This window comes from Chiloscyllium plagiosum, unplaced genomic scaffold (genome assembly GCF_037043375.1).
Source record: "Chiloscyllium plagiosum isolate Xiang-an unplaced genomic scaffold, Cpla_swu_hap1 HiC_scaffold_17, whole genome shotgun sequence".
Classification (NCBI taxonomy): domain Eukaryota; kingdom Metazoa; phylum Chordata; class Chondrichthyes; order Orectolobiformes; family Hemiscylliidae; genus Chiloscyllium; species Chiloscyllium plagiosum.
Window position 1 is genome coordinate 17,483,391 of NW_028270155.1, and position 60,948 is coordinate 17,544,338.

The 60,948-nt window shown below is 43.0% G+C and overlaps 1 protein-coding gene and 1 pseudogene across 2 annotated transcripts; both read right to left on the reverse strand.

Moving 5' to 3' along the window:
• Positions 1–30,505: 30,505 nt before the first annotated feature.
• Positions 30,506–55,739, reverse strand: cmc2 (C-x(9)-C motif containing 2). 2 transcript variants are annotated; one of them, XM_043706577.2, is made up of 4 exons: positions 55,709–55,739; positions 42,371–42,507; positions 35,536–35,607; positions 30,506–31,026 (listed from the first exon to the last, which is right to left on the reverse strand). In XM_043706577.2, exons 2-4 carry the CDS (start codon positions 42,449–42,451, stop codon positions 30,952–30,954), a joined length of 228 nt encoding a protein of 75 aa, XP_043562512.1. In that variant the 5' UTR covers positions 42,452–42,507; positions 55,709–55,739; the 3' UTR covers positions 30,506–30,951. The 2 variants fall into 2 exon arrangements, with proteins under 2 accessions (XP_043562512.1, XP_087851844.1); XM_087995718.1 differs by lacking the exon at positions 55,709–55,739 and adding an exon at positions 52,780–52,962.
• A 243-nt stretch (positions 55,740–55,982) lies between these two features.
• Positions 55,983–59,428, reverse strand: LOC148147286 (uncharacterized; annotated as a pseudogene).
• Between the last annotated feature and the right edge of the window lie 1,520 nt (positions 59,429–60,948).

Here is a 60,948-nt window from a genome sequence, read left to right on the forward strand (position 1 = left end):
AAAATCTACCCTCTGTATATAATTAGACTATTCACCTATGAATAATGCTCTGCAGCCTCTGTCATCAAGTGTCACCATTGTAAAGAAAGAGGTTGAATCATTTTTAATGTTAACTGGAATGTCAGCCCACATTATACACTTGAGTCCTTGCTGTGGAATCTGAACTCACAACTTCCTGACTCAGAGACAAGAATGCAGAGACAAGATTGAACCATCTGCAAACCCAAAGCTATGCCAGATTACGCTCTGTACGTGGCTTCAGTATGACAGAATTTTTAATGTTGAGTCAATATGTACATGTGAGCCTCACTTGTGTTTGTTTTCACAATGCTTCTCCTTTGATACGAAGGTGAGTGGAACTGCAAGCTGTAAGGCAAAGAGGCTGTAAAGAAATATAAAGTGTGTTGACAGCAAGATGGCACATGGAGTGTCATGTGGGGAAGTAGGAGGTTATTCAGTTTGGTTGTAAGAATAGAAGGCAAATGTTTTTAAAAGGCATGAAATGTACAAATATTGTTAAATGTACAAATAATGTACACAAATATTGTACCAGGAACAGGATATGTTGACATACTGGTATAGTAAGCAATTAGAATGGCAAATGGCATGTTGCTATTTATTCCAAGGGGATTGATGTGCAAGAATAAATATGTCTTCCTGTATTTTCTCAGGGTATTAGTGACAGCATACATGGAATACTGTGTTCAGTCTTGGTGACCATATTTAAGAAAGGATATACTTAGGTTGCAGGACTAGGATGAGACGGTTGTCCTATGAGGAGATTAAACAATGAATTGAATTTATTCTCTCTGGTTTAAGAAGAGTGAGGTGATTGCATTTAAACATTTCAAATTGCTGAGGTGCAATATAGTAAGTAGATATAGTAAGTCCTTAATTAATTTTGAACTTCTGAAAAGTTGTAACTTTTAGAGAAACAATATTAGATGTGATATATTAACTGGCATCTATGGTCATTTCTATATAAATGGACACTGCTGTTAACCCTGATCTGTTCTGCCCTCACAATCTTCCATTGATACAGTGATTGACTTTTTACTTTCTGCAGATAAGGTGATCCTTATGTTAATTCCCATAATGTAAATACTAGATATGAGTCCCGCAGCACCGAAAGATTCAGTGGATGTTTATTACAGCTCCTGCTTTATTAAGGGGAGATGATGGCTTAGTGGAATTATTGCTAAACTGTAATACTAAAGACCCAAATAATGTACTAGGGACAATGGTTAGAATCCCTCATTGGCGCTGCCTCACAATGCTACTGTCCTGGGCTGGATTCCAGCCTCGGGCGACTGTCTGTGTGGAGTTTTGCACATTCTCCCCGTGTCTGCGTGGGTTTCCTCCGGGTGTTCCAGTTTCTCCCACAGTCCAAAAATGTGCAGGTGAGGTGAATTGGCCATGCTAAATTGCCCATAGTGTTAGGTACATTAGTCAGAGGGAAATGGGTCTAGGTGGATTGTGCTTCGGCAGGTCGGTGTGGACTTGTTGGGCCGAAGGGCCTGTTTCCACACTGTAGGGAATCTAAACTAATCTAAACTGAAATGATGAAATTTGAGTTGTGTGTCTAACGATGGCATTGAAACTGTTGCCAATTGTCAGGAAAAAGCCATGTAGTTCACTAATTTCAATTAGGGCACTAGCTTTCGGAGCACTGCCCCTTCATCAGATGGTTGTGGAGTATAAAATTGTAAGACACGGAATTTATAGCAAAAGTTTACAGTGTGATGTAACTGAAATTATATATTGAAAAAGACCCGGATTGTTTGTTAAGCCTCTCACCTGTTAGAATGACTACGTTGTTTCAGTTCTTTCATATGTAAACTGCAAAACCTTTTTCAAAAGTTACATTCTCAAGTTAAAAGACAAGATCTTTTCCCTGGGATAGGGGAGTCTGGAACTAGAAGGCATAGGTTTAAGGTGAGATGGGAAAGATTTAAAAGGGACTTTACGGGCAACATTTTCACGCAGAGGATGGTGTATGTATGGAATAAGCTGCCAGAGGAAGTGATGAAGGCTGGTACAATCACAACATTTAAAAGGCATCTAGATGAGTCCATGAATAGGAAGGGCTTAGAGGGATATAGGCCAAGTGCTGGCAAACGGGACTAGATTAATTTAGGATACCTGGTCAGCATGGACGAATTGGACCAAAGGGTCCATTTCCATTCTGTACATCTCTATGACTCTAAATAATAAGAAAAAAAGTTAAAGTTCATCACAGTTCAAATGATAACTCCTGGTTTTAGGGTATGTTAGAAAACTGGGCCAAAATCACCAGGCAGGGCTGGGCTGAGACCATCCCAACAGGCCAAGACAAGACTTCCATGCCAGGCCAAGACAAGACCACCCCACCATGCCAAGCTAATCCCATCCTGCCTCGCCAAGATAAGACCATCCCACCGTGCCAAGATAAGACCACTCCATTCACCAAGACAAGACCACCCCACCAAGCCAAGACCAACCCACCATGCCAAGGCAAGACCATCCCACCGTGCCAAGATAAGACCACCCCATTCACTAAGACAAGACCACCACGCCAAGGCAAGACCACCCCTCCATGCCAAGACATGACCATCTCACCACACCAAGACAAGACCACCTCACATCAATACAAGATCTTCACGCTAGGCCATTGGAAGACCCAGAAACCACCTCCAAAGTAAGGATGAGACCTTCATGCCCAGCTGCTGGATTAGCTAGAAACCGCCGAAGAAAACCTCCATGAAAGGATGAGACCTTTCCACCAGGAGAAGAATGACACAATCGGAGACCACTCCACCAGGTGCCAGGCCTACAACGCCATTCTGGGTTGTCGGAAAACACCTCATCACTGGGCCTGGGCTAGGAGAAGACGCCTTCTACCGCGGTCGTTAAAAATATAATAAGTGGAGACATTAAAAACTGATAGAAAGGAAAGAAATGTAAAGGGACAGAGTAGATGAGCTCTGGACTCCTGGGCTGAGGAACTCACACATTGTGCTGCTGCTCCATCGCCACCTTGAGTAAAAAAGGGAAAATAAATTCCAGCAAGACAAACCTAAGTACACGTCAAAATACTGCACCACACAAGTGTAGCATTGTATATTCCTGCCTGAAATAACAATAGGTCACTGGATAAAAATAAACACTGTACCCATTCAAAGGCAAATATTGCAGGGCAATGGATTAGGAGGAGGAAACTGAGACTAGTTGACATGTTATTACAAAGTGCCAGCTCAAGCTTGATCAGCCAAATAGCTTTCTCTGTGCTATACAATTTCATTTTTCTACAATTCTACAATTAGAAGCAGAGGAGAAGCCCCTACGCCTGTCCCACTGATCCTTCCTCTAAGCTCCACAGAAATCTTGACCATGTTTTCTTCTCGTGAGTTTGAGAAACCTTGTCCCTCGTGTTTTCTCCTGCAACTCTTCCACTCTCACAGCTGAATCCCAGTTTTTAAAAGGAATTTCAGTTAAGAAATGAGATAAAAACAATGACTGCAGATGCTGGAAACCAGATTCTGGATCAGTGGTGCTGGAAGAGCACAGCAATTCAGGCAGCATCTGACGAGCAGCAAAATCGACGTTTCGGGCAAAAGCCCTTCATCAGGAATAAAGGCAGAGAGCCTGAAGCGTGGAGAGATAAGTGAGAGGAGGGTGGGGGTGGGGAGAAAGTAGCATAGAGTACAATAGGTGAGTGGGGGAGGGGATGAAGGTGATAGGTCAGGGAGGAGAGGGTGGAGTGGATAGGTGGAAAAGGAGCTAGGCAGGTCGGACAAGTCCGGACAGGTCATGGGGACAGTGCTGAGCTGGAAGTTTGAAACTAGGATGAGGTGGGGGAAGGGGAAATGAGGAAGCTGTTGAAGTCCACATTGATGCCCTGGGGTTGAAGTGTTCCGAGGCGGAAGATGAGGCGTTCTTCCTCCAGGCGTCTGGTGGTGAGGGAGCGGCGGTGAAATAGGCCCAGGACTTCCATGTCCTCGGCAGAGTGGGAGGGGAAGTTGAAATGTTGGGCCACGGGGCGGTTTAGTTGATTGGTGCGGGTGTCTCGGAGGTGTTCCCTAAAGCGCTCTGCTAGGAGGCGCCCAGTCTCCCCATTGTAGAGGAGACCGCATCGGGAGCAACGGATACAATAAATGATATTAGTGGATGTGCAGGTAAAACTTTGATGGGTGTGGAAGGCTCCTTTAGGGCCTTGGATAGAAGTGAGGGAGGAGGTGTGGGCACAGGTTTTACAGTTCCTGTGGTGGCAGGGGAAAGTGCCAGGATGGGAGGGTGGGTCGTAGGGCGGCGTGGACCTGACCAGGTAGTCATGGAGGGAACGGTCTTTGCGGAAGGCAGAAAGGGGTGGGGAGGGAAATATATCCCTGGTGGTGGGGTCTTTTTGGAGGTGGCGGATGCATTACATTTGTACATCTCCTTTTACCACTGCGTATTGCATTCAGTTGTCCCAATAATTTTCTTCCTGAGCATTCTTCACTCTTTGTGTTACAGATGACTAGCCAAGCCCTTCAACTATCGTCAGCTGACTTTCTCATATCCTTTGCCTGAACTCATGGCAATAGGATTTTTGCTTGTGTTGATAACATACAACTCCCACACTGCAAATGATATAAAACAAAACCTGTGACACAAATTGGCTGGCTCAATGTTAGCACTGCTGCCTCACAGCGCCAAGGATTGGGGTTCAATTCCAGCCTCAGGTGATTGAATATGTGGAGATTCTCCCTGTTATCTGTGTGGGTTTCCTCCAGGTGCTCTGGTTTTCTCCCACAGTCCAAAGATGTGCAGGTTAGGTGGATTGGCCATGCAGGGGGAATGCAGGGTTTTGGGGACAGGAAGGGAGTGGGGGGTAAATCAGTATGGACTCAATGTTCCATACTGTAGTGATTCTATGATAATTGGAAGAGCAGACCCTAAGTAAACGGTAAAGAGGGTCATTAGAGAGAGATGACTTATAGTGTTTTAACCTGAGGGTCACCACACCTCAGAGCATGAAGAGAGTCCTTTATGGTTACCTCAGCTAGTGCAGAAATTGTTGCATCACACTGTTTTGCAAACCAGCTACCCAGCCAACTGAGCTAACCATCCCCAAGGTGCTAAATAACAAATGACCTTAAAGCAAAATTACATTAAGTGGGGTGACGTAAAACTAGGACCTGACCCATTGGTTCCTCACTGGCTGGAAGATCTAGAACAAGGAGTGACGGTCTAATAATAAGGGATCAATCAACTCAGACTAAGATAAGGAGAAATTATTTCACTCAAGTCATTGTGAATTTTATGGAATTCTCTGCAACATCATTAAATGTATTTGAGGGGGATCCAAGATGGCGGCAACCCAGCAAGACTGAGTCTATAGTGCTCCTCCCAAGGCTTGGGTACAGTGGGTCACCCACCCCCTACCACGCTCACCAAATCATTTATAATAGTTATGTAATTTAATTAGTTGTGTAATATTACATTTAAACAATTTAATCCTAAGTAAAAATGACTAAAGGGAAGGGAGCCCGCAGCTCTCAGCAGGCAGGAACCCCTCCCCCACCCTCTCCAGCTGCAGCAGAGGCATTCACAGCCGCCCCGGGGGACTTACCTACAGTGACAAGCCTTGCAGAAATGATTTCCAAGTTGGACTCGAAGATCGATGCCTTTATTGCAGAATCCAGAAATCGTTGGGACTCGCTCTCGGCCGCGCTGCAGAAGCACGACCGAGAAATCCAAGAAATTGAACGCCGAGTCGGAGGGGCGGAGTTAAAGGCCGCGACCTCTGAAAATACCGCTCAACAGCGAGTCCGGACCTTGGAAAATCATATTGACGACCACGATAATCGAGGTCGTTGAAAAAATATTCGTTTGCTGGGCCTTCCCGAACGGGAAGAGGAAGGCCAGCTTACAGCATTCCTGGAGCAGTGGCTGCCACAACTTTTAAATCTGCAAGCTGGATCAGGCCAGGTAAGGGTAGAATGGGCCTACCCGGTCACAATACGCGGGCCCGGCTCGAACCAGCGCCCACGCCCGGTCCTGTTCCGTCTGCAGAGCTACAAGGAGAGGCAGATACTCTTAGAAGCCTCTAGAAATCTCGGAAAAGACCCCCAAGCTATGATCTATAAAGGATCCAAGATCATGCTATTTCAGGACTTTTCCCCGGCTCTGGTTCGAAAGAGGAAGGCATTCGACGAGGCGAAGAAGCGTTTAAGGGACTTAAATATTCAGTACTCCTTACGCTACCCATCGACGTTACGCTTTAACCATGAAGGATCCGTATATAACTTTGGATCACCAGAAAAGGCTAAGGAATTCTTGGACTCTCTTAGATAAACTGTAAGACATAATGGATGTTGGTCTGCCTTTCCCCCCCGCTTTGGTTTATATCCCCCCCTTTTTTTTTCTCTTACCTTACTGTTTAATATTATCATGGGGGGTGGGGAGAGGGATTTGATTTTCTCCCCCCCCGGGGTTGTTTTCTGTTATTATTTTATGTATATATGAGGGATGTATGTATATGTGTGTGTATATATATATAAAAGCTGGGGGGTTTGGTTAATGTTGGTGGGGGGAGGTGGTTACCTTATTCAATTTTACCTCTGTCTCTAGGAGCAGGGTTATTTTCCCCTTGTTATTTTGTATTATTATATTTAATTATTATTCGTTGAGGTGGTAATTTTATACTTATATGTTTATATATGGTATTAACATTACCAAATATACCCAGGTGTTGGTATGGGTGGGGGTAGGGTACTCACAGTTAACTCTAGCTTTGTATTATATTTAAATTCTCCTCATTTTATTGAGGAGTGCCTGGGTCAAGGGTGGGGCATTGGTTGGGAGAGGATATGATGGACTTTTGGAGAGGAAGTGACACCCCCTGGGAACAAGGGGGAAAGTCTCCATTTAGATACGTTTTATGTTTTTTATTTAGAAATAGTTTTTTATTGTATTGTTGTGGGTGTATTAAAGAGGTTTTATTTTTGTAAATTTTACATGTTCTACGCTCGGGATGTTCTGGATAGGGTTCCCCCTCCCGAGGGGTCTCGGATTGGCCCAGAGGATTATGGTTGATCAGTCGGTTAAGTGGTGCACCTGGAATGTCAAGGGGAGTAATTCGCCAGTCAAAAGGAAGAAAATATTATCAAATCTTAAGAAGGAAAGAGTTGATATAGCTCTCCTACAGGAGACACACCTGTCAGATAAAGAACACTTGAAATTATGACAGGGCGGATTTGATCAGGCCTTTTTTTCTTCTTTTAGCTCAAAAAGCAGGGGAGTTGTTATTCTTGTTCGGAAGAATTTCCCTTTCAAAATCCTAAAGCAGATAAAAGACGAATCTGGATGATATATCTTGATTGATGCCCGTCACATAATTATAGGGGGAGACTTTAATTGTATTATGGATCCGGAAATAGATAGGATTCCCAAGAGTACTGCAGGAGTATCTCCCAGATCTAGACAATTGATGGATCTGAACAAAGAATTGGGATTAGTAGATGTATGGAGAGGTCTTCATCCACAGGGCAGAGATTTTTCTTTCTACTCTAATCCACATAAATGTCATACCAGAATTGATATGTTTTTTGCCCCCTCGATTTTTTTAAATTCCATATCATCCTGTAAAATAGGTAGTATAGCAATTTCTGACCACGCTGCTGTATATATGGAAACTAAGGCGAGGAACAATGGGACATCCCCTCGGCATTGGCGTATGGACCCCTTCCTAATGAAAGATAGTAAATTTGTAAAGTACTTCTCTCAAGAATTTAAAACATTTTTAGAAATTAATTCAGGTACAGCTAGCAACCCGTCAATGATGTGGGAGACCATCAAAGCTTACACGCGAGGCTTGATCATCTCCTACTCAGCGACCCAGAAGAAATTAAAGGGAGAACAACAGCGTCTGCTTGAAGCCCGCTTAAAAGTGGCTGAAACAGCATACACTGATAGACCTTCTATTATTAAATTGCAAAAGATTACAGCTCTTAGGACAGCTCTAAACACTATGCCTACTCAAACGGCTAAGAGGGAAATATTATTTGCAAAGCAAAGGTTATATGAATATGGCGACAAACCGGGTAGATACTTAGCATTTCTTGCAAAGAAAAAGAAGGCCCCTCAGACTATTACATCTATCAAGGAAGGTACGGGTACTTTGACTCATGATCACAAAAAGATTAATGCGATCTTTAGAGAATTTTATTCTGAGTTATATAAATCACAGGATTGTGAAGATAGGACGAAGAGGATGCATGGATTAGTGGTGCTGGAAGAGCACAGCAATTCAGGCAGCATCCGAGGACAGGCAAAATCGACGTTTCGGGCAAAAGCCCTTCATCAGGAATGGGTCATTTTTAAAAAATTTGACTTTTCCAGGCCTAACTCCGGAACAAGTATCGGTCCTAAATGCTCCTCTTACACTCCAAGAAATACTTGATGCAATTAGGCAACTTCAAAATGGTAAGGCGCCGGGCCCAGATGGTTTTCAAGCTGAATTCTATAAAGAATTTACAGAAATACTGGCTGGTCCACTTATGGACATGTCCAGAGACCCGGGTTCAATTCCCGCCTCAGGCCACTGACTGTGTGGAGTTTGCACGTTCTCCCCGTGTCTGCGTGGGTTTCCTCCGGGTGCTCCGGTTTCCTCCCACAGTCCAAAGATGTGCAGGTCAGGTGAATTGGCCATACTAAATTGCCCGTAGTGTTAGGTAAGGGGTAAATGTAGGGGTATGGGTGGGTTGCGCTTCGGCGGGGCGGTGTGGACTTGTTGGGCCGAAGGGCCTGTTTCCACACTGTAAGTAATCTAATCTAATCTAATAACTATGCATATAGTCAAGGCTGTCTCCCGCCTTCGCTGAAAGAGGCAAATATCTCTCTTATCCTTAAAAAAGGAAAGGATCCAGAAGATTGTACATCATACAGACCAATATCCTTGCTAAATGTAGATTTTAAAATCCTCTCTAAAACGTTAGCACTGAGACTAGAAAGTATACTGCCACATATTATAAAGGAGGATCAGACGGGGTTTATTAAGGGCCGTAGATCATCCAATAATGTTAGAAGAGCTCTGAATATGATTCAAGCTTGTCATCAGGGAAAGATACCAGGAGTAGTGGTTTCATTAGACGCGGAAAAGGCATTTGATAGGGTTGAATGGTCATATTTGTTTTACACATTGGAGAGGTTTGGCGTTGGACAAGTGTTTACCAAATGGGTCTCAACATTGTATAGTGATCCCAAAGCAGTTGTGGTTACCAATGGATTAGGTTCGGATAGCTTCAGTGTGGGTAGGGGCTGCCGTCAGGGATGTCCCCTCTCGCCATTGTTATTTACGCTAATAATTGAACCACTAGCAGAAGCTATACGAGCTGATCCAAATATAGTGGCCCCAAGGATTGGTACAGGTAAACATAAAATTACCCTTTATGCAGATGATGTTCTTCTATTCCTCAGTAACCCTTTGATGTCCATACCTCGCCTAATCAAAGTTATTAATACATTTAGTGCATTCTCAGGCTATAAAATTAATTTCTCAAAATCGGAGGCTATGCCAATGGGTGGCCTTGCTATGATACCCCGCTTAGCGGACGGATCCCTTTTTCCCTTTCGCTGGTCCCTGGAGGGCTTCTTATATTTAGGCATTTTTATTACTCCAGTATTTGGTCAGTTGTATAAGGCTAATTTTGTGTATTTATTGGAAAGGATAAGGCAGGACCTCCAGCGATGGGGAGACCTACCAATTTCCTGGTTGGGTAGAATAGCACTAATCAAAATGAATGTCCTGCCCCGTCTCCTATATCCTATGAGAATGCTGCCGGTGATGCTGCCGAGGACGGCTTTATGTAAATTATATGGCTGGCTGGGTTCCTTTATCTGGAATCATAGGCGGCCCCTCATTAAGCTGAAGAAGCTACAGCTTCCACAGGCAAGGGGTGGATTGGACTTCCCAGACTTTAGGAAATATCAGTTAAGTTCCCTATTAAGTTACATAGTTGATTGGGTCTTGTCTGATCCACAATCAATCTGGTTGGACATCGAGGCTTCTCAAGTAAAATACCCACTTATTAACCTTTTATTCTCAGACAAGAGGAAAATCATTACAGATCACTGTAAAAACCCTAAAATACTAAATACAATCAAGGCTTGGAATATAATGCGGCAAAATGAGGGCAATTCACATAAAACATCCCCCTATGCACCGATAGTGGGAGCATGGGGATTCCAACCGGGGTTAACAGATGCCACTTTTAAACTCTGGAGATCCAGGGGTATCTCATGTCTAGGGGATCTATTTAAAGATGGGGTCCTGATGTCTTTCGAACAGCTGCGTCAGAAATTCGGATTACCCAATGGAGACCTCTTTCGATACTTCCAAATTCGAGATTATATACAGAAGAAAACTACGTTATTAGATAGTCTTTATAAATCCGATAGAGAATGTAGTGTCCTACGACCAGTGGGGGTATCTTCCGTCAGAACTATTTATCATTTACTACATGATGAAGTATCGGGAGATATGGATAATATGCTTAAAACATGGGATCAGGATCTGGGACTAGAAATCTCCACAGAAACGTGGAATGATATTTCGGAAAATGCTAGAAGAATTACTATTCGTAACAGAACCCAGGCTATCCAGCTGAAGATACTTCATAGGGCCCATATAGCACCGGTTCGATTGGCAAAATTTAAGGCAGGAGCATCTCCAATGTGTCCTAAATGCAAAATAGAGATAGGCACTCTTGTACATTGCTTATGGACCTGTCATAAGATCCGTGTATATTGGACTAAAGTAGCAAGTACCCTGACAGAAATTTTAGGAACGGAAATTAAAGTGGACCCTGTATCTCTGCTCTTGGGCTTTTCGAACTTTCCCTCCCTGGACACGTACGGGAAGAGACTATTTTCTATTCTTTCTTTCTGTGCAAGGAAAAATATTTTGGTGAACTGGGCAGCTGAGGGCCCCCCTGGACTTTCAAATTGGCACAGACTAATTATGGAATGTATTCCCCTTGACTTCCTTACAAATATGGTGCACCGAAAGACCGAATTATTTTATAAAATATGGCAGCCCTTTTTGAATTACATAAATACAGATATTTCGGCTATCCTAACAAGGGCTTTTATTTAATTGGAGGAGAAAGTGAGGTCTGCAGACGCTGGAGATCAAAGCTGAAACTTTATTGCTGGAACAGCACAGCAGGTCAGGCAGCATCCAGGGAACAGGAGATTCGACGTTTCGGGCACATGCCCTTCTTCAGGAATGAGCAGAGAGTGTTCAGCAGGAGAAGATAAAAGGTAGGGAGGAGGGACTTGGAGGAGGGGCGTTGGAAATGTGATAGGTGGAAAGAGGTCAAGGTGAGGGTGATAGGTCGGAGTAGGGTGGAGGCGGAGAGGTCAAGAAGAAGACTGCAGGTCAGGAAGGCGGTGCCGGGCTGGAGGGATTCGGCTGAGACAAGATGGGGGGAGGGGGGATGAAGAAACTGGTGAAGTCCAAGTTCATCCCCTGTGGTTGGAGGGTTCCCAGTCGGAAGATAAGACGCTCCTCCTCCGACCGTCGCGTTGTTGTGGTTTGGCGGTGGATGAGTCCAATGACCTGCATATCCTCGGTGGAGTGGGAGGGGGAGTTGAAATGCTGTGCTACAGGGTGATTGGGTTGGTTCGTCCGGGTGGCCCAGAGGTGCTTTCTGAATCGCTCCGCAAGTAGGCGGCCTGTCTCCCCAATATAGAGGAGGCCACACCGGCTGCAGCGGATGCAGTAGATAATGTGGGTGGAGGTGCAGGTGAATCTGTGGCGGATATGGAAGTTTCCTTTGGGGCCTTGGAGAGAAGTGAGGGGGGAGGTGTGGGCGCAAGTGTTGCACCTCCTGCGGTTGCAAGGGAAGGTGCCGGGAGTGGAGGTTGGGTTGGTGGGGGGTATGGATCTGACAAGGGAGTCGCGGAGGGAGTGGTCTCTACGGAAAGCTGATAGAGGAGGGGAGGGAAATATATCCTTGGTGGTGGGGTCCGTTTGGAGGTGGCGGAAGTGACGGCGGATGATGCGCTGTACATGGAGATTGGTGGGGTGGTAGGTGAGGACCAGTGGGGTTCTGTCCTGGTGGCGGTTGGAGGGGCGGGGCTCAAGGGCGGAGGAGCGGGAAGTGGAGGAGATGCGGTGGAGGGCATCGTCGATCACGTCGGGGGGGAAATTGCGGTCCTTGAAGAAGGAGGCCGTCTGTGTTGTGCGTATTTTGAACTGGTCCTCCTGGGAGCAGATGCGGCGGAGACGAAGGAATTGGGAGAATGGGATGGCGTTTTTACAGGGGGCGGGGTGGGAGGAGGTGTAGTCCAGGTAGCTGTGGGAGTCGGTCGGTTTGTAGTAGATGTCCGTGTTGATTCGGTCGTCTGAGATAGAAACAGAAAGGTCTAGGAAGGGGAGGGAGGAGTCCGAGACTGTCCAGGTGAATTTGAGGTCGGGGTGGAAGGTGTTAGTGTAGTGGATGAACTGTTCAACCTCCTCGTGGGAGCACGAGGTAGCGCCGATACAGTCATCAATGTAGCGGAGGAAAAGATGGGGGGTGGGGCCAGTGTAGTTGCGGAAGATGGATTGTTCCACATACCCTACGAAGAGGCAGGCATAGCTGGGGCCCATGCGGGTGCCCATGGCTACTCCTTTTGTTTGGAGAAAGTGGGAGGATTGGAAAGAAAAGTTGTTCAGGGTGAGGACCAGTTCAGTCAGTCGAAGGAGGGTGTCGGTTCGAAGGGTACTGGGTGGTACGGCGGGAAAGGAAGAAGCGGAGTGCTTTGAGTCCTTCGTGATGGGGGATGGAGGTGTACAGTGACTGGATGTCCATGGTGAAGATGAGGCGTTGGGGACCGGGGAAGCGGAAATCCTGGAGGAGGTGGAGGGCGTGGGTGGTGTCACGGATGTAGGTGGGGAGTTCTTGGACAAATGGGGACAGGACCGTGTCGAGGTAGGAGGAGATGAGTTCGGTGGGGCAGGAGCAGGCTGAGACGATGGGTCGTCCGGGGCAGTCAGGTTTGTGGATTTTGGGCAGGAGGTAGAAACGGGCGGTTCGGGGTTGTGGTACTATGAGGTTGGAGGCGGTGGATGGGAGGTCCCCTGAGGTGATGAGGTTATGGATGGTCTGGGAGATGATGGTTTGGTGGTGGGGGGTGGGGTCATGGTCAAGGGGGCAGTAGGAGGAGGTATCTGCGAGCTGGCGTTTGGCCTCAGCGGTGTAGAGGTCGGTGCGCCAAACTACTACTGCGCCTCCTTTGTCAGCTGGTTTGATGGTGAGGTTGGGGTTGGAACGGAGGGAGTGGAGGGCTGTGCGTTCCGAGGGTGAGAGGTTGGAGTGGGTGGGAGGGTGGTACCATTCTCCCAATTCCTTCGTCTCCGCCGCATCTGCTCCCAGGAGGACCAGTTCAAAATACGCACAACACAGACGGCCTCCTTCTTCAAGGACCGCAATTTCCCCCCCGACGTGATCGACGATGCCCTCCACCGCATCTCCTCCACTTCCCGCTCCTCCGCCCTTGAGCCCCGCCCCTCCAACCGCCACCAGGACAGAACCCCACTGGTCCTCACCTACCACCCCACCAATCTCCATGTACAGCGCATCATCCGCCGTCACTTCCGCCACCTCCAAACGGACCCCACCACCAAGGATATATTTCCCTCCCCTCCTCTATCAGCTTTCCGTAGAGACCACTCCCTCCGCGACTCCCTTGTCAGATCCATACCCCCCACCAACCCAACCTCCACTCCCGGCACCTTCCCTTGCAACCGCAGGAGGTGCAACACTTGCGCCCACACCTCCCCCCTCACTTCTCTCCAAGGCCCCAAAGGAAACTTCCATATCCGCCACAGATTCACCTGCACCTCCACCCACATTATCTACTGTATCCGCTGCAGCCGGTGTGGCCTCCTCTATATTGGGGAGACAGGCCGCCTACTTGCGGAGCGATTCAGAGAGCACCTCTGGGCCACCCGGACGAACCAACCCAATCACCCTGTAGCACAGCATTTCAACTCCCCCTCCCACTCCACCGAGGATATGCAGGTCATTGGACTCATCCACCGCCAAACCACAACAACGCGACGGTCGGAGGAGGAGCGTCTTATCTTCCGACTGGGAACCCTCCAACCACAGGGGATGAACTTGGACTTCACCAGTTTCTTCATCCCCCCTCCCCCCATCTTGTCTCAGCCGAATCCCTCCAGCCCGGCACCGCCTTCCTGACCTGCAGTCTTCTTCTTGACCTCTCCGCCTCCACCCTACTCCGACCTATCACCCTCACCTTGACCTCTTTCCACCTATCACATTTCCAACGCCCCTCCTCCAAGTCCCTCCTCCCTACCTTTTATCTTCTCCTGCTGAACACTCTCTGCTCATTCCTGAAGAAGGGCATGTGCCCGAAACGTCGAATCTTCTGTTCCCTAGATGCTGCCTGACCTGCTGTGCTGTTCCAGCAATAAAGTTTCAGCTTTTATTTAATTGAGATTACAAACCTGGCTGGTCCGGGGCCCCTCGGGGGAGGAATCCCGCACGAATACGGGTTTTATTATATCTGGTGCTAACACATTCCGAGCATGTAAGAGACTTAAATATACACTCTGGTTAGTTGTAGGTTAGATTAGTAGATAGTTGAGTTGTGTTTGTTTTTTTTTTCGTTTTTTTTTTGTTTTTTTATTGTTAAATTTTGGCTATTGTATATTTGAGCTAATTGTATATTAATGTTTATATCTGAGAGTTTTGTTTATTTTTGTAAACTTGTAAAAATGTTAAATTTCTAATAAAAATATCTATAAAAAAATAAAAAAAATAAAAATGTATTTGAGGCTGAGATAAACAGTTCTTTGGCCTATCCATAATTTGAAGGATTGTGGGTATGAGCAGTAGATACAAAGAGGATGAAAGATTATCAGGAGGATAGGCAGGAATGTAGAGTTGTGGTTAAAATCAGATCAGTCATGATCTTATTGAATGGTGGAGCCATGTGGCCTTTTCTTGCTCCTTGTTTGTATGGTAATGGACTTAAAGCCCAACGTCAGTTGTGATGATATTGAAGCGATGCAACGACCTCGATTGGCCATACGGTCTACTCTTGTTCCTATTTCCTGTGTTGTGTTCTGATGTAACTGTACAAAATGAATTTGGACTTTGTTTGCACACTAATTCAGCAACAGCAGGATGAATGCACCACTTGGCTACTGTTTATAGAAATGAAACTCAAGAGTGAAGTGAGTCTCTCCTCCCAAAAGCTAAATCCTGAAAACGAATGTCTGCAAGCTGCATCACATCATTCACTGAGTGGTGTTGGTGTTTTTATTTAGTTGGGCTGTGACCAAGACAATGGTGATAGTCCTAAAGGACATCATACTGTGTTCATTCTGACTAAGTCTCTGCTGTTAACTCTGTTCAAGCCATTGGTTAATTAACCGTACTTGTGTCAGCAACTGTGATGTAAGATACGTGATATAAATATATTTTAATATCATTTGTTTTCATTGTTTCTTGGATTTTAAATGTGTGGCATATGAATTTTCTATGTGTCTAAATAGGATAATGATGAACTTGCAAGTAATTCTGCAGCCATAGTGATTTCTTTTAAGGTGCAGTTTTAGAGTGTAACGAACTTTATTTATCATGGGAGAGTTTATGAGTGTACAAAGAAAACAGTAGTCTTTCAGATAGAAGATTCTGGAACTTTGTTGGAGAGAGTTTAGGGGAAACACTCAGTGCCCAGTAAAGAAAGCATTTTAGTTTCAATTTGGGGAAGATTGCAGAATTCTTGCCTGAAGCTGAATGTATAAAACCATTGCTCCTGAAAAAGAGAGGTTTTTTTAGGCTTTTAGAGAGGTCACCTCAAAGTAAGATGTTTGCTTTAAAAGTTCCAAACCAGAGGTGTTTCGTTAAAACCTTAAAGAGGTTATTTTAAGATGAGAAATGTTGTGGAGGTGCCCCAGTGTTGGACTGGCGTGGACAAACTCAGAAATCACATGACACCGCGTTATAGTCCAACACTGGCGCACCTCTGAATCACAAGTTTTTGGACCACTGCCCCTTCATCAAGTGAAGACTCCAGAAACAGGCGATTAGATTCTCAAGATGGGGAATTGAAGCCATGGTTAAAGTAAGCCTTATAGATGTGAAAAGAAGGGAATTATCTCTTGTGAGTGTAGTGTAAAGGAGTGATGTTGGGATGAATGAGATTAGTTCAGTGTGTGTTTTGAAATCTTTAAATTTGTGTTATGTGTAAACAGTTGGATTCTTCCATTTGTTATTCAATTCTTTTGCGAAATAAATTTCTGGTTTATTGCTAAAACTAATCCTATGGCATTGCATCTATGTGGTTCAGTGAAGGAGACATTGTTAAAACCAAAAATAAAACTACAGTCTATCAAGCCATAATTCAGTTTGGGGTCAGAATTATCTTGCAATAATAACATCAGCCGAGATCATAAGATAAGAAAGAAAGACTTGTATTTATTTAGCATTCCAAATGATCACAGAACACACTAACTTAATGAAGTGGTCACTGTTGATACAGCAAGCTCCTACAAATGTGATAATAACCAAATTGTCTAGTTTTATTTCAATGCGAATTGAAGAATAGATATTGTCAAGGCACTAAGGATGATTTCTCCAGCCAAGGGATCTGTGATAATCTCAACTGAGGCTGTTAAGTTTTAAAAAGAATTTCAAACTCGCGCTTATTCACTGAAAGAATTGTGCAACACGATTTTGCATTTTAAATTAAAACTTCTATTGTACAAGAATTAAATTATGTAAATATTGCTAACTTAACCCTACATTTCATGAAGCCTATTCTATCAACCTGAAAATCATAACAGGTCATTTCCATCCAAGGTATTCCCTATGCTTTCCAGGGTCTTCAGGATTCTATCACTTCTCCTGAGACCAAATAATGGTGTGCCACAACCCTTAGGAATTTACTTAGATTCTTCCACATTCCTGCTGTTCTATGAGATTCATGGGATTTTTCTACTGGCTTTCAGCTAGATGACATACCAATTCTCATGATTATGGACATCCAAGCTCCAGCATGATCTTTCTTGCTCAGATTAGAAAGTAACCCTTGACAAGAGACACAGGTCTCATCTATATCCGTCCATCCCCATCTGGCAGCTTGCTCTTTTTTTACCTGTGCCTGTGGCAAATCCATGGTCTAATGAAATGGACAGCAGCCACAGGAGTAAGAAACCACACAGATTAAGGTGTCTAAAATTGAGGGGCATAGATAGATGGCAAGAAATCTTTCCACTTGGTGGAGGGATCAATGATCATAGGTTTAAGGTAAGGAACAGGACGTTTAGAGGAAAACATTTTTCACCCAGAGGATGGCAGGAACCTGGAACTCACTGTCTGTAAGAGTACAAAAGGCAAAAGCCCTCATAATATTTAAGAATGGATGCCAATGTGTACAAGGCTATAGCCAAGAGCTGGAAAATGTTATTAGATTAGTTAGGTGGTTGTTTTATTTACTGGCCCAGACTCAATGGGCAGAAGGGCCTTTTTTCTGTGCTGCAGACCCCTATGACTATAAACATAACCTGAAAAGATACCTTCTTGCAACCTGTTTCCATGGCCAAGTAGCATATCTATAAGGTCTCAAAAAGAGATTCAAACCAATTGTCCATAATTCTCAACCTTTGCACAGAAAATACATTAAGAACTTATTTTATTAACTAGTTGCATTTCAAACTTTCTTTAAACTGGAAAATTATATTCACATCTCTAACGAGGATTCTCCTCCATTAAATGGGCCCATCTATTGTTTTGCATCTTTAGAATTCTGACTCTATAAATATAGATTGAAGGATCTTTAATTTATAAGTAATTTTGGTGATCTGGAAACTTTGAGACTTTCAATCACCTTACATTTACAAATTTAATTTAACAACATGAGCACTGCAAATCCAACCCTCACTCCTTGTGGTCTGAGGCTGACTGCGTTATTGTTCACTACAAGGTAACTGTGCTGCCACCAACCCTTTTTACAACAGGTGTCTACAGGACCCTTTTGGTCTGGTGTGGTGAAACAGCCCACTTACTAGTCTAATAAGAAAAGGCCCTTGTTGTGAATAAGATGCAGGGGATTGTAGATCTCACGTACCAACAGATTCAAGAACAGCTTTTTCCCCACTGTCATAAGACCTTCTTTGTAGTTGTAAGACTATATTCTGCATGCTGTTCTGTTACCCTAATGCACTTACGTAAGGTATGATTTGTCTGGTTAGCATGTGAAACAATACTTTTCACTGTATCATCTGTCAGGGTGAAAGGGAAGGCTGGTAGGTATTGGGAATGTTGGATGACTAAAGAAATTGAAGGTTTGGTTAAGAAAAAGAAGAAAGCATATGTCAGTTATAGACAGGATAGATCGAGTGAATCCTTAGAAGAGTATAAAGAAAGTAGGAGTATACTTAAGAGGGAAATCAGGAGGGCAAAACGGGGACATGAGGTAGCTTTGGCAAATAGAATTAAGGAGAATCCAAAGGGTTTTTACAAATATATTATGGAAAAAGGGTAACTAGGGAGAGAATAGGGCCCCTCAAAGATCAGCAAGGCGGCCTTTGTGTGGAGCCACAGAAAATGGGGGAGATACTAAATGAATATTTTGCATCAGTATTTACTGTGGAAAAGGATTTGGAAGATATAGACTGTAGGGAAATAGATGGTGACATCTTGCAAAATGTCCAGATTACAGAGGAGGAAGTGCTGGATGTCTTGAAACGGGTCAAGGTGGATAAATCCCCAGGACCTGATCAGGTGTACCCGAGAACTCTGTGGGAAGCTAGAGAAGTGATTGCTGGGCTCTTGCTGAGATATTTGTATTATCGATAGTCACAAGTGAGGTGCCAGAAGACTGGAGGGTGGCAAACGTGGTGCCACTGTTTAAGAAGAACGGTAAAGACAAGCCAGGGAACTGGTGAGCCTGACCTCAGTGGTGGGCAAGTTGTTGGAAGGAATCTTGAGGGGCAGGATGTACATGTATTTGGAAAGGCAAGGACTGAATTGGGATAGTCAACATAGCTTTGTGCGTTGGAAATCATGTCTCACAAACTTGATTGAGTTTTTTGAAGAAGTAACAAAGAAGATTGATGAGGGCAGAGCAGTAGATGTGATCTATATGGACTTCAGTAAGGCGTTCGACAAGGTTCCCCATGGGAGACTGATTAGCAAGGTTAGATCTCATGGAATACAGGGAGAACTAGCCATTTGGATACAGAACTGGCTCAAAGGTAGAAGACAGAGGATGGTGGTGGAGGGTTGTTTTTCAGACTGGAGGCCTGTGACCAGTGGAGTGCCACAAGGATCGGTGCTGGGCACCCTACTTTTTGTCATTTACATAAATGATTTGGATGTGAACATAAGAGGTACAGTTAGTAAGTTTGTAGATAACACCAAAATTGGAGGTATAGTGGACAGCGAAGAGGGTTTCCTCAGTTTACAAAAGGATCTGGACCAGATGGGCCAATGGGTTGAGAAGTGGCAGATGGAGTTTAATTCAGATAAATGCTAGGTGCTGCATTTTGGGAAGGCAAATCTTAGCAGGACTTATACACTTAACGGTAAGGTCCTAGGGAGTGTTGCTGAACAAAGTGACCTTGGAGTGCAGGTTCATAGTTCCTTGAAAGTGGAGTCGCAGGTAGATAGGATAGTGAAGAAGGCGTTTGGTATGCGTTCCTTTATTGGTCAGAGTATTGAGTACAGGAGTTGGGAGGTCATGTTGCGGTTGTACAGGACATTGGTTAGGTCACTGTTGGAATATTGCGTGCAATTCTGGTCTCCTTCCTATTGGAAAGATATAAAAGAGACCTAAGGGGCAACATTTTCACGCAGAGGGTGGTACGTGTATGGAATGAGCTGCCAGAGAATGTGGTGGAGGCTGGTACAATTACAACATTTAAGAGGCATTTGGATGGGTATATGAATAGGAAGGGTTTGGAGGGATATGGGCCGGGTGCTGGCAGGTGGGATTAGATTGGGTTGGGATATCTGGTCGGCGTGGACGGGTTGGACCGAAGGGTCTATTTCCATGTTGTACATCTCTATGACTCTATCTTTTTACATTTGACAATAATAAATCAAATCAAATGAAATAAAATTCAAGATCCTAAGCCATTCATCAGCCAAGTCCTTATCGCATCATCATAGTGGGTGGTGCTTAAGGTATTCCTCATTATAAACCTTTCAGACCCTTTTACCCCTTTTCAACAATATGAATTGTGAAATTATATATTTTCACGACAGATCTCTTACTTCCATCCAAGAGGGCAGATAAGACTTCAGTTTTAATGGTTCACCTGTAAAACAACACTAACAGTGCACCTGACTCTCTGTACTAGACTGTATTGTTAGCCTTGATTGTATGTCTGCAATGAGGGAGCTGTCGAATTGGAGCTGGGTGCTTGACCACACATCTACATTGATGCTTGTGTCAATAACAAAAGCTGTGTGTATATATGACTTTAACATAGCAAGATGTCTAAAATCACTTAAGAATATTGTCAAACAAGATTTCATACTGAGCCACATAGGGAAGTATTAGGTCAATAACCCACAAACTTGATCAGAGATGTAGTTTGGTGAATTTCTGCAGTGAATCTTGTAGGTAGCACATACTGCTGCTACTGAGTGTCGGTATGGAGGGAGTCTACATGGTGCCAATCAAGTGGATTGTTTTGTTCTGGACGGTGAGAAAGTGAGGTCTGCAGATGCTGGAGATCAAAGTTGAAACTTTATTGCTGGAACAGCACAGGTCAGGCAGCATCCAGGGAACAGGAGATTTGACGTTTCGGGCACAGGCCCTTCTTCAGGAATCATTCCTGAAGAAGGGCCTGTGCCCGAAACGTCGAATCTCCTGTTCCCTGGATGCTGCCTGAACTGCTGTGCTGTTCCAGCAATAAAGTTTCAACCTTGTTCTGGACGGTGGTCAAGCTTCTTGAGTGTTGTTGGAGCAGCCCCGCTCCAGGCAGGTGGGGAGTATTCCCTCACACTCCTGACTTGTGCCTTGTAGATGTTTCTCTCTCCACAAATGCTGCCAGACCTGCTAGGTTTCTTCAGCACTTTGTTTTTACTTCCAGTTTTCAGCATCTGCAGTGTTTTGCTTGCAGTTAGAGTTAGCTCCTCCTGACATCGTTGGCGATATGACTCACTGGGGGGAGAGAGTGAGCCTCACGTGGAGAGTGAACCCTGAGGCGATGTCAGTGCAGAATACTCAGTGGTGAAAAATGGCTCCTGAGGAGTCAGCAACTTCATTGTTGGTTGGGTCCAGTGCTGACAGCAGAAAGCGTTAGCAGGAGGGCACCATGGCAACATCGCCCATGGCAATAGTCTCTGAAGTTAGTTTGCCCAGTGTGGGCGGTGGTGAAGGTGAGTCAGCCCAACAGAAAAAGATGATGCTTGAGGATTGACGATTACAACATTAGTTGGATCTGATGAGCTGATGGTGGTTCAGAACTGAGTCAGAAATCGTATATAGATGGACTTCTCTTTAAGCTATTTCTTTTCATTTTCTCTTAATCTTAAACAATTAAAATGGTGCTGTTTTATACTGATAAATGAAAGCTTTTCACTATTTTATTTGTATGTCACTGTAAAATACACAAGAATAAAACATTCATTTACTGATTCATTGCAGCGAAATCTTGGCTGACCAAATGTTCCTTTGAAAGACAGGTTTTAACTCACTCAAAACCCAATCAGCCCACACTCACTGTCAAAACCCGAATCAAAATAGGTCACAAATCCTCACAAGGGAGAGGTCAAGGGTTGTATATGCAGCTTCAATAAGCAAAGCTAATGAAGTACTTAATTCAGGCCAGCTATTTCTAACAAAGAGATAACCATTTGTCAATCATCTGTGTGCTATCTTCAAACACATGCATTCCTTACGCACATCAAAGAGGGATAATACACATGAAACTTCAGTGCATCTATTTAACAAATTATTCTCTCATCAACACTTAAAGATGGTAAAGGGCAGTAGAATCTGAGAATATCATTCATTTTAATGCCTTTATCAATGCCTCTTCAATTATTGATTTTCAGTGAAAAATTATTTAGGTGTTGGCTGTTTGATCTGTTCTAGGTTAATGATGTGTTCTCTCCATTGTTGGAATAATCACATTCTAAGCCTTAATGGAGCATTCAGTCATCTTTAGGTTTCGCTGGTCCTGTTCCAGCAACATATGTTTGGTTCCAATGACACCAGGCCAATTGCTGTATTCTGTTACACATTGCCTGCTTTACAGACAGAGCTTTGGAATGTTTCCTCACGAAACCTGTACAAATAAACTTTAGTTCTTCCCTCTAATATACATTTACGCAAATAGTAACAACAATATACAATAGTCATTTTCAAATGTAATCTTCTCACATCACAATCTTTTATTCGCACTGATCTGCATTTTTTCCTCAATCTATTGGTAACTTTGGTCAATTTAACCCAACTGTATTTTTAAAGGAGACAAATGAGAAAGGATAATGCCAGGCTGCCTATTGTTCATTCAGTGGGAAGACGGGCTTCTGCACACAAACAAAGGCTAGTTGAGTAGAATGGTGGCTCAGTGTTTAGCACTGCTGCCTCATGGTGCTGAGAACCTGAGTTCAATTCCAGCCTCAGCTGACTATTTGTGTGGAGTTTGCACATTCTCAAGATGTTTGTGTGGGTTTGCTCTGGTTTCTTCCCACAATCCAAAGATGTGCAGGTTAGGTGGATTGGCTATGTTAAATTGTCCAGGGGTATGTAGGCTAAGTGGATTAGCTATGGGTGGGCTGTCCTTTGGAAGGTTGGTATGGACTGCTTCCACACTGTAAGGTTTCTAAGATTTCCACTGCATGTTTGGTAGTGTACAATTTTAATTTCTTCTTTGCCCTTACGTGATCACAATTGATGGACAGAAGGAATCTTTACCTCTAAAGCTGGTTGTTTTACAAAGTTATTCAGCCATTTTGCAAGCTATATTCCCAGAAAAAAAGGCTTTCTTCCTTTCCAAAGCATGGCTTGTGAGTTGATATTTTCCGGGATTCAATCTATTAAGTGTGCCTCACTGAGTCATCAACTCCAGAACAGAGTGGAGAAAAATACATTTTTGAAGAGAAGATTTTGTGTATTCATATGGGGAAAAAAAAATAACATAGTACCGAGGACAAAAAAATAAATTGCAATAGGCATAAGGCCAATGCAAAGGTATAAGTATGCAAATAAAAGAATGCCATGGTACAAAAAGAATCTCAAATGTGCTGGTGTACATTTTTGTGTCCTTGCATGAACTGTGGCAACAAATGCAATGAACACACTGCAGAGTTTACTCATGGATACCTAGAGCAGCAAGCAATGAGGGCATTGTCTTGGTCTTGATTTGTATGCAGAAGCCAGGCCAAGTTTGTGGAAATGAGTAAAATGCAGAATGGAGCCATTTAACAAAAAGACAGAGAAGAAATCGTCTTGGGTACTATCAGCCAATTTTGATCTGAAGTCAACAGGATTTGCTGTGGGAGTGCTATATGTATCAAGTGGAACAACAAGTTGAAATTCTGCCTAATCTCATCAGCTGCAGTCACTCATTACTTTATTACCAGATTACCTATGAATTAAACTATTTAATTTTATTGAAATTATATTCATATCCAGGAAGGAGACCACAAATATTCATAGAGTTGTATTTTTAAATATAAAAGAAAACAGGGCAATTTTCAGAAAATGGAAAAACAGAAAATGCATAACTATTTGCTCCACAGTGTCCGTGACCATTCATGACGAGCATCCAATTAATTAGAGTCCCAGCCTTGCATTGTTCTTTCCAGAATGGTCTGTTAGGACAGATTATTTATCCCAATCTATAAAGGCCATTGAGGGATTGGGCAATGTCAGCATCAACTGCAGGCCATGTGAAGTTATCCTTCTCCTTTAGGGGATATGCTGATCATGAGCAAGGTCAGTATTTGTTGCCGTTGAACTGAGCAGCACACACTCAGAGGGTAACTAAGAGTCACCTCAATTGCTCTGGGTGTGGAGTCACAAGTAGACCAGAAAGATTCTTTCCCTGAAGGGCATCAGTGAGGCAGATGGGGCTTTACAACAATCAATACTGGTTACATGATCACCGTTGCCTAGTTTCCAGATTTATGGGCCGAGTTTCAATTCCACCAGCTGTGTATATCCTCCAAGTCCAAAGATGTGCAGGTTAGGTGGATTTGCTATGCTAAATTGCTCATAGTGTCCAGGATGTGCAACCTAGGTGGTCTAGCACGGGAATGCAGGGTTACAGTGGTAAGGGGTGGGACTGGGTGGGATGATCTTTGGAGGGTCAGTGTGGATTTGGTGGGCCAAAAGACCATATACAGACAACAAGCAAAACTAATGTCATTTACAAAATACCTTGCAAGAACCGTAACAAACACTACATTGGACAAACAGGCAAAAAAACTAGCCACCAAGGTACATGAACATCAACTAGCCGCAAATAGAGATGACTCACTCTCACCAGTATCCTTACATACAGATGAGGAAGGACATCACTTCAACTGGGACAACACATCCATCCTAGGACAAGCCAAACAGACACGCACGAGAATTCCTAAAGCATGACATTCCAACCGGAACTCTATTAACAAATGCATTGACTTGGATGCCATTTACTAATGGGGTTGAATGGATTTCTTGACGTGCTGAATGAGATTCTGCAGTTTTCCAATGATTCTGGAGTCTATGGCATGGATAGACCCAGGAACTAAACTGGTAATGCTGACAGAGCCATGGGATATCGAAGGAATTCCAGATTTGTCATCGAGGACAGCCCCAGCCACATCACGTCACCATGTCCCTTCAGGACAATCCAATAGTTCCAGCTGTCGAAGAGACATTCTGGCCCAGCCAGTGACACCCTCATCCTGTGAATGTATAAAACAAATCCTCTCTCCACTGCCAGAACTGCTTGCACTTGTGATGTAAGGCACGTTATTTATTTATAAAAGGCTACCTCCTTATTTTACATTATTTTTGATTGTGGACGGAGTCAGGGAATGGACTGCTTTAGAACAAAGGACTGTAGAATTAATTGCAGTACTATTAAAGAACAAATTACTGAAACTCATTGTGTGTGGTGTTTATACTGCCGCTTTGTTGAAGCACTGGGGGACACTGTTTGTAAAAGACGTATGTACAAGTGAGATTTGATCAACAACAGGTTGCCAATTGGTTTGTGGAAATGTGATCAGTTGTGGATGCCAAAAGGTAATCAGCCAGACAACAACGCTGATTGGCTCCTGGGTGACTGATCAGCAAGTGTGTGAGAATACAGTGAGCTAGGATTGTATTGATAGATTACAGCGAGAAGCCCTTATACCTCGGTGGTGGGGAGGGGATCTTGGGTGTTGTTCTCTCCAATAAAAGCAACTGAAGCTGAATAAATCCACTTTTTTTCTCCCACTCATTGCTGTTAAGCTTTTATCTTTAAACCACAAAGTCAGAGACTTTATCATTTATGAACCAGTTATTCTGTGCCTCCTGTGAAGCAGTGAATGAACCCAAAGGAAAAGATCAGAGAACTGAAGGACTTGGGAATCTAATAGGAAACCCTCCATCAAATTCTGGGGATTGGCATCATTGAACGATTCCTCAGTACTTTTTCCCTTCCTCCATCTATTTCCATGTGTGTATGTAGCATGGGTGGGTAGTGATAGAAGGGGATCGGACTTTTAACAAGTGGAGTTATAGATCAAAAATATCAACAACTTTGACTTAATATATTTAAAAACTAATGTTATGATCCCAGCTGATATTATTATTGGACAGTCACATCCCAGACTGAAATTATGTTGTGTTTTTAGAACTATTCAATTGACTCCTGCCGTTTTCTGATACTCCTGTAAATTCAGAAGTAGTTTGTACCAATGAAAAGAAAAAGGTCGACCTCAAAAACAAAATGCCATGGACATCTGAGGTGGTAAGGGACAGTGTAAAATTAACAGAAAGGACTTATAAAAACTCACAGTATGGATCACACAGAATGGAATAAATACAAAGACCAAGAAAGGGCCACAAGGTGGTTTATAAGACCAGTTCAAAAGAATTATGAAAGGAAACTTGCAAGGAACATGGAAGACAATAAGAAGAGATTTTATAGCTACGTAAAAGCAAAAGAGACTGGTTCAGAGTACTATTGGCCCACTGAAGGTTGACGGCAGGGACATTGTCAATGACCTTGTAGAAATGGCAGTCAATTATTTCTGTTGTGAATACTGAAGCAAAGTAAGAGAAAGGACAGCTTGCCAGAAATCTCAGACAAAGAATCAGGGATATGATCTAAATAAAATTAGCTTAAGCAAACTAATGCAACTGAAGAGCAACAAATCCCCAGGACCTAATAGCTTCCATCCATGGTTCTTAAATAGTAAGGGATAGGATTTATGAACATCTGGATAGGAATAATGTGATCAAGGATAGTCAGCATGGTTTTGTGAAGGGCAGGTCGTGCCTCACAAACCTTATTGAATTCTTTGAGAAGGTGACTAAGGAGGTGGACGAGGGGAAAGCAGTAGATGTGGTGTATATGGATTTTAGTAAGGCGTTTGATAAGGTTCCCCATGGTAGACTACTGCAAAAAATACGGAGGTATGGCATTGAGGGTGAGTTGGAGGTTTGGATTAGGAGTTGGCTGGCTGGAAGAAGACAGAGGGTAGTAGTTGATGGCAAAGGTTCATCTTGGAGTGCCGTCACGAGCGGTGTTCCGCAAGGATCTGTTTTGGGACCATTGCTGTTTGTCATTTTTATAAATGACCTGGAGGAGGGGTTAGAAAGTTGGGTGAGCAAGTTTGCAGATGATACGAAAGTCGGAGGAGTTGTAGACAGTGAGGAAGGATGTGGCAGGTTACAGCGGGATATAGATAAGCTGCAGAACTGGGTAGAAAGGTGGCAAATGGAGTTCAATGTAGCTAAGTGTGAGGTGATTCACTTTAGTAAGTGTAATAAAAAGATGGGGTACTGGGCTAACGGTCGGATACTTGGTAGTGTGGATGAGCAGAGGGATCTTGGTGTCCATGTACACAGATCTCTGAAAGTTGCCACCCAGGTAAATAGTGCGGTGAAGAAGGCATATGGCGTACTGGCTTTTATTGGTAGAGGAATTGAGTTCCGTAGTACTGAGGTCATTTTGCAGTTGTATAGGACTCTGGTGCGGCCACATCTGGAGTATTGTGTGCAGTTTTGGTCGCCATACTATAGGAAGGATGTGGAGGCACTGGAACGGGTGCAGAGGAGGTTTACCAGGATGTTGCCTGGTATGGTAGAAAGATCGTATGAGGAAAGGCTGAGGCACTTGGGGTTGTTTTCATTGGAGAAAAGAAGGTTTAGGGGTGACTTGATAGAGGTGTATAAGATGATTCGGGGTTTAGATAGGGTCGACAGTGAGAATCTTTTTCCTCGTATGGAGTCAGCTATTACAAGGGGGCATAGCTTTAAATTAAGGGGGGGGGGGGGGGTAGGTATAGGACAGATGTTAGGGATAGGTTCTTTACTCAGCGAGTCGTGAGTTCATGGAATGCCCTGCCAGTAGCAGTGGTGGACTCTCCCTCATTATGGGCATTTAAACGGGCATTGGATAGGCATATGGAGGATAGTGGGCTCGTGTAGGTTAGGTGGGCTTGGATCGGCGCAACATCGAGGGCCGAAGGGCCTGTACTGCGCTGTATTCTTCTATGTTCTATGTTCTAAATGAAAGACGACACATTGCCGATGCCTTAACCATAGTCTTTTAGAGTTCCCTGGATGCAGGGATTGTGCCTTCGGATTGGAAATTTGCTCAGGTCACTCTGCTCTGCAAGAAGGGTGACAGAGAGAGAAAAACCAGTGAATTACAAACCAGTTGGCCTCACATCTTTTGTGTGGAAATTGTTTGAGTCTATAATCAAGAATAGTAATTGATCATCTCAAAACATTTCAGTTAATTAGGGGGAGTCAGCATGGATTCACGAAAGGTAGATTATGCTTGACAAACTGAAGAAACGAAGGTGATAGACAGAGGTAACTCAATGGATGTTGTTTATACAGACTTCCAGATGGCTTTTTGCCAATGTCTGACATAAAACACTGTTAGCTAAGGTGGAAGCCCACAGAACTAAGGGCAAATTACTGACTTGGATAGGAAATAGGTTGAGTGGCAGGAAGCAGAGTTGGGATAATGGCCAAGTACTCTAATTGGCAGGACAAGGCCTCAATTATTCACAATAATCATTAACATCTTGGATAATGGCATAAAATGTCAAATATCCAAATTTGCTGATGACAAAGTTGGGCAACAATATAGCATTGAGGGCAAAATGGAATTATAACAATATTGATAGATTTGGTGAATGGACAAAACTGTGGAAGATAGATTTAACATACACAAGCAGGAGGTCATCATTTCAAACAAAGAAAGGATAGAGCAGGGTATTCTTTTAGAAGGTACAAAGTTCAATTCAGTGGATGTCCAACAGGATTTGGGACTTCAGATGCCTAGCTCTTTAAAATGCCATACACAGGTACAGAAAATAGTCAAGGCAGCTAATGGAATGCAGAATACAGTGGAGGTTTGAAACACTCGTCTTCAAATGGTGGTCAATGTTAATCATATTAAATTTAAATCTGGGACACAAATCTTTATTAAGCAAGGGTATCAAGGGATATTGCCATAAATCTTATTTAATGGTGGAGCAGACTTGAGGGGTTGAATGACCTACTCCTGTTCCTAATATCCCCCAACACCGAAAGTATATATCTAATTCACCTTTTAAAACGTTATTGTTAAAAATCAGCTTCCACTACCCTTTCATAAACCAGGTTAAACCAACTAACTAGAATTCTCCAACCTCTTCCCCCCTCCCCCGCCCCCACCAGTAGCCCTTGGGCAAGAGTCACGTTACCTTGAATTGTGTCCCTGGTTATTGTCAAAAAGTGTGGCGCTGAAAAAGCACAGCAGGTCGGGCAGCATCCAAGCAGTAGGAGAGTTGACATTTCAGGCATAAACCCTTCATCAGGAAGGTGGGGGCCAAAGGGGCTGAGAGATAAAAAAAGGACGGGGTGTGGCTGGGGGAAAGGTAGCTTGTAAAGCAATAGGTAGATGAAGGCAGGGGGTGATGGTGAGAGGGTGGAGGGGATAGGTGGGAAGAAAGATGGACAGGGATGTCAGTTCAAGAGGGCAGTGCAGAGTTGGAGGGTTGGATCTGGGCCAAGGGGAGATGAGGAAATTGGTGAAATCGAGGTCGATTCCGTGTGGTTGGAGGGTCCCAAGACAGAAAGCGAGGTGTTCTTCCTCCAGGTGTCAGGTAGCTAGGATTTGACAGTGAAGGAGGTCCCAGACTTGCATGTCTTTGGGGGGAGTGAAAGGAGGAGTTGAAGTATTCGGCCATAGGGCAGTGGGGTTGATCGGTGCATGTGTTCCGGAGAGGTTCTCTGAAACATTCTGCAAGTTGGTGTCCTGTCTCCTCAATGTAGAGGAGACCACATCAAGTGTAACCGACACAGTAGATTAGGTGTTTGGATGTGACTGACCAGTTCAACTCCCTCTTTGCCAAGGTCAGTAGAATGTTCAGCAGTTCGTGTCACTGATGCATTTTACACAACATCAGTGGAAATTGATAAAATGAGGACTTAAAAGCTTTAAAATTAATGATAGATTGCTAGGCATGAGGACTGAGGGATTATGGAATGGAGGAAATTAAACAAAGTTATACACAAATTAGGCAGAACCTAAGTCTTTTTTTTGACAACAGTAGGTGGTAGATGCCTACAGCACATTGCAAGGGAAGATAGAAAAGCTTTGAAGGACTGAATTTTAATTAGACCACACTTGGAATAGCATGTGCAGTTCTAGTCGCCACCTAGGAAGGATGTGGAGGCTTTGGAGGGGTCAAAAGAAGTCTACCAGGATGTTGCTTGGTTTGGCATGTATTAGCTATAAATGAGAAGTTGGACAAACCTGGATTGTTTTCTCCACAGGATCAAAAGGCTGAGGGACGGCCTATTAGAAACATGTAAAATTATGACAGTCATGGATAGGGTGGATAGTCAGAGACTTCTCTCAAAGTGGAAATATTAAATACTATGGGGCATAGGTTTGAAGTGAGAGATGGGAAAGTTTAAAAAGGAGATGTGCAAGGAATGTCTTTTTTTTTGACAACAGTAGGTGGTAGATGCCTAGAGCGCATTGCCAGGGAAGATGGTAAAAACTGATACAATAGCAACATTTAAGAAACATTTAGACAGACACATGAACAGGCAGGGAATAGAGGGATACAGACCATGTGCAGGCAGATGGGATTAGTTTAGAATGGTATCATGGTTGGCACAGATATGGTGGGGTCAAAGGGCCTGTTCCTGTGCTGTACTGTTCTCTGTTCATTCTTATAATCCATTCGGTGGCGTGGATATTGTACCAATTTATTTTAGAAAATACTTTTTTAAAAATTCAAACATGAATTTTATTCATTTGAAAATTTCTAAAATTACTACCTACTCCAAAGTCTTAAATCATCAAACAATCGTGATCAAGTTGTTAAAAATTTATACATCACCCTTCCATTGCAACATGTTCAATGCCCACCAGGTGTCAGTGTAAGAATGGTCTGTGATCAAGCTGTGGGTCAGTGTGGTACCAGTGTTCATCCCTAGTCAGGGGAGGGAAGTGAAGACAACACGTTTCACTGTAGCAGAATGAAGACTGCAGAGTTTAAGCATTGCAGATTATGTAACAATCCGCTTATGTAAGATCTAAACACTCGACCAATCCAACAGTCAGGTATAAATATCAAAAATGAGAATACTTTTGCCAGAGAAATGCAAAAATATCGAAACAACAAAAATCAGTCCAACTGACAATGGTTTGTGTAAAATGTCCAAGTGGCCTTAGGCAGCTTTGAGAGGCCAGTTCACAGCCCAGTGAATTCGAGCACTCCACCTGACAGGAAACAGTTACTCGGAAGATGAATTCAGTCGGCGTTGTATCCTGGCAGCGTGTTCTCTGCTTCTGGCTCTCTTAGCCTTTACCTGTTGGGATGAGGTGGGGGAAAACAAAAAGGGCAGCTTTAGAGTTTGCACCTGATCTGAAAGCAAAAACCCACCAGTTCATCTGGAAACTGGAGATTATACACAGCACGAATCCTCGGGGCATACCCCCGAGATTGTTCGAAGGCCAAACAGGAAAAGACAGGATAGATAAAAGATCAGCAATTTCTGCTGTTTGGGGATTCTATAAGTAGGGGCAGACCATTCAGGAGAGATGTTAGGAAGCACTTCTACACACAACCAATGGTAGACGTTTGAAAACTCTTCCACATAACAGTGGATGCTAGATCAGTTTAAATCGGAGATAGATATATTTTTGTTCAGCAAAGATATTCAGGGTTAGGAGTATAGAATACAGCCCCTACAGTGTGGAGGCAGACTACTTGGCACAACAAGTCCACACTGACCCTCCGAAGAGTCCACTACCCTATTATTCTACATTTACCCCTGACTAATGCATCTAACCTACACATCCCTGAACACTATGGGCAATTTAGCGTGGCCAATCACATAACATGCATACCTTTGTACAGTGGGAGGAAACCGGAGCACCCAGGAAACTCACACAGACATGGGGAGAATGTGCAAACTCCACACAGACAGAGTCACCAGAGGCTGGAATCCAACCTGGGTCCCTGGCACAGTGAGGCAGCAGTGCTGATCACTGAGCCACTGCATTGCCCAAGGCAGGGAGATGGAGTTTGGCAACAAGTCAATCATTATCTCATTTGAATGGCAGAACATGCTAAAAAGGGGCTGAATGGCCTACTCCCATTCCTATGACTTCAAATACCAGAGAGGGGGAGAGGGCGATGATTAAGATTCACAATGAATCAGCATTTGAATTCAACATGGATTAGGGGCTTGCAAAGTGACCAAGGTGCCAGCTAGTAACAGGCAGGGAGAGGGCTGTAATGTCACAAAGCCTGGTAGCTACCACTTCCTAACATTACAAATGTAGAGCTGGCACTTGGGCTAAAGTACTCAGAAGCGCTAGATGAATCACACACCAAAAATCAAAAAAGCGTCAACTCCTTCTGGAGGGAGAGCAAGGGGGAAAAAAAAAGGGAATGTAGTGTTAGGTTTAAAAATGATATCTCCAAACCACATCACTAAGTGTTAATCATTTACTGGCAACTGAAATGGAGATATCATTTTTAAACCTAACACTATATTCCCTCTTTATAGCCTCTGTCTCTCTATCCGAGATGGAGGCTAACCAAGTCCTATACTGAAATAGAGGCAAGACTTCACTACCCCGTACTCAAGTCCTCCGGTGATAGCACTCCGAACGGCAACAGTAGGTAGTAGCTGAAAATGTGTTGCTGGAAAAGCGCAGCAGGTCAGGCAGCATCCAGGGAACAGGAGAATCGACGTTTCGGGCATAAGCCATTCTTATGCCCGAAACGTCGATTCTCCTGTTCCCTGGATACTGCCTGACCTGCTGCGCTTTTCCAGCAACACATTTTCAGCTCTGATCTCCAGCATCTGCAGAACTCACTTTCTCCACAACAGTAGGTAGTATCAGATTCAGAACCTTTCACCATCAGGCTGGGCTACATGAGACTGGTGCCATGGAAACGGAGATAGAACTCCAAGTGTCAGCCATCACCCAGGAGTTTCTGATGGGCAAAGGGCAGCAAGACCCACTTGGGGAAATATGGCTAAATTTAATTTAATAGACACACTCATTAGTTTGCATATAATCGAAAGTAGATTAAGCTGGTAAATTTGCTTTATATCAAAGTGTACGTATCTTGTAATCATTTTGATCAGATCATGAAGAACCCATTACAGGGAGGAGAACAATATTTATATCGCTTTCCCCCATATCCCCTCTAGGGTTTCCAAAGTTCTTCACTACAATTTTTTATTAATATCTGTAGTAGAATCTTTTCTAAAATCAATATCAGGGCTGGTGAAGAATGAGACTGCCAAGATGGGAGAAAATGAATCCATTTATCCATATAGCAATCCCCCAGTTCCCAAATCTACAGAAATTAATGTATCACCATTATTCTCTCAAACTCTTACAAAGAAATAATTACTTCCTTTGCTGGCCCCCACTCCTATTCAACCTTCTGCAAACTGGAGGAAGAAATAACCCTACGGCAAGTGTATACTTTCTTACATAGATTTCAAAAACAAATTCACCTTCAGAAGTCAGTCAGAGCGCGAAGGCAGCCATTGCTGACTCACAACCCATAGTCAGCAAACCTGAATGTACACAGATGAGTCAGTGTCATTCAGAACCAGCTAGAGCTGCACAGAAAGGTATCTCTACTCATGCACAGCCAGGCAGTCTCAGATTACAGGTCATCACGGAAGTGACAGCTAATAGGTCAGAGTAAAGGCACAAGCAGGTGTAAATTGTTTCTGAGTGAAGGCTCAGACCTTCATGCATTTGTAGATGAGCCTCGGAGGTCAGCTGTGACTTCAGTGGTCACATGCCAGAGTTCTGCTAGGAGGTTGGAACTTGCACATCACAGAGCATGTGGTCTGTAGTCTTACTGAAATAAGTGTGCAGAAGCCAGTATCCCATCACCAAGTTACCCTTTATTTACACATGATCAGAAATCTCAAAGCCAGTCTCTAGAGTTAGAAGATTCTGAGACTTCTGTTTATATCAATCAATCAGTCAGGGCTCCCTGATTGGGACTGTTAATCCAGGCCAATCAGGGACCTCACAGTCAATGAAATTTACCTGGCCCTCATTCTAATCACTACAACAAACAAACAAACAAACAAACAAACAAACAAACAAACAAACAAACAAACAAACAAACAAACAAACAAACAAACAAACAAACAAACAAACAAACAAACAAACAAACAAACAAACAAACAAACAAACAAACAAACAAACAAACAAACAAACAAACAAACAAACAAACAAACAAACAAACAAACAAACAAACAAACAAACAAACAAACAAACAAACAAACAAACAAACAAACAAACAAACAAACAAACAAACAAACAAACAAACAAACAAACAAACAAACAAACAAACCTCTAACATTAAACTAGAAGACAGGCTTGAGGTTGTACAAAGAAGAGCAGGGAGATCATATCAGAGCTGTGCAGAACATTAGTCAGGCCACAGCTGGAGTACAGTCTGCAGTTCTGGACACCGCACCATAGGAAGGAGTACAATGGAGATTCACCAGGACGTTGCTTAGGATGGAGCATTTCAGCGAAAACAGACTGGATAAGCTTGGGTTGTTTTCTATGGAACAAAGGGGTTTGAGGGGGAATCGGATCATGGCGAATAAGATTATGAGGAGCAAGGAACTGAAAACAGCTGTTCCCCTTAAAGGATCAATAACAAAGGGGCATAATTTTAAAGTTATAGGTAGGAGATTTGAGGAAAATCTTTTTCACCCAGACAGTAGTGGCAGTGTGGAGTACACTGCCTGGGAGGGTAGCTGAGGCAGGAAATGTCACAATCTCGTAAAAAAAAAGTACTTAGATGAGCACTTGAAGTATCATAACATTCAAGTTTACAGGCCTAGTGTTGGAAAGTGGGACTAGTGTAGGTAGTGGTATATTTTTGGCAATACAGATTTTATGGGCTGAAGGGTCTCTTCTGTACTGTAGTCTGATCCGAAGAACAGTAAAAGATAAAACAAGAGACAGGGACAGAACCCTGGAAGAGGACTAATGTGTTTATGTGGACAAGAGGAAATAAAAGGAGGGTCTGTACCAATAACGAGCAAAACAACAATCTCCAACTCGAAAGTTAAAAATCACAACATCAGGTTATAGTCCAACAGGTTTATTTGGAAGCACTAGCTTTCGGAGTGACGCTCCTTCATCAGGTGGTTGTGGAGAATAAGATCACGATCACAGAATTTATAGCCAAAAAGGAGTCCAGTGTCATGGAGATGTGATACATTTCAACAATTTTAGATTTAAACTTTTATCCTTTATGATGGGATGCGCTGATTTCTGTTGATACGTAAATCCTAGAACTTCTTTTAAATTACATTCTCAAGATAGCTCAGCTTTTCTAACAACAGGTGTGACGTCTGTATGTGTCCCAATGCTATGTCAGACTGACAAACCCTCTGCATTGTTTTAAGAATTTTACATGGATCCTTGCAGTTTTTGAGCAAAATTCAATGCAATGGGACACACACTGACTTCACACCTATTGTATAAAAAGCTAAGCCATCTTGAGAATTCAACTTAAAAGAAGTTCTGGGATTTACATATCAAAGTACAGAAACCAGCATATCCCATTATAAAAGATGAAAGACTTCATCTAAAATTATTTAATGTATCACATCTCCATGACACTGCACTCCTTTTGGCTATACATTCTGTGATCACAATCTTATTCTCCACAACCACCTGACGAAGGAGCAGCACTCCAAAAAAGCCTGTTGGACTATAACCTAGTGTTGTGTGATTTTTTTTAAAAAAAAACTTTGTCTACCCCAGTCCAACACTGGCACCTCCAAGTCCAACTTTGAAGATCACCTTACCTCTAGCTCTAAGCAACGCCTCATCTCTCGGTCAATATCATTACATTTTCCCAAAAACTTCAGGAAGCTATGCTGTAGAAGTGAAAGGATAGACATTAAAAATTGCAACACTGGCCATGCTAGCTAACCGTGGTGAGTAACGTTACTTTGGGAAGACAACTACAACATAGTCAATGGCCCTGTGCAAGCCTTGTCACAGAACATCAAGGTTAAGACTAAGACTAAGACTACTTAGTGTGCAAACAGGCCCTTCGGCCCAACAAGTCCACACCAACCTGCCTACATTGCGTTCAGTGGACAGAGTTTAAAACAAAATAGGTCCACAGTACATAAATGAATGATTTTGAATGAGATGAGGTGTCCCACATTAACTGACAATTATTTTCTTTTGAAACATGTTAGAAGTGTTACTTTTGACTAGATTCTATTAACAATTATGCAGACCGATTGCTGCACTTACTTTGGCGCAATTTTTAAAGATTTTAAATTTGTAAAGCCTGGACATATTTTGAACCAAATACTAAGTACTTAAAAAGATGCAGTGAATCCATCACTCAGATAGGGTTGAGGTGCAATGGTAGTGTTCCCACCTCTGAGCCAGGAGGCCCAGTTAATAACATCTCTGAACAGGTTGAATAGAAAATATTTACATGTTGTGTAGGGACTTCGGTTGGGAACCAAAATAAAAATGGGACAAACAAGAGGTGATGGCTAAGTGGTATGATGGGTGCAGGAGGGAATGTGTCAGTGAGTTCAAAAGCTCGAGGGAATGGTCTGATGAAGACGTTTCAAACTAAAAGCGCGGAGATGCAGGGGAACAGTTCCTTCTGGTGGGGACATCCAGGACGAGAGAGGTGGCATCTCATTCAAACTGGAACAAGACCATTTACGGGGGGGGGAGGGGGGTTATCAAAGGAAAAGTGTCAGAAAGCACTTTGTCCACCCAAAGGACATGTTAAATTTACACCTCCCTCCCTCCAAGGCTGTAGATGTTGGGGTTCAAACGGAATTCACAAAACTGATGCCAGTGGATTTGAGTTTAACAGGAGTATCGAGGGATATGAATCAGGGTTTGGGATTTTGGTGCAGGTCAGCTCTGATCCAATGGCACAGACCAGAGGGGTTGAATGGCCTACTCCAGTTCCTGCTGTAAATTCTGAACTTTGTAAATTTATTTAATGGCCTTACATTCTGAAGCTATTCCTGTCCTGTGCCCCCAACTCTCACCGCATATTGTTTTAGTACTGTCTGTACAAAAACTTAAAAGCAAAGGCCAAAGTCAAAAAAGAAAAGAAAAAAAGACTCCAGTTGCTGGGTTTTCCCTGCTCAGAACCCAGGAAATCAGCTCTCCTGTTCCAGACTAATTCACAATGCTGATTACATTTAAGACCACAAGACACAGGAGCTGAAACTAGGCCATTCAGCCCATCAAGTCTGCTCTGCTGATAAGTTTCTCCTCCCCATTCTCTCACTTTCTCCCCGTAACCCTTGATATTCAAGAATCTATCTCAGTCTTATATATACACTCAATGACCTGGCCGCCATGGCCTTCTGTGGAAATGAATTCCATAGATTCACCACTCTCTGGCTGAAGAAATTTCTCCTTATCTCCATTCTAAAAAATCTTCCCTTTACTCCAAGGCTGTGCCCTCAGATCCTAATCCCTCCTATCAAACATCTTCCCAGCACCCACTCTGTCCAGGCTATTCAGTGGTCTATGTTTCAATTAGATCCCTCCCCCCCTCCCCGCCTCATCTTTCTAAACTCCTTTGAGTATAAACCCAGAGTCCTCAAACGTTCCTCATACATTAAGCTTTTCATTCCTGGGACCATTCTTATGAACCTTCTCTGAACATGCTCCAGGGTCAGTGCATCCTTCCTGAAATATGGGGCCCAAAACTGCACATAATACTCCAAATGTGGTCTCACCAGAGCCTTATAAAGTTTCAAAGTACATCCCTGCTTTTAAATTCAAGTCTTCTCAAAATAAATGCCAACATTGCATTTGCCTCCCTCACTAGTGACTCAACCTGCAAGTTTACCTTGAGAGAATCCTGGTCTAGAACTCCCAAGTCTCCTTGCACTTCAGACTTCTGAATTTTCTACTCATTTAGAAAATAGCCCATGCTTCTATTCTTCCTACCAAAGTGCATGACCTCAATTTTCCACAATGTACTCCATCTGCCAATATACCTACTCTCCTCACCTGTCCAAATCCTTCTGCAGTCTCACTGCCACCTCAATGTTACACATCCCTCTACCTATCTTTGTATCATCTGCAAGCATAGCCAGAAAGCCCTCAGTTCCTTCATCCAGATCATTAATGTATGAAGTGAAAATTTGTGAACCCAACACTGAGCCTTGCAGAACACCACTTGTCACCGGCTGCCATCTTGAGAAGGGCCCCTTTATACCCACTCTCTGCTTTCTGCCAGACAGTCAAGCTTCCATCCATGCTAGCACCTTGCCCCTAACACCATGGGCCCTTAGCTTACTCAGTAACCTCCTGTGCGGGACCTTGTCGAAGGTCTTCTTGAAGTCCAGGTAGCTAACGTCCATTGGCTTTCCTTGGGCTAACCTGTAAGTTACTTCCTCAAAGAATTCTAGCAGATTTGTTAGGTAAGACCTCCCCTTGAAGAAACCATGCTGACTTCGCCAGATTTTACCATACACTTCCAAGTATTCAGAAATCTCATCCTTCACGATGGATTCCAGGACCTTACTCAAGACCAAGGTGAGGTTAATTGGTCTATAATTTTCTGTCTTCTGCCTTACTTCCTTTTTAAACAGGTGTCACGTTAGTGGTTTTCCAGTCTTCTGGTACTCTCTGACTCGAGTGATTCATGAAAGATCACCAGCAATGCCCCAACTATCTCTTTAGTCATCTCCCTTAGAACTCTAGGGTGTAGTCCATCTGGTCCAGGTGATTTATCCACCTGCAACCCATTCAGGTTTTTCTAGTACCTTCTCCTTGGTGATGGCCACTGTACTCAGCTCTGCCCCCTCACTCTCCTGAATCTTTGGGATAATACGAGTGTCTTCCACGGTGAAGACTGACGAAGTAATTATTCAGTTCCTCAGCCACTTCCTTGTTCTCCACTACTATCTCTCCAGCATCATTTTCTAGTGGCCCAATGCCCACTTTTGCCCTTTATATACCTAAAGAAACTCTTACAGTCTTCCTTTATATTACAGGCTAGCTTACTCATATTTAATCTTCTCCCTCCTTAGTTCTCTATTTTTTGCCCTCTACTGGTATTTGTAAGCTTTCTAATTCTCTGGTTTACCACTGCCCTTCGCCACATTTGCTTTCTCTTTTATGCTGTCCCTGACTTCCCTAGTCAGCCATGGTCGCCTCATCCTCCCTGTACCATGCTTCATTTTCCTCAGGATGAATCTCCGCCGTGTCTCCTAAAATACTCCCAGAAACTCCTGCCATTGCAGTTCCACTGTCTTTCCTGCTAGGCTCCTCTCCCAGTCAATTCTACCCAGCTCCTCCCTTATGCCTCTGTAGTTGCCTTTATTCAGCTGTAACACTATTAGCTCTGGTTCTATCTTTTCCCTCTTAAATTGCACAGTAAATTCAATCATTGTGATCGCTACCTCCGAAGGATTCCTTCACCTCAAGCTCCTTTATCAAGTCTGCCTCATTGCACAACATTAAATCTAGTATTGTCTATTCCCTAGTAGGCTCCACCACAAGCTGCTCCAAAAGCCATCTTGTAAACATTCCACAAATTCCTTTTCTTGCAATCCACTACTAGCCCGATTTTCCCAATCCACCTACATTTTTAAATTCCCCATGATCAGTGTAACTTTGCTTTTCCTACACATCTTTTCTGTCTCCTGATGTATCTTGCACCCCAGCTCCTGACTACCATTTGAAGGCCTGTACATAACTCCAGCAGTGAATAAAAAGGCCCCTTCTCAAAATGTGAATGGTTGGAACAAGTAGCTCAGTGGTTAGCACTGCTGCCCCACAGCACCAGCGTCAGGGTTAGGGTTCAACTCTAGCCTTGAGTGACTGTGTAGAGTTTGCACATTCTTCTAGTGTCGGCATGTGTGTCTGCCAGGTGTTCCAGTTTCCTCTCACAATCCAAGGACGTGCAGGTTAGGTGGATTGGCTATGCTAAATTGCCCCTTAGTGTCCAGGCTAGCTGGGTTAGCCATGGTAAATGCAGGGTTATGGGAACAGGGTGAGCAGGTGAGATGCTCTTCAGAGGGTTAGTGCAGACTAAATGGGCCAAATGGCCTCTACTTGCACTGTAGGGATTCAATGATTCTTTGAATGTGGAATTCACTACCTCGAGTGATTATCACAAGTGAATGGAAAGCAAAGCTCAACAAGTAAATGAGGCTGACAGGAGGAGAATGTTAATCTTTAATAGGTTTAAAAGTAGCATCCCCAGACGAGTCCTGGTGAACGAAAGGGGCTCTGATGGTGCAGTGTGTGTGTGTGTCCCTACCCCTAGACCAAGAGTCAAGGGTTCAGGCCCCAGAGATGTGTCATAAATATTTAAAAGAAGTGGTGGTGGAGGCTCCAGTGTAGCAGACACACCAGCATAGACTCATTTGACTGAATGGTTTGCTCCTGCTGTAAACTCAATGCAAAAGTGACTGGGCATGAGGCAGTGAAGAAGTGATTGACTTAGAAAGACAGAACATATGGGAAAAGTGGAAGGTCACCTTGAAGATATATTGCCGCTGTGACATCATGAAAAATATACAAACTTTCTCTTGAAAAGGGCATTTTAATGGTCCAATTAAAGTGCAGGATAAAGAGCTTTTTCTTTAAATATTTACTCATGGAATGTGAGCGTCGCTGGCTGGGCCAGTATTTATTGCCTGTTCCTTGCTGCCCTTGAGAAGGTGATGAGCTGCCTTCTTGAACTGCTGCAGTCCACATGTAGTAGGTAAAACCACATAGCTAATCAATATAAATCGCAATTGGCAATTACACACAGACACAGAAGACTTGAAAGGGGGGGGGGTAATTGTTTAAAGACGACTTTGCAACAAGTGGGACTTGCATTACTTACGCCAGTGACATTAGAATCCAATAAGTTCCTATTGTCACAAAGCTGTTTTTTCTTCTAAAAGCTGTTCCTTTTCTCAAGGATACTATGATTAGATTAGATTACTTACAGTGTGGAAACAGGCCCTTCGGTCCAACAAGTCCACACCGACCCACCGAAGAGCAACCCACCCAGACCCATTCCCCTACAGTTACCCCTTCACCTAACACTACGGTCAATTTAGCATGGTCAATTCACTTAAACTGCATATTTTTGGATTGTGGGAGGAAACCGGAGCAAACCCACGCAGACACAGGGAGAATGTGCAAACTCCACACAGACTGAGGTGGGAATTGAACCCGGGTCTCTGGCGCTGTGAGGCAGCAGTGCTAACCACTGTACAACGTGCCGCCCTTACTATGTCCTTGGTTTCTTTGCAGAGGGGTAATAAACTGTTCTGTGTCGATTAATCTGGTTTGGTAGAGATTAAAAGGGTACTGAGAGGCTTTTTAAAATACATAAACAGATGAAACTTCAGGCCAAAGTGGTCAGGTTTTAGAAGTGACCTGTATAATGAAAGGGGAGTGGTCAGCTCTCTAGCTGAGCAGTTTAATTCAGTCCAGAACTAGTTGGGAGTTCAACAATGCACTGTGTGAACGGGCTCGCTCTCGTCTTCCCTTCGAACTTCAACCTGTAAGCATCTGACCCTTTTCTCGTACTGTTTTAAGGGGGGGGGGGGGGGGAAGAGGAGGAGTGCTTATTGGGACTGTGGTGTATATTCAGAACAGCAAATTAAGTCTAGTTTGGATAGATGGAATTCTGTAGGGGTTCTTTACCCTATTCTTCATGTTTCATTGTGTAATTTTGTGAATCAATTTTTTTTGTCTGTTTTAAACCTGGTAGACAACCTCACTAACTTAATCTGGGTAATCTTTATTGTACACTTACCAAAACAAATTGCAAAGTTATTATCTGGGCTGCCTGCTTAACGATGTTTTGAGTGGTCTGGCCTAGTCCATAACACTGTCAAAGATTTATTTTGATATAGTACCTATTTAGAGGGTAATTCTTCAGTTACTTTGATTATTGTAGTTTTGAAACAGTTTTACAACAGACTTCTGCATCACTAGGTGCCAGTAATTAGAAGGCAAATTTATGTAATATCGCAATCTCTAACTAAACCAATTACAGTAACTAGAAAGGGACCGAAGTCTAATTTCATACTTCAGTCTCTGGCTTGGAATTCAAATCAACTCTGTATCCTCAGAGTTTACACTCTGTAGCCTGTAGTGTGACAGGACAGATACGCTGGCCTCCCAAGGAAACACAGAGAAGGAAGAGTGAAACTTTACAAAGAGCCAAGAGGACAGAGAATGAAAAAAAAACGTAGTTATACGCGTGACAGTGTGTTGGGGAAATGAAACTAAACAGGGTACTGTGTAGATGAAACAATTAAAATTATTTTTTTAAATTGTTTTGGGAGGTTTGTTCGAATTTTTATAAAAATCAATAAATATAAATATATAAATAAGTTTAAAAAATACAAAAATTTGGAGATAAAAAAAAATCAGATTGGCACATTTTCCCACTTTGTCAATGCCAAGCTAGAACAATGGAATATTCCATCCTCTTCCGAACTGGGAGCAATGTAATTTTTAAGAAGAACATGAATGAGATGGGTTCTCACTTCAAAGCATGCCTTTTCCAATTTTTTTAATTAAAAAAAAGTGTCTGCAAATCATGCCCAGGATTTCATTGAAAACATTGGAGACAACATTCCAGAAGTGAAAAAAAAAATTACTGCTTGAAATCATACTCACTTCTCTATGACACTGTTTGAGACGCTGTATGATAATGTTGCATTCCTCTGTATGCAGGTGTGGAGATAGATCTGGGTGCATCTTCACTTACAGTTTACTCTTTGTTAACTTGGAAGTGGATCCTTAATGCTCACGTCCTGGATAAAAACCGATCAAAGTCAAGCTAATGTGTATCATAATCAGCAGCTTGTAAGTTTTTTTTCAAAAAAGTTCAACCTATTCTTCTAATCTAGAGATGTTATTACATATCACTGGAGCAGGTGGGACTTGAACCCAAACCCCTCGGTCCAGGGGTAGGGACTCGACTAACACCACCGGCCCCACCCCCCCCGCCCAAAACCTTTATTAGCAAAATGATTCCAATTTACAGCTCATGCAAATACCTCCCTTTAGCATCGCGAGACTGGCTGGCTGTAGGAATCAGAATGATAAAAGAAAGCACTTTCCCTTCAAGGACAGCATGGCCCTTTCAACTAAAAGAAATCACCCCACTTGTAGTGCTCTCAGCGCCCCCATTCAATCCAATTCTGTGTATTTATTTTAACATTTTAAATGCACGGTTCACATTTCCTTTTACAGTCCAAGTGTTCCTCCAGCTCATAGCGAGGAAGGTCACAGGAGATCCATACATTTATTTTTGCAGAGAGTCATAGACTAGTTTTTTTTCCAAAAAGCACAGGAGGTCACAATTCAAATAATTCATGAAATTATTCATCGTAAAGACACCAAATTTATATTGCGACTTTCACAAAGCGCTTTACAATCAATGAACTTCTCCCAATGCGCAGCCAGTTCTGTATTGTAGGAAACACAATGGTATTTTATCACTGCACAGGGAAACCTGTTTCAGTGCAGTTGGTTGAGATAGTGGGCAGAATACTGTGGTCTTCTTTCAAAGAGTGCTATTGGACTTTTTCACATTCCATCTAAAAAGTGAAGACGGGGCCTAGATTTAAACTTGCCTCCAAACAGCGAAACCTCTGGTAGTCCAACACTCCCAGCACAGCATTGGAAGTTTCAGCCAAAAATATTGTTTTCGAAATACAGCTTCACTCATTTCAGCAGTAAAAGACAAAGGAAAAAAGTCAGCTGAACCAGACAGACAGTGTAATTTGTGTTTAAACATTCCTGTGTGCAAGCTTCAAAAATTTTATTTCAAAATCATTTCACTAAAATCTGGCCAAACCTTCAGATTGAAACAGGGAGGACAAAAAGTTTTCACTCATTATCTCACATCAAATGGAGGCTTTTCAAATGGACATCACCCAAGAATAAGGCATGTTTTTGAAGGTGCACCACTGGCCCAAGTATACGGTTCAGTGTTGTTTACTCTGGGATGCAATTTTCAAGAAATGAGATTCAAGTTACTCACATATGCTGGACTGGACGCTTACTAAAAATGCTTTTTATGTGTTATGTCTATTTTGTTGTAAGCTATAACACTGGCATCCAGCTGACAATGTGTAAAGACTGCCAGGTGGGTCCTCTTTTGAAAAAGCAAAGCAAATCCAATGCAGACAATTACTTCCTGACCAATTCACACACAAAGAAAGTCATAGATAGGCATGGAAACAGACCCTTCAGTCCAATTTGTCCATGCTGACCAGATGTCCTTAATAAATCTAGTCTCATTTGCCAGCATTTTGCCCTTGTCCCTCTCAGCCCTTCCTATTCATTTACCCATCCAGATGTCTTTTAAATGTTGTAATTGTACCAGCCTTCACTACTTCCTCTGGCAGCTCAATTCATACACACACCACCCTTTGTGTGAAAACATTGCCCCTTAGGTCCCTTTTAAATCTTTCCTCTCTCATCTTAAACCTATGCCCTGGAGTTTTGGACTCTCCCACCCTGGGAAGAGACTTTGCCTATATAGTCTATCCATGGCACTAATGAATTTATAAACCTCTGTAAGGTTACCCCTCAGCCTCCAGCGCTCCAGAGAAAATAGCTCCAGCCTATTCAGCCTCCCCCATAGCTCAAATCCTCCAACCCTGGCAACATCCTTGTGAAACTTGGAAGGGCTCAGAAAAGATTTACAACATCATTCCTACAGCAGGGAGACCAGAACTGAACACAGTATTCCAAAAGTGGTCTAACCAGTGTCCTGTACAGCTGCAACATGACACCTCAACTCTTATTCTCAATGCATTAACCAACAAAGGCAAGCATGTCAAACACATTCTTCACTATCCTGTCCCTCTGCAACCCTACTTTCAAGGAACTATGAACTTGCACTCCACAGTCTTTGTTCAGCAGCACTCCCCAGGACCTTACCATTAAGGTGTACAAGTCCTGCCTGATTTGCTTTTCCAAAATACAGCACCTCACAACTGTCACTCTTCAGCCCTGATCAAGATGCGTTGTATTTTGGAGGTAACCTTCTTGGCTTTTGGTCTCATGTGCACAATTACTAACCATAACTTCTATGCTCACATCTAAATCATTTATATAAGTGACAATAAGCAGTAACAGACAGTGCTTTCATGCCTCATGTATTTAGCCAGGGGGATACAGTTTGCATTCTGCTAGACCACTAAATCTCTTACAGCCTAGGTCCAAATTAAAACTAAGGAAATGAATGCAAGGAGGTGAGATGCAAGTGACTGCCTTCAACATTAAGGCAGGATTTGACCAAGTATAGCACCAAGGAACCCTGGCAGGCTTGAAGTCATTGAGAATCATTGGGAAAACTGACCACCAGTTGGAGTCATACTTAGCACTTAGGAAGATGCGGTTACAGAGTAATAGAGTCATACAACAGAGAAACAGACCCTTCAGCCCAACTCATCCGTGGCAACCAGGTTTCCATTTGCCTGCGTTTGATCCATATCCCTCTAAACCCTTCGTATTTACATACCTGTCCAAATGTCTTTTGGATGTTGTAATTGTACCCACCTCTATCACCTCTTCTGGCAGTTCATCTCATACATGCACCATCCTTTGTGTGAAAAGGTTGTCTCTCAGGTCCCTTTTAAATCTTTCCTTCTCACCTTAAACTATGCCGTCTAGTTTTGGACACCCCAATTCTGAGGGAAATACCTTGGCTATTCGCTTTATCTATGCCCTTCATGATTTTACAAACCTTTATAAAAGATCATCCCTCTGCCTCCCACGCTCTAGGGAAAAAAAATAGGAGAAAGTCAGGACTGCAGATCAGAGCTGAAAATGTGTTGCTGGAAAAGCGCAGCAGGTCAGGCAGCATCCAAGGAGCAGGAGAATCGACGTTTTGGGCATGAGCCTTCTTGAAGAAAGGCTCATGCCCGAAACGTCGATTCTCCTGCTCCTTGGATGCTGCCTGACCTGCTGTGCTTTTCCAGCAACACATTTTCAGCTCTAGGGAAAAATACCCCAGCCTATCTAGCCTCAAACTTTGCACTCTCACTAACATCCTTCCTATAGCAGAAGGACTAGAATTGCATGCAGTACTCCAAATGTGGACTTACCAATGTCTTGTGCAGCTGTAACATGATGTCCCAACTCTAACCAAGGATGACAAATGTGCCAAGCGCCTTCATCACCCTGTCTACTTGGGACGATACTTTTAAAAGGAACTATGTACCTACATCCCTAGATCTCTCTGTGCAACAACACTCTCAAGGGCCCTACCATTAACTCAAAGCCCTGCTGTGGTTTCTCTTACCAAATGCAACACATCACATTTATCAGAATTAAATTCTACCTGCCTTTTCTCAGCCCACTGGCCTAATTGATCAGGATCCTTTTGTACTCTTAGATAACCTTCTTCACTGTCCTGGAGGACAATCAACTCAGTTCCAGAACATCACTGCAGGTGAATCTCAGGGTAATGTTCTCAACCCAACCATCTTTAGCTGCTTCATCAAAACCCACAACCTCTACCGCCATGAAAGAGGAGGTCTACAGATATGACAGAACATCACTACCTGCAAATTCTCCTCAACGTCACATACCATCCAGAACTGGAAGCATAATTATTCTTCCAGGGTCACTGGGTCAAATGTTTGGAACTATGCCCCACCAACAGCACTAAGGGTGTCTGCACTTTAGTAGTTCAAGAAGGTAACTCAACACCTTGTGATGATGCCGCTCCTTTAGCAAAGCTCCGCTGTCTTTGGCTTTATTTCAGAGAGGTTGTAAAAGCAGCAATTCCGAAAAGGCAAGGTTTGAAGGATTTTAGGGCCAGTTTGATTATAGCGAGCAGATATTGCCTCAGACAAAAGGCGTTCAAGTTTAAAAGAAAAACACTCGTACAATGAAAAGGGAGTAGCTGGTTCTCCCAGCTCAGCTTTTCCCTGGTTTGGTTTGGTTTGAGCACAGTAGTATATGAAGCTGCTGGTCTCTCTCTCTCTCTCTCTCTCTCTCTCTCTCTCTCTCTCTCTCTCTCTCTCTCTCTCTCTCTCTCTCGTTACGTTAGAACGATCTGGTGAGATGGATAGGTAACTTATTCGGTATTGTGTTCTCTTTTGTTTGTGTTTCATTCATTAATCTTGTAAATAAATTATGTTTTGTTTAAAACTACGTGGTTTGACCAACTGCATCCCTCTTAGAATATCCGTGCTACACCTGCTTAAAACAACTTGCAAAGTTAGGGTCTGGGCTACTTTTTTAAAAAGTTGAGGGGTCTGGCCTGGTCCATAAATTGAGAGCTCTTTGTGAGATTTGTTCTACAGTTCCAAATTGGGATTAGGGTTGTTGGACTCGAAGGCAGCGAATGTTGGGTGTTAGTGTCTTTTATTCTGGGTGTTGAATTCAATTGGTTTAAACAGTGCTCGGGATAGCAATGCCTCTTGCAATCACTAAGAGGTTTTTGGGGGGTAGAAGAAATGACTTTGGGGATTTTGCAAAAGGAGATTAAGAATAAACTGCTGGAACGGTTCCGGGTGGATAAATCCCCAGGATCTGATCAGGTGTACCAGAGAACTCTGGAAAGCTAGAGAAGTGATTGCTGGGCCTCTTGCTGAGATAATTGTATCATCGATAGTCACAGGTGAGGTGCCGTAAGACTGGAGGTTGGCAAACATGGTGCCACTGTTTAAGAAGGACGGTAAAGACAAGCCAGGGAACTACAGACCAGTGAGCCTGACCTCAGTGGTGGGCAAGTTGTTGGAGAGAATCCTGAGGGACAGGATGTACATGTTTTTGGAAAGGCAAGAACTGATTTGGGATAGTCAACATGGCTTTGTGCGTGGGAAATCATGTCTCACAAACTTGATAGGAGTTTTTTGAAGTAGTAACAAAAAAGATTGATGAGGACGGAGCAGTAGAATGTGATCTATATGGACTTCAGTAAGGCGTTCAACAAGGTTCCCCATGGGAGACTGATTAGCAAGGTTAGTTCTCCCTGTATTCCATGAGATCTAGCCATTTGGATACAGAACTGGCTCAAAGGTAGAAGACAGAGGGTTGTTTTTCAGACTGGAGGCCTGTGACCAGTGGAGTGCTACAAGAATCGGTGCTGGGCCCTCTACTATTCGTCATTTACATACATGATTTGGATATGAGCATAAGGAAGAACAGTTCATAAGTTTGCAGATGACACCAAAATTGGAGGTGTAGTGGACAGCGAAGAGGGTTACCTCAGATTACAACAGGATCTGGACCAGATGGGCCAATGGGCTGAGAAGTGGCAGATGGAGTTTAATTCAGATAAATGTAAGGTGCTGCATTTTGGGAAAACAAATCTTAGCAGGACTTATACACTTCATGGTAACGTCCTAGGGAGTGTTGCTGAACAAAGAGACCTTGGAGTGCAGGTTCATAGCTCCTTGAAAGTGGGGTCACAGGTAGATAGGATAGTGAAGAAGGCATTTGGTATGCTTTCCTTTATTGGTCAGAGTATTGAGTACAGGAGTTGGGAGGTCATGTTGAGGCTGTACAGGACATTGGTTAGGCCACTGTTGAAAGAGGTTCTGAAACTTGAAAGTGTTCAGAAAAGATTTACAAGGAAGGTGCCAGGGTTGGAGGATCTGAGCTACAGGGAGAGGCTGAACAGGCTGGGGCTGTTTTCCCTGGAGCGTCGGAGGCGGAGGGGTGACCTTATAGGGGTTTACAAAATTATGATTGTCTATTTATCCCAAGTCTTGTCCCAGGGGTTGGGGAGCCCAGAACTAGAGGGCATAGGTTTAGGGTGAGAGAGGAAAGAGATCCAAGGGGCAACTTTTTCACGTACAGGATGGTACGTGTATGGAATGAGCTGCCAGAGGATGTGGTGGAGGCTGGTACAATTGCAACATTTAAGAGGCATTACGAATGGGCATATGAATGGGCACATTATGGGTATATAATAGGAAGGGTTTGGAGGGATATGGGCCGGGTGCTGGCAGGTGGGCCTAGATTGGGTTGAGATATCTGGTCGGCATGGACGGGTTGGACCGAAGGGTCTGTTTCTATGCTGTAGATCTCCATGACCCTATGGTGACCTTGTGACCTCTTTACCACACAGTTCAGAAAAATCTCAGGATATGTGTCCTACAATAGTTCAGTTGCCTGAGTTTCCACTGGCTTTTCAATCACAGTAAGCAACACTCCTACTTGTGAGCCAGCTATATCAATAGCAAGGACAAATTGTATTCCTGGAGCTGAGAGTTTGTCCAGTTCTCCTACCACGACGTCTGCACACTTCACTGGACATTCTAATCTCATTCTGTATAATGAGCACTTGTCTCACTGTGAATCCCTGTTACGAGTACCTTTTCTGGCAATAGACCTTCAGAGGTACGTCTCTTCATCTTTCAACATCACAGATTGAGAGGATCATGTATCTTTTAAGACTGTAACCTAGTTACCTGCTGCTTCTGGCCTTTGCGAGTAAACTTTACCTTTGCAGGTACAGTATATGGTTTAATAAGACCTAGCACTTCCTCCTTAACCAACCTCTGACCATGTTATACGTTCTGGTGCAGATTTCTAGTCACCTTTGTGCTATCCGTTACCACTACAGCAAAATTCACTGGCTTATCCTGTTTACCCACATCTGGTTGCCCTGTCCTTTTCCTAACCCACCAACACTGATTTCATGAGGCCTACTTTATAGCAGTGAAAACACTGTAGCTTTTTAACCTCTTTCCTCTTCAAAGGGTTTCCTTTATACCCTGTGGTAAGCTATCCTTATGACCGTCACTGAGATCTACCTTTCCCTTTCCAAACAAGAATTTCTCTTTTCCCCAGTTTCTTGCCCACGAATTGAAATTGATTTTGGAAACCAAACATTGATTTATGGACTAATTCATTATCACTGGCTATTTCAACTGCTAATCTTGCTGTTTTAACTCTCTGCTCTTCCACATGAGTTCTCATTACATCAGAAAGTGAATTTTTGAACAACTGTCGAAGTGCCAATTTCTGAATTTCAAACTCTCTCTCTCTTTCTTCTTTTCTCTCTGTTCTGCTTTTGATTGTAATGCAAACCGTTTCATTTCTGTTACCATTTACCTGTCTTTTGCCTCCAACTCTAGCTGCTTTATTTTCAATTGAACTTTAGCCATCTCTAAAAATTCTGATGGTGTTTCCAGTAAGTTTTAAATGCTAAGCTATTGCTGTAATTGTTTCTGCTTTCCTTACAGAAGGAGACAGCTCCAACCTCCGCCTGTCTGCTAATTAGAGTCATAGAGATGTACAACATGGAAACAGACCCTTCGGTCCAACCCGTCCATGCCGACCAGATATCCCAACCCACTAGTCCCACCTGCCAGCACCCAGCTCATATCCCTCCAAACCCTTCCTATTCATATATCCATCCAAATGCCTCTTAAATGTTGCAATTGTACCAGCCTCCACCACATCCTCTGGCAGCTCATTCCATACACGTACCACCCCCTGCATGAAAATGTTGCCCCTTAGGTCTCTTTTATATCTTTCCCCACTCACCCTAAACCTATGCCCTTTAGTTCTGGACTCCTCAACTCTAGGGAAAAGACTTTGCCTATTTACCCTATCCATGCCCCTCAATTTTGTAAGCCTCTATAAAAGGTCTCCCCTCACCCTCCAACGCTCCAGGGAAAACAGCCCCAGCCTGTTCAGCCTCTCCCTGTAGCTCAGATCCTCCAACCCTGGCAACATCCTTGTGAATCTTTTCTGAACCCTTTCAAGTTTCACAATGTCTTTCTGATAGCAAGGAGACCAGAATTGCACGCAATATTCCAACAGTGGCCTCACCAACATCCTGTACAGCCGCAACATGACCTCCCAACTCCTGTACTCAATACTCTGACCAATAAGAGGAAAGCATACCAAATGCCTTCTTCACTATCCTATCTACCTGCGACTCCACTTTCAAGGAACTATGAACCTGCACTCCAAGGTCTCTTTGTTCAGTAACACTCCCTAGGACGTTACCATGAAGTGTATAAGTCCTGCTAAGATTTGTTTTCCCAAAATGCAGCACCTCACATTTATCTGAATTAAACTTCATCTGCCACTTCTCAGCCCATTGGCCTATCTGATCCAGATCCTGTTGTAATCTGGAGGTAACCCTCTTCGCTGTCCACTACACCTCCAATTTTGGTGTCATCTGCAAACTTACTAACTGTACCTCTTATGCTTGCATCCAAATCATTTATGTAAATGACAAAAAGTAGAGGGCCCAGCACCAATCCTTGTGGCACTCCATTGGTCACAGACCTCCAATCTGAAAAACAACCCTCCACCACCACCCCCCTCTCTTTAAGCCAGTTCTGTATCCAAATGGCTAGTTCTCTCTGTATTCCATGAGGGAGGAATGAATCACCAGTTGACACAGGAGAGGTTAAAAAGAGTGCAGATGAGCAAGTTGACGTGGAATTAACAGCGACTCTATTTGATCAGATGGTTGACACAAACCAGGAGCAAACAGATGTCAAAACTGACATCTTTAGCTCAGATAAATTAACTGAGTTACAGCAGGAAGATTAAAATTTAAAGCAACTGTATCAAAAGGTATTCACAAAAAGAATCAGAATGTGTTCTTGAATGTTATTATCTTAAAAATTATATCTTAATGAGGAAATGGAGACCATCACATATTCAGGCAGATGAGAAAAGGGCAGAAGTTCATCAAGCCATATTGTCAATGGGTTATAGAATGGGGGTGTTGAGCATGACACATGAGCTACCACTAAGGGGTCATTTAGGCGTGAGAAAAACAAACTAAAATACAAGGATGTAGTTGAATTTTGCCAGACATGTCATACATGTCGGGTAATTGGAAAACCACAGGCAATAATAAAACCTTTAATACCTTTTCCTGCATTTGAGGAACCGTTTGTAAGAGTCTTAACTGATTGCTTGAGGTAGGTGTTCTGCACAAAAAGTGGGAATCAGTATTTGTTAACAATGATGGATGTGTCCATCAAAATTCCAGAGTCCGTTCCATTATGCATTATTACAGATCAAAGGATTGTAGAGGAATTAGTCAAATTTTTCACTAGATACGGACTACTCAGAGATACAATCAGATCAAAAGTCAGACTTTACTTTCTTGAATAATTTTGATGTAATGGACAGCTTAGGAGTAAAATAATGCAAATCCACTGCATACCATCCAGAATTGCAGGGAGCGCTCAAATGGTAGCATCAAGTATTAAAGACCATGTTGAGGGCTTATAGTCAAGACTATCCAGACAACTAAGATAAGGGAATTCGCTTTGTACGTTTTGCCATCATAGATGTACCAAATGAATCAACCAAATTCAGTCCATTTTAATTAGTTTTTGCGCATGAAGTGAGAGGACCGCTAAAACTGATTAAGGAGAAATTGGTAAGTCAGAGTTCAAATATGTGGTCTCTGAATTGTGTCAAACAATTAGGAAACGATTAAATAGAGCAGGGGAGTTGGCTGGACAGCGTTTAAAAGTATCACAGTATACGATGAAACAGGAAGCATAAAAGAAATCAAAAACTCAATTCTGCTATCAGAAATAAGGTGTTATGATACTTTTAATAACAGGTGAACCTTTAAAAGGAAGGTTTCATGGACCGTATCACATCAAGAGGAAATTGAGTGAGGTAAATTATTTGATCATGACTTCAGACAGAAAGAAATCTCAGTGTGTCATGTTCAAAAGGTATTTCGTAAGGGAAGGAAAGCAAGAGGAGAATGTGTTAATGATTACAACAGAGTGAAGAACCAATTTCAGAGGATTCTGAATTGGATATTCCTCAAAATAAATTGGACAATGAAGAAGTTGTCAAAAATTGGGATAAATTGCTGAGTTATCTTCCAGAGGAAAATCAAAATGACCTGAAAGAGTTATTACTATCACATGGGGAGATATGTGGAAATAAGCTGGGAAATACTAACCTAAGCACGCATGACACAGATATAGATGTTGTTCCGATTAAGCAACATCCTTACAGGCATAGCTCTCTAAAGTTGGCACAGGTTCAAAAGGAGATTGAACACATGCTCTAAGACAACATAATCAAAGTGAGTTACAGTGATTGGAGCTCACCCATAGTAATAGTGCCAAAAACCAGATGGTACCCAACGATTACGTATTGACTATTGCAACATCAATACCGTCACAAAGACTGATGCATATCCAACTCCACGTTTGGAAAACTGTTTGTAAAGTGGAACAAGCAACTTATATGTCTAAGTTGGACTTGCTCAGATGATGCTCCAAGTACATTTTCTGAAAGAGCAAAGACAATTTTGGCTTTTATAATGCTATATGGACTGTATCAACTTAAAATCATGCGCTTTGGTATGAAAAAAAAAAGTGTGCCAGTCACATTTCAGAGACTAACCAAAAAGGTCATTGCCGAACTGCCCAACTATGTCATATATAGAGAAAACCTGGTGGTTTTTAGTCACACATGGAAGGAACATTTGCAACATTTATCAGAATTGTTTGCCAGACTTTGGAAGGTAGGCCTGGTGATAAACCTGACTAAAAATGAATTTGCCAAAGCCCAAGTCATTGGACACAGAATGTAAAAACAAATGTAACTGGGGAGTTTCATACCATCGGCAGAAAGAGCAGTACTACGATTCCTGGGATCTTATTGAAAATTCATACCACATTTTAGCAGGGTGGCTGCTCCATTTACTGAATTGCTAAAGAAAGCCACGAAGTTTCAGTGGACAGTGGACTGTCAGAAAGCATTTGACAGCCTGAGAGCTGTGTTAACCACTGCCCCAGTATTAGCCAGACCTAATTAAGCAAAGCCATTCAAGGTGGCTATCAATGCAAGTGATGAGTGTGTCGGTGCTGTGCTTTTACAAGAAGACAACAAGATAGGAAACTGAACATTCATCAGCAGAAATATTCCACAGTTGAGAAGGAAACCTTGAGCTTGGCATTGGCATTACAACATTTCATGGTTTATGTTACAGAGTAACGTATGTGAGATGATCATATCCATTGATCAAAACCCATTGAAGCTTGTGGAAAAATTCAAGGACAAAAATGCCACAATGTTTAGATGCAGTTTGTTGCTACAGCCATTCAAGTTGAAAATTGTGCATGTGGCAGGAAGAGAAAACATGATTGCCGACGCATTGTCGAGACTTGAATGAGAAACAGAGACAGAGGCAGAGGCAGTCGGTGGCAGGAGTAAGACAGACTGAAACAAAATGTAGTAGTGCATGTTTGCATGATTATAGTCAATGTAATGTATATGGGTGTTGTAGAGTACTAACAGTTTAAGATTAAGCCCATTTTAAGATTAAGCTGTCTTTGGATAGTGATGGGTTTTTCTGGTGGAGGGGGTGGTGATGATGCTGCTCCTTTAATGCTGTCCTCAACCATTTTCTTTCCCCAGAGAGGTCAAAAAAGCAGTGATTCTGAAAAGTCTGGCTTTCAATGGTTTTAGTAGCAATTTTATTATAGCTAACAGATACTAGTTCAGGCAAAAGGCTTGTAAGTTTAAAAAAAATACACTTGTACAATGAAAAATGAGCGGCCAGTTCTCCCAGCTGAGCTTTTCTCTGCTTTGGTTTGGTTTTAGCTCAGTAGTATTTGAAGATACTGGACCCGAAGAAGCAGGTCCAAGCTGGTCCTCTCTTTGTGACATCGCTCCTGTAAGACCCTGTGTTTGATTCTACCTTTTGTGCTAAGGGGTGTTTATGGGGATTAGTTTAGATTCTCTACAATGTGGAAACAGGCCCTTCGGCCCAGCAAGTCCACACCGACCCTCCAAAGAGTAACCCACCCACACCCATTTCTCTCTGACTAATGCACCTAACACTATGGACAATCTAGCATGGCCAATTCACCCTAACCTGCACATCTTTGGACTGTGGGATGAAACCTGAGCACCGGGAGGAAACCCACGCAGACAAGGGGAGAATGTGCAAACTCCACAGACAGTTGCCAGAGGCTGGAATTGAGCCTGGGACCCTGGTGCTGTGAGGCAGCAATGCTGATCACTGAGGCACCATGCAGATTGTTGCAAGTATTTGGAACAGCATTATTAAGTGAGATGATCTGTTGGGTCAGATAGATTAAGTTATTCCATCTTCCATTCTCTTTTGTTTGCATTTCATTCAGTAATCTTGTAGTTTTTTAACAAAACAGAATTTATCCACTTTACACCTGCTTAAAATAACTAGCAAAGTTAGTGTCTGGGCTAGCTTCTTGAAACGTTTTGAGGGGGTCTGGCGTGGTGGTGGTGGTCGACCAACTTGAGGGCAATTAAAGGATGAATTTCAAAGGTTGGCCTTGCCAGAGATAGATTAGAATGGTGCTGGAAAAGCACAGCAGGTCAGGCAGCATCCAAGGAGCAGGAAAATCAACGTTTCAGGCAAAAGCCCTTCAGCAGGAATAGAGCCAAGACGCCCACATCACAAGAACTTTATAATTAAATTACAGCTTTATTAATAAAATTGAACCATGTAATAATTAAAAATATAAAAAATAACTGTCATTCTAACACCAATCAGTTGTAATGGTTCATGGAAAATTTTACATTTGTACATGCACATATATATTGACAGGCAGAAATCCAAAACACCAGGTTAATTACATCAAATCAGCATAATTTGCACTCAGTTTCCCAGCTCCAATCAACACAAAAACTGTACCCTGTACATTGCAAGTAACAAACCAGAACTAACTTGCAATCCCTTACCTGATTCAAGAACAAGTGAGTGCTAACAACCAGGCATAACTAAATGCTATTATTACTGTTACAGAAGTAGATGAGACAGCTAGTAGCAACGAGATAAATGGAGAGTTAATTACAACATAAGGACATTGTAGGACATAAGACAGAACTCAGGGTGGCAAAGGAGGAAGAGATTCATTTCTACATTCTACAATAATTACTGGAGCCTTATGGATTCAACGTCTAATTTTAGTTATAACTTCTAAGTACTTTAAGATCGATTTAGGTAAAATTCTCACTGTTTAAATATCCTGCCTCCCCAACACTCACCTTCTGAATCAAGCTGTTCCCAGAACCTTGTGTCACTGCATGGCAGGAAGTAACAATTTGTCGGTGAGTGATGGAGGAATTGACCAATACGATTGTCGCATTCAACCGCCTGTCAAGTGACATTGTCCAATATAAAATCGTAAAAGGGGCGGCTCCCTTCTAAAAGACCAATCCGCGATTAGGGGAGGTTTGCTGCGGCTTGTGACATTTAGTGGAGCAGGAACTGACAGCCGTCATTGGGGTTAAAGGGGTAGGTCACCCCATTATGCAATCCCTATCCTAGGAGTTCTTGATGGGAATGATGCAGAGGAACCTTTACTCTGGATCTAACTCCATAGTGTACCTGTCCAGGGAGTTCTTGATGGGGATGATGCAGAAGAACCTTTACTCTGGATCTAACCCCATGGTGTACCTGTTCAGGGAGTGTTTGATGAGGATGATGCAGAGGAACCTTTACTCTGGATCTAACCCCATGGTGTACCTGTTCAAGGAGTGTTTGATGGGAATGATGCAGAGGAACCTTTACTCTGGATCTAACCCCATGGTGTACCTGTTCAAGGAGTGTTTGATGGGAATGATGCAGAGGAACCTTTACTCTGGATCTAACCCTATGGTGTACCTGTTCAAGGAGTGTTTGATGGGAATGATGCAGAGGAACCTTTACTCTGGATCTAACCCCATGGTGTACCTGTTCAAGGAGTGTTTGATGAGGATGATGCAGAGGAACCTTTACTCTGGATCTAACCCCATGGTGTACCTGTTCAAGGAGTGTTTGATGGGGATGATGCAGAGGAACCTTTACTCTGGATCTAACCCCATGGTGTACCTGTTCAGGGAGTGCTTGATGGGGATGATGTAGAGCAGTGTTTCTCAATGGGGGCGGAAGCGCCCTCTGAGGGGTGTTTGCCTTCCTTCAGTGGGCATTGAAGTCAAAGGGGGCAGCAAGGGGGCACCGAACCACTTTGTAGAGACCTTACCAATCACTTGGAAGACTGCCGTGTCCTTGAAGGACATTGCTGTGTGCAGATGGGGAGTCGCATAACACGAGTCTGTTATTTTCCCTGCACCCATGGAGGCATGCGCTTTGATTGGTTGCTGCGCTATTACTGATAGTCTTCTCTTTGAATGGCAAACCATTTGAACTCATTCGCAGTTGGCACTGATTCTACTGCCGAGATCAATATCACCTAACTCGTGTCGCTTCTAGGAAGACGAAACACAGCTTTTCAACTGTTCTAGCAGTGGCAGAATGAATGCACATTACAGCTAATTAGCCAATCAAATTTTGTTACTTGTCTGAGCATCTTAAAATTATCATGATAAGGTAATACCCATGATTCCATCAGGGTATTCGAGTGACAGTGTAAAAATGGCCTCATCAAGTAAGAAAAAGTGCAGGCAGTATAGCATGGACTATTTGCAATATGGCTTTATTCAATCTCCATCTAATAAGCAGTTACCACTGAGCTTGCTCTGTGAACAAAGTTTTTCCAACGAGGCCATGAAGCCTTCCCGTCTTATTAAACATTTAGAAAAGAAACACAGTGACAAAAAGGACAAAGATTTGGCATATTTTTAAACATTAAAGAATAAATTCAATCAGCGACCAACTATTTTCACTGCTTTTTCAAAGATGGGAGCCACAAATGTGGATGTCCTTGTGGCATCATACAACATAGCAAAGCTAATTGCAAAATAAGACCCGCAATCGCATGGATGTTGTTCAGCGTGGTGACCTGAGATTGCTTTTGACAAAACTTGAACCAGATGTATATGATTTAGCAAGACAACATGAACCACAAGGATCGCATTGACTATTATGCTATCATAGACTAACTTTTATACAGTGTAGGCCAAAAGTAGGTGGACAGTAAGAATAAGACAGTAATAAATGATAACATTTATTTTTTGTTGTATATAAACATATTTCACAAACGTTTTCCATTTTCAGCACTGCAGTGTATTGCAGTTATATATGCAAAAACAGACTTTGGTGATTTGGGGGCGTTGCATGATTTCAAGGATAAGAAGGGAGCGTTGTACATGGAAAGGTTGAGAAACACTGGTGTAGAGGAACCTTCACCCTGTATCGAACCCTGTGCTGTCCCTTTCCAGCAGAAAGTGAGGACTGCAGATGCTGGAGATCAGAGCTGAAAACTGAGTTGCTGGAAAAGCGCAGCAGGTAAGGGAGAATCCAAGGAGCAGGAGAATCGACTTTTCAGGCATAAGCCCTTCTTCATTCCTGATGAAGGGCTTATGCCCGAAACGTCGATTCTCCTGCTCCTTTGATGCTGCCTGACCTGCTGCGCTTTTCCAGCAACACATTTTTCAGCTCTGTCCCTTTCCAGGCAGCATTTGATCGAGATGGTGTAGAAGGAACTTCACTCTGTATCTAACCCCATGGTGTACCTGTCCAGAGAGTGTTTGATGGGGATGATGCAGAGGAATCTCTACTCTGGATCTAACCCCATGGTGTACCTGTCCAGGCAGTGTTTAACTGGGACGATGTAGACGAAGCTTTACTCTGTATTAAACCCCATGCTGTACCTGTCCAAGGAGTGTTTGATTGGGACGATGTAAACAAAGCTTTACTCTATATTAAACCCCATGCTGTACCTGTCCAGGGAGTATTTGATGGGGGTGGTGTAGATGAATCTTTACTCTATCAAACCCCATGCTGTATCTGTCCAGGGAGTGTTTGATGGGGATGACGTAGAGGAACCCTTATTCTATATCAAATCCTGTGCTATCCCTTTCCAGGCAGCATTTGATGGGGATGGTGTAGAGGGAGCTTCACTCTGCATTGAACCCCATGAGCATGTTTGATGGGGATAATATGGACGGAGCTTTAGTCTTACCCAGGCCTAGAATGTCCAACAGTGCGAATAAGCAGATACAGTTCTGTCACAGCATCTGATGCTCATGTCTGAGGTTATAGCAAGAGGTAAAAGAGCAGGCAAGCCCAACAGAAAACAACTGAAAGGGCATCCCTTTTCTTTTATGGTTATCCTGTGGAGAATGACTCAGCTGTAATCATAAATGGCCGAGCAGACCTGAGGGGCTGTTTCGCCCGATTTTTCCCCAGTACCTTCAATTATTAAAACCTCAATTGGGCTCACTACAAAACAATTGTGAGACTCCAGCTGAAATATTGTATGAAGTTGTGGGCACCTCATAGTCCAAAAGATGTGACTGTATTAGAAAGAATGCAGAAGAGATTTACAAGAAACTGAAAGAACTGGTCATGCTGAAAATCAGAAACAAAAATCGAAATTGCTGCAAAAACTCATCAGGTCTGTGAAGAGAAATCAGAGGTAAAGTTTTGGGTCTAGTCACTATTTCTCAGAACACAGAGATTTACAAGAATGGTTCCAGGAATGAGAAACGTCAGTTATAAGGATAGATTGAAGTCCTTGGAGAGAAGAAATCCAAGAGGAGGTTTGCTAGAGGTTTTCCGAATCATGAGCGGGCTGCACAGAGTAGATAGAAGAAACTGTTCCCATTTGTAAAAGAGAAAAGAACGTGATGGCACAGATTTAAAGTGATGTGGAAATGAAGCAAGGGTGATGTGAAAAATAAACTTTTTCACACAACAGGTAGTTAGGGTATGGAATGGCCTCCCTGTTACTGTGGGGGAGGCAGACTCAACTGAGATTACCTTGGCCAGTCCTGGGAACAGATGGACAGGAGCTCCTCCTTGCCGCCCATCCCTTTCTGCATCAGGCGACCAAAGATCAGGAATGTGGGACAGAGGCGGAGCCAGAAATTGAGGCAGAGCGCCTTCAATTAGTGGAAAAGGAGATGCAGCACTTTGACTCCCTGACCCCCTGCCTGTATACTTCCAGGCTGCACTCATCACAAACAGTCCACCAATCAACTTAATAAGGTACTTAGATGGTACCTCAGAGGAGGATTCCCACAAAGGGATCCCTCCATTTTAAGCACCTGCCTCTGTCAGACGTGTCCCAAGACTGGGATTCACAGCCTTGTGCCAATGAAAAGAACTCCATCCAAATAAAGGCCAAATGAGCCGGGATCTTTCATGCTCAGGAGCCTCCTTCGCACATTGAGCAAAGGCTTGCTCATGGGCAGGAACTCAGGCATCAATGTTGAGAATGGACAGATGTAACCTGACATTGTGGTCCAGGGGCAAATCAGTGAGGCCTCGGATGAATCCAAGTCAGCTTTCAGGTCTGAGAGTTCTATTGAGGTCGATTCAGGGTAAAGTTCCAGATTTAGCCAAGGAACCCCTTCAGTTGAGATGGAGGGGATGGTGGAAAATATAGCCACTTCCATCATCAGAATCTAAAGTGGCACTTAAATGAGATGAATCAGATCAATTTCCTGTGTCCTGTTACACCCTAAGCCTCATTAAAATTTCAAATCTAATGGTTTTAATAAATTCTAGTACAATAATTCCTTGACCTTCCACACAGCCTACAAAACTTTTGCTTTTAATTCTCACAAAGCTGTGCAAAGTTTCGTAGGTTAGTAACTGATATTACCATTAAACTTTTAAATGCACAACTTGCAGGTATATCTGAGTGGCCATATTGCACTAATAGCCACTTCATTCATGAAATTAAATTAGTAAGAGAGGAGAAAGATATTAAAAAATCATGAGGGGCAAAGTTTTCACACAGAGGATCACTCGCATGTGGAACTTCCTGAGAAAGTGGCGGATGGGGGCATAATTACAATATTTAAAAGACATTTGGATAACTACATGAATGGGGAAGGCTTGGAGGGAAATGGGCCAGGAGCAGGCAGGTGTAGCTAGATTAGTTTAGGATTATGTTCGCTATGGACTGGTTGGACCAAAGGGTCTGTTTCCGTGTTGTAGGACTGTATGACTAGTAATAGAAATATTTGCTTCGGCTCACTCCCTGAATGATTATTTCCTGAACTACTTACAGCAAAGTGCTGTGGTCTTTTTTTTTTACTACAAACACAGAAAGGGGACAGGCTTCCTCAGCCAGAAATGGGATCAAACATTCAGTGCTATTGACAAGAATTTAATCTCAAGAAATTAATGAATATCTGTTAATGATAAAAATTCTAATAGTTTAGATCTGTTTCTCTTGGAGTTCTAATAAGTTACACCTTAGCACCTTTTAGATGCTAGCTAATATGTTTTGATTTTTTTCCTGGAAATGCTATTGTAGCAACATAGTCCCACAGCTAAGACATATTATATAAATAAATATTTTTGCACCAGCCATAAAAAACAGTTGATATTG

Bases quoted from the DNA above. Each gene is read 5' to 3' on its own strand.
- cmc2 (XM_043706577.2), bottom strand. From the start codon at position 42,451: ATGCACCCAGATCTATCTCCACACCTGCATACAGAGGAATGCAACATT. The intron at 35,608-42,370 runs GTGAGTATGATT...TCACTTCTACAG, and splicing joins TCAAACAGTGTCATAGAGAA to CATAGCTTCCTGAAGTTTTT. The intron at 31,027-35,535 runs GTAAGGTGATCT...TCATCCCAACAG, and splicing joins GGCGTTGCTTAGAGCTAGAG to GTAAAGGCTAAGAGAGCCAG.